The sequence below is a fragment of the Meles meles genome, chromosome Y (assembly GCF_922984935.1).
Source record: "Meles meles chromosome Y, mMelMel3.1 paternal haplotype, whole genome shotgun sequence".
NCBI lineage: Eukaryota > Metazoa > Chordata > Mammalia > Carnivora > Mustelidae > Meles > Meles meles.
Window position 1 is genome coordinate 6723936 of NC_060088.1, and position 72089 is coordinate 6796024.

Sequence of the window (72089 nt, forward strand, 5' to 3'; positions counted from 1 at the left end):
CCCCAGGGTGGTGCAGCTTCCCTCTGGGGAACTGAATGGAGATGTTGCAGCACAAGCCTGCCTTAACCCTCCCATTTCCATTCCTCAAAGATTTCATGGGAGAAACAAACAGTGCCTGTTGTGGGAGATGGGCATGTTCTAATGGACAAAATTGTTTGAAGCAGTCCTCAACACTTCCCAACAAACAAAAAGTCAGGTTCAAATCAATTTCCTGGTCCACACTTCAAGACATTTAATGAAGGCAATGTCGTTTCTTCTCATCTGTGCCTGAAATGTAGGAAGAGAGAAGACTCTAATTTCCAATGTCCAAAGACCCAATTCAGATAAAGACTTTATAGGAAACCAATTGCATACCATTTTAATCAGTAAGATAATAAAACTGTTATTCATTTCTTTCCTCTTTCTTTCTTCATCTACATGTGAAATGGCCTGTTTTTCTTTCTTTTCAATACTTTTTCTTATGTTCGGGAAGCCAGCCTTTCATCCATCATTCGTTTTTGACATAGTGTTCCCCGATTCTTTAGTTGCACATACCAATAAGCAATCATCATCATATATCCCACACGTCCTCCATACCCATTAACCAGTTCCCTCTTTCTCGGGATGTCTCATCCTTCTGTCACCGTGAGATTGGTTCCCAGAGTCCTGAGTCTCTCTTGGTTTGTCCCCCCTTTGGACTTCTTCTCCTACCATTTTCCCTTGCATATGTTAATATCCTTGTTTTTCCTCTTGTTCCACTTCTGAGTGAAGCCATATGATATTTCCCTTGGTCTGCTTGCCTTTTTGATTTAGAATAATGCAGTACTGTGACAGTCATGTCAAGGCGAGCATCGGGGCTTCATCCTCTCGGATGTCATAATAATTCTCTGTTGTCTGGGTGGACCAAACTTTCTTTATCCACTAGCCTTTGGAAGGACATCTCGGCTCCTTCACCCGACTCAACACCCAAGTGAGTCGCGGTCACCTTCTCCATGGCCGAATTTGTAGTCTTTGGCTGTGACTGTCACCACCAGCCCTCTGGACTCCTGAGAAGGGCAAGAATCCACAATTCCATCTTACACACGAAAGGTCAAGAAAGTGTCAGTCCTACAACCAAGCCTTGGTCGATAATCACCCCGGCCCGCATATGTGCATTGTCCTCCCACCCAATCGGACTCTTATGATCAGCAAAAGGGCAAGCCGAGGAAAGTTCACAGTGAACACCCACAACCATAACAAGGACCTGTCTGGAGTCTTCAACAGCGAGGACATGAGTTCCACTAGCATCTCCAGAAACTGTGCCAAGAAGGCCTCCCCATCTTCCAAGCTGACCAAGTACCAAAGGCAGACCCTACACCCTAGAACCTTAGGTCCAGGGCGGACTCTCTGGTTTGGAGCCCACAGAAGCAAGCATGAAGCATGTTGGAAGAGACCCAATTACCATGTGAAGCCATTGGAAAGGCTTTCATGCCTGTTTCAGGAAGATGAACCATATCTACAAAAGGACAAATTGAAGAGGATTCAACTGCCTAAGATCATTGAGCATTCCCACAGGGTGGTGCAGCTTCCCTCTGTGGAACTGAATGGAGATGTTTCAGCACAAGCCTGCCTTAACTCTCCTATTCCCATCCCCAAAGGTTTTCATGGGATAAAAAAAACAGTGCCTGTTGTGGAATGTGGGCACATTCTACTGGAGCCAGGTGAGGAGGAAGAATGGGAGAACAACGGGCCATTGCAGGGGTACAAACAGCGGATGCTCCTGGTTGATGGGGAGATGCAGGAAGATGAAGAAGAGGAGAACAATCAAGGGATCTCATAGCCAAAGCCTGGCATTTTAGGAAGGTGGGAGGTCCTCTGGACCTGGCTGTATTCCATAAGGGCTGAGGTCCAAATTCAATAGACCATCTTCTGCCCAGGGCAATCCTTATCAACTGTTTCTTGTTGTTGTTGTTTTTGTTGTTGTTGTTGTCATTGCTGTTTTTCAACAATGTGAATGCAAGTATTTGACACACACACACAGAGAGAGAGAGATCCTAATCAGGGAGGGAGTTGGACAGGTAGAAGCAGACTGGCCTCTGAGCAGGGAACCTGAGGTAGGAGATGATCCAATAACCCTGAGATCAGGAGCTGAGGTTAAAGTCGCTGGTTTTTTGAAAGATTAAATAAGATCAATAAACTTTTGGGCACACTAATCCAAAGGAAAAAAGAGAAAGTCCAAATTAATAAAGTATGAATGAAAAGGGAGAGATCACAACTAACACCAAGGAAATAGAAACAATCATCAGAAATTATTACCAACAGTTATATGCCAAGAAGGTAAGCAACCTAGATGAAATGGATGCATTCCCGGAAAACTACAAACTCCCAAATTGAACCAGAAAGAAATTGACAACCTGAATAGACCAATATCTAGTAACAAGATTGAAGCAGTGATGAAAAACCTCCCAAAAAAACAACAGCCCAGGACCTGATGGATTCCCTGGGGAATTATACCAAACTTTTAAAGAAGAAATAACACCAATTTTCCTGAAACTGTTTCAAAAAATTGAAGCAGACGGAAAACATCCAGACTCTTTTTATGAAGCCAGAATTACCCTGATCCCCAAACCAGGCAAAGACTCTACAAAAAGGAGAATTTTAGACCAATATCACTGATGAATATGGATGCTAAGGTTCTCAACAAGATCCTGGCAAACAGGATCCAACAACATATTAAAAAGATTATCCACCATGACCAGGTGGGATTCATCCCTGGGTTACAAGGATGGTTCAACATTCGCAAATCAATCAATGTGATAGAACAAAACAATAAGAGAAGAGAGAAGAACCACATGGTCCTCTCAATTGATGCAGAAAAAGCATTTGACAAAATTCAGCATAAGTTCCTGATTAATACGCTTCAAAGTGTAGGGATAGAGGGAACATTCCTGAACTCCATACTACCTATCTATGAAAGACCCACAACAAATATCATGCTCAATGGGAAAAAGCTTGCAGCCTTCCCATTGATATCAGGAACACGACTAGGCTGCCCACTCTCACCGCTTTTGTTCAACATAGTATTAGAAGTCCTAGCAACAGGATTCAGACAACAAAGACAAATAATATGTATCCAAATTGGCAATGAAGAAGTCAAACTCTCTTTTTGCAGATGACATGATACTTTATATGGAAAACACAAAAGAATCCACCCCCAAACTACTAGAACTCATACAGCAATTCAGTAATGTGGCAGGATACAGTGTGAAAGTACAGAAATCAGTGGCTTTCTTATACACTAACAATGAAAATACAGAAAGGGAAATTAGAGATTTGATTCCATTTACTATAGCACCAAGAACCATAAGGTACCTGGCAATAAACTAACCAAAGAGGTAAAGGATCTGTACTCAAGGAACTACAGAACACTCATGAAAGAAATTGAAGAATACACAAAATGATGGAAGACCATTCCATGCTCTTGGATTGGAAGAATAAACATTGTTGAAATGTCTATACTGCCTAGAGCAATCTATACTTTTAATGTCATTCTGATCAAAATTCCACCGTTATTTTTCAAAGAGCTGGAGCAAAGAATCCTAAAATTTGTATGGAATCAGAAGAGACCCCGAATTGCTAAGGAAATGTTGATAAACAAAAACAAAACTGTCAGCATCAGGTTACCTGATTTCAAGCTTTACTACAAAGCTGTGATCACCAGGACAGCGTGGTACTGGCATAAAAATCTGTGTTTCTGAAAGAGGATTAAATGGAACATTCATTGCAGGGAATGTGACCATACAGGATGTAACGTGAGTTTCCAATGTGTTTGAAGGTGAATTGTGATCTGAAAAAGAGCAATTTCATATCTCTTAAAATATCATTCTAAGCATTATGAGAAATACACACACACACACACACACACACACACACACACACACACACACACACTTATAAGAGTCCCACAAAAGTTAGGGAGCAAGTGAGGAATAGCACTCACGGAAGCAACTCTCAGAGAAAATACCATAATAGACAATAGCATTGAGAATCAAAGCCGGAAACTGATCAAACTGGAAAAGTTAACTCCTTCCCTATCAAGAATTAATTAAAGCATTCGGGACTAAAGTCTGCTAAACAAACTAACCTAAAAGTCCCCCACCCACCCACACACGTATGACAGCAAATCGAACACTAGGGAGAAAATAATAAATTCCAAGACACGTACCCACTACCAAGACTAGGTCATGAAACATCTGACATCTCAGGTAATGATGAAAGCATTGGAAGCAGTCCTCAAAAACCTCCCAACACACAGAAAGCGAGGTTCAAATAAATTTCCTGGTCCACAACTCTAGACATTTAACGAAGTCAATGTCAGCTCTTCTCATCTCTACCCAACATGTAGGAGGAGGGAAGACTCTAATTTACAATGTCCACAGACCCATTCAAATAAGGACCTTATAGGAAACTATTGTATACCTCTTTTAAACAGCAAGATAATGAAAGTATAATTAATTTCTCTCCTCTTTCTTTCTTCATCTACATGTGAAACGGCCTGTTTTTCTTGGTATTCAATACTTTTTCTTATGTTCGGGAAGCCAGCCTTTCATGCATCCTACGTTTTTTCACATAGTGTTCCCTGATTCTTTAGTTGCGTATACTAGTAGTGCTCATCATCATATATGCCACACCTCCTCCATACCCGTTAACGAGTTCCCTCTTCCCAGCATGTCTCATCCTTTGTAAACCTCAGCTGGTTCCCAGAGTCCTGAGTCTCTTCTGGTTTGTGTCCTTGTATCACATCTTCTCCTTCCATTTTCCCTTGATTCTACTCATGTCCATGGTATTCCTCATGGGCCACATATGCGTGAAGCTATATGATATTTCCCTTGGTCTGCTTGCCTTTTTCATTTGGAATCACCCAGTCCTGTGTCATTCATGTCAAAGCGATTATCGGGGCTTCATCCTCCCTGATGGCCTGGATGGACCACATCATATTTATCCACGAGCACTTGGAAGGGCATCTCGTCTCCTTCTACAGTTCTGCTAGAGTGGGCATGTGGTCAACATGGCTCTCCCCATGACCACGGTATGTAGTGTAAAATAATGATTACAAGGAATGCTGTCCACAGCTCCTCCTTCAGGGGTAGCTATCATGCAGAATGTCATTCTCCTGGAAGCCTTTGCAAAGTGTTTAAGGTAAAGTTCAGAAGACAGAGCACTCATCCCTTAGGACTGGTGTTTCAGAACACTAGGAGAGGAGGACACAGAAAACCTAATGATTCCCTGCCCAGGCACTTTTCCTGGAAATGTGACTTTCCTTCCCTTATTCCTTCCTTTACCTTCCAAGCTGACCAAGAACCAAAGGCAAACCCTACACCCTAGAACCCGCAGGAAAAAAAGTGAAGCATGGACACTCTTCCCAATAGGATGTCAAACCACCCAGAGAGATAAATATAGCCAAGAGGCCTCCCTGTTGATTGAGATCTCTAGAAATTCCAGTGGAAATGGGAACACCTTGCTCTGTCTGGAGAAATGTTGGTCTAAAGTATGGTATACAGAACGTCATTTTTTTTCTCTTTGTATAGAAAGGGGAAGTGGGAAAGAAACAGAAAAGACCACCTGCGTTCATGACCAGGCTAACATGGTTCTTTTTCCTTCCTCCCCAGAGCTTTCTACCTAAAGCCATAGGACTCATAGGTCATGAGAGAAGTCAGCTTCTGTGGTGTCAAAAGCTTAGAGTTCCTAGCAACCATCCTCTCTAACCTATGCCTAATCACTTCACCTGGTTGAAGTTGTCATGGGTCAGCCAGGAGGATCCAAAGCCCTCCCAATCCTGGAAATTTCACCAAGACAGTTAGTGAAGCGAGTCAGGGTCACCTTCTCCATGGCTAAATTTGTAGTCTTTGGACCTGATTGTCACCACAATCCCTCTGGACTCCTGAGAAGGGCAAGAATCCACAATTCCATTTTACCCACGAGATGTCAAGAAGGAGTCAGGATTACAACTCAGCCTCTGACGAGGAATTCCACGCTCCACAGATGTGCATGGTCCTCCCACCCAATCAGGACTCTTCTTACCGGGAAAAGTTCCACCTGAGGAAAGCTCACAGTGAACACCCTCGACCATGCCAAAGACATGTCTGGTGTCTTCATCAGCGAAGATACGAGTTCCTCTAGCATCTCCAGAAATTGTGCCATGAAAGTCTCTCCATCTTCCAAGCTGACCAAGCAACAAAGCCTGACCTGGCACCCTAGAACCTTAGGCCCAGGATGGACTCCTCTGATTGGAGCCCACAAGAGCAAGCACAGAGCATGTTGGAAGAGACCCACTGCCAAGTGAAGCCATCGGAAAAGCTTTTGTGCCAGTATCTGGAAGAAACTGTGTATCTAGAAAAGGACGCATTGAAGAGGATTCAACGGCCTAAGATCCCTTAGCAATCCCCCAGGGTGGTGCAGCTACCCTCCCTGGAACTCTTTGGCGATATTACAGCACAAGCCTGCCTTAACCTTCCCTTTCTCAAAGGTTTTTAAGGTGTAAAAAGAAGAGCCTATTGCGGAACATGGGCATGTTCTAAGGGAGCCATGTGAGGAGGAATAATGGGAGAACAATGGGCCATTGCAGAGGGACAGACAGTGGATGCTCTATGTTGGTGGGGAGATGCAGGCAGATGAAGAAGAGGAGAACGAAAAAGGGAACTCAGAGCCAAGGTCTGGCATTTTAGGATGGTGGGAGGTGCTCTGGACATGGCTATATTCCATAGGGACATAGGTCCAAATTCAATAAACCATCCTCTGGCCCCAGTCAATCCTTATCAGCTGTTTCTTGTTGTTGTTGTTGTTGTTCAACTATGTGCATGAATGCATTTGAAAGAGAGAGACAGAGAGATCCTAATCAGGGAGGGAGCTGGAGAGGGAGAAGCAGACTCGCCTCTGAGCAGGGAACCTGAGGCGGGAAACGATCCAATGAGCCTGGGATCAGGAGCTGAGCTGAAGGCCGCCTCTGAACTGAAGGAAACACCCCAGAACACAATATTTGTCTTCTTAACACCTCACTTTTCTAGACAAGAACTCCTCTGTCATTTTTCAGAAATACAAGGGATACGGATTTTGGCTTTGGCTGATGTGGCTTGCTCTATGCAACGCGCTGTTGAGCTGGCATAGCTGTTCACATTGAAGTCATGGATTTGGCCTTAGGAACACCCTTCTCCCAAGCATATTTGGGTGAAGGGAATTCCTCCATTTCTAGCTTTTGCAGGTTGAATGACACTCTGTCTTGTGTTGCTCTGCTTTTGAGGACTGTAAGGGGAGTTCCCTGAGTCTCAGATTCTGGATCTCTGTTTCTGCCCCCAGGGAAGGGACATTGTCAGCTCTGATTTTTCCACAAAATGTTGGGCCCTCTTTTCTCTCTCTCTTCTAGGTCTCCTGCAATAAGCTCCCATTGACATTCATTTCAGTCAAGGATTTCCCTACGTCCATTTTCATGTTCCATCATTCTTTCTTCTCTCCTTTGCCTCGCTCTTTTTTCCCCATTTCTTGTCTTCCAGGTAACTCATTGGAACTGCCAGCCTCCTGGACTTTGCATTTAGTTTGCTAATAAATCTTTTCATCAGGGCCTATTAATTTTATTTTTTTTATCACCTTTATCTCTGTGGTCTGAGAACCTTGATGCCTTCTCTGTTTTTCTGATGTAGAGTTAGTATCCTGGCTGCTGCTTTAAATCCTCCATCGGGCATGTGACTTGTTCAGGGATCACATTTATTGAGTGGCCATGATCATTTCGTGTTCTTTTGCCTTGGCTTCAATTCATTCTTCCATCGTTGCCTTTGTTCTTGGTCTCTGTCTTCTTCTCTGTATTCAAAAAGAGCATTCTGTTTTCTACACTGAGGGTAATTTCATTAGGAAGAAGAGTTCATGGAGTGCCAAAGGACTGTCCCTTGAGGGAGTCTTGTTTGTGTGTTGTATGCCCTCAGAGGTTTTGTTGTGGCTGTCCTCTGTACTCTGGGCCAGTCCTCTGAAGATGTCCTCATTGTCTGCCATTCGGAAGGTTTGCTGTCCAGATCAAATATGGTGAAGTTTAGCTTGGTGAGTTCTGGTTTGCCGGTAAAAGGAGACTTTCAACACACTCCACAGAACTAAGGCCTACTGAATTCTGTGGTGAGGAGAGAGGCTGTGGGCAGGGCTTTCTTCTAGTTCCCAGTGGGAGGGTCTGTTTTCATAAGACTAAGCAATGTGGCCTGAGGAAGGCAGTCCCAAAAGTGTTCCAGGGTTGGGACTTCGTGTTTGCAAGTTAGGCAGCTAATGTCCTCACCAATCTGTCTGTGGCCACTAGCTCAGTCTTTATGCTGGTGGTAGGAGAGCCCTAAGTTTCTTTTGCCCCCCAAGGCATCTCCATGAACACTGCCTATTATGGATGCACACCAAGAACAATAATCATTCCACTCTGTTACCATATATTGTCTCATCATGTTTTTCAGCCTATCTGCACCTGGTTGGTTGCTGGTGTCCTCTCCAGGATAAACAGAGTGTTCTCTGGAGTCTAATTCTGCCATGCCTGCTGATCTGATATCCCCGGGCCTCAAGACCCTTTAGTTGCAAGTCGTGCAATTTAGGACCTCTCCTTTTCTCGGCCAACATCTCTGGGTCAGCATTCTACTTATGGGTTCCCAGAGTGCTCCTCTCTACTGGGTCTTTGACTTTGGCCATGACTCCCTGCCCTCTGAAGCACCAACCATCCAATTCTTCTTTAAGCCATCCCTACCCAGTTCTCTCATGGTCTCTGCAACTTCTTCTCTCATTCAGCATGGAGTTTGATTTCTAGGCTTCAGGTCCATTTATGCCATGTTTAGGTTGATGTGGTCATCTTTCGCTTGTGCATATGTCTGAAGGCAATCCTGGAGATCCTATACACTTCTACCATCTCCCTGTACTACAAATGCACTGCAGACTCTTACATAGCCATAAGCAAAAAGGGTTTCTTGCCACTTGCCACTTGTGGCAGAAAGGTGGAGAGCATTGGGCTATGGCACACCTGCCAGTCACATCAAGACAATTAACATTAATGATTTCACTCATTCATGGAAGTAAAGAAACATGTGAAAAATCAAGAAAAATGGGACAGATAATGAGACTCTAACCGGGCACCCTAAATTTGGTGTTTGATCCAAGGCCAGTTAGAGAGAATCCGTGTTTCTAAAAGAGGATTATATGGGACATTCAATGCAGGAAACATGGTCGAAAGGGATGTAACGTGAGTTTCCAATGCGTTCTGAAGGTGTATTGTGATACAAAAAAGAGCAACTTCATATCTCTTAAAATATCATTCTAAGCGTCATGTGAAACACACACACACACACACACACACACTCACATTTAAAAGAGTCCCACAGAAGTTAGGGAGGAAGTGAGGAATAGCACTCATGGAAGCAAACCTCAGAGAAAATACCACAAAGGAAAAAAGCAAAGAGAATCAATGTTAGAAACTGACCAAACTGGAAAAATTACTTCCTTCCCTGTCAATAATTAATTAAAGCATTCAGGAATAAACTCTCCTAAACCACCTAACCTAAAAGACCCCTACACACAAGTATGCCAGCAAATACAATGCCTGAGAGAAAAGGATAAATTCCAAGACACATATCCACTACCAAGACTAGGTCATGAAACATACCAATCTGACGTAGCACGTAATGATGAAAGTGTCTGAAGCAGTCCTCAACTTCGAGCACACAAAAAGCCAGGTTAAAATCAAGTTCCCTGCCCACCTAGTAGACATTTAATGAAGACCATGTCGGGTCTTCTCATCTATTCCCAAAATGTAGGACGAGGGAAGACTCTAATTTACAAAGTCCAAACCCAAATTCAGATAAGGATTTTATAGAAAACAAATTGCATACCATTTTATTAAGTAAGATAATAAAATTATAATTCATTTCTTTCCCATTCTTCCTTCATCTACATAAAAAAACGGACTGTTTTTCTTTCTTTTAAATATTTTTCTTATGTTCCAGTATCAAACCTTTCCTCCATCATAAGTTTTTACATATTGTTAACTGATTCTTTAGTTGCATATACCACCGAGTGCTCAACATCATATATGCCACACCTCCTCCATACCCATTAACCAGTTCCCTCATCAATGAATGTCTCATCCTTCTGTAACCCTCAGCGTGGTTCCCAGAGTCCTGAGTCTATCCTTGTTTGTCTCCCTTTCTGACATCTTCTCCTTCTGTTTTTCCTTGCTTCTACTAATGTCCATGGTATTCCTCATGTGCCACATATGAGTGAAGCCATATAGTATTTCCCTTGGTCTGCTTGCCTTTTTAAATTTGGAATCATCAAGTCCTGTGTCACTCATGTCAAGGCGAGTATCGGGATTCATCCACCCTGATGGACTGGATGGACCACATCATTTTTATCCAGTAGCCCTTGGAAGTGCATCTATGCTCCTTCCACAGTTCTGATAGATTGTGCATGGCAGGCTATCAATGTAGGCCATTCCTTTTCCTCTGAATAAAGAGAGTTGCCATCAGGCTCTACTTACCACAGCATGTAGTGTTAACTAATGATGAGAAGGAGTGCTGTCCAGGGCTCTTTCTTCAGAGGGAACTATCATGCAGAATATCATTCCACTTGAAGCCTTTGCAAAGTTAAATTCAGGTAGACAGAGCCCTCATCCCTTAGGACTGGTGTTTCAGAACACTAGGAGATGAGGACACGGACAGCACAATGCATCCATGTCCTAGCACTTTTCCTTGAAATGAGACTTTCCTTCTCTTATTCCTTATTTTATTTTCCAAGCTGACAAAGCACCAAATGTAGATCATACACCCTAAAACCTCTCAGGAAAAGAAGCTAAGAAAGGACGCTCTTTCTTATGTTGTCAAAAGTTCCAGAGAGCGAATGATACCCAAGAGGTCTCCCTGTTGATTGAGACCATTAAAAATTACAGTGGAAATAGGAACACCATGCTCCTTCTGGAGAAATGTTGGCCTCAAGGATGGTATACCAAACCTCATTTTATTTTCTCTTTGTATAGAATGGGGACATTGTTAAGATTAACATGAACAGCTGAGTTCATGATCAAGCTAACAGGGCTCTTTTTCCGTCCTTCCAAGGGCTTCCTACCTAAAGCCATAGGACTCATAAGTCCTGAGAGAGAGATTGCTGCTTCAGTGAAGACAGATTTTGGGATGTCACAAATCTCTGAGGTCCTAGCAACTACTTCTGCCCAAATCATGCTAAATCACTACACCTGGCTGGAGTAGTCTTGGGTCTGCCAGGTGGTACCAAAGCCCTCCCTCACCGCTGGAGCCACCTGGGTATTTCACCAAGACAGTTTTAGAAGCGAGTTGGGGTCACCCTCTCCATGGCCGAATTTGTAGTATTTGGCCATGAATATCACCAACAGCCCTCTGGACACCTGAGAAGGGCAAGAATCCACAATTCTATCTTACCCATGAAAGGTCAAGAAACAGTCAGGACAATAAAGGCCCATGCAAGGAAATCCACGCCAGCACATGTGAATGGTCATCCCACCCAATAAGGACTCTTCTGACCAGGAAAAGGGCCACCCGAGGAAATCACACAGTGAACACCCACAACCATGCCAAAGACATGTCTGGAGTCTTTAACAGTGAGGACACGAGTTCCACTAGCATCTCCAGAAACTGTTCCAAGATAGCCTCCCCATCTTCCAAGCTGACCAAGCAACAAATGCAGACCCTACACCCTAGAACCTTAGGCCCAGGATGGACTCATCAGTTTGGAGCCCACAGGAGCAAGCACAGAGCATGATGGAAGAGACCCACTGCACACATGAAGCCACTGGAAGGCTTTCATGCTAGTTTAAGGAAGACAGCTTGTATCTACAAAAGGACGCATTGAGGAGGATTCAACGGCCTAAGATCCCTGAGCATTCTCCCAGGGTGGTGCATCTTCCCTCTGTGGACCTGAAGGAGATATTGCAGCACAAGTCTGCCTTAACACTCACATTTCCATTCCCCAAAGGTTTTCAGGGGATAAACAATCAGTGACTGTTGCAGAAGATGGGCATGTTCTAATGGAGACAGGTAGGGACAAAATATATGAGAACAACAGGCCATTGCAATGGGACAGTCATCGGATGCTCCATGTTGGTGGGGAGATGCAGGAAGATGAAGAGGAGAAAAATCAAGGGAGCTCAGAGCCAAGATCTGGCACATTATGACGGTGGGTGGTGCTCTGGACCTGGCTGCATTCCATAGGGACAAAAGTGCAAATTCAATAAACCATCCTCTGGCCCCAGTCAATCCTTATAAACTGTTTCTTGTTGTTGTTGTTGTTGTTGTTTTTCAACAATGTGCATTCATATATTTGACAGAGAGAGAGACAGAGATATCATAATCAGGGAGGGACCTGGAGTGGGAGAAGCAGACTTGTCTTTGAACGGAGAACCTGAGGTGGGAGAAGATCCAATGAGCCTGGGATCAGGAGCTGAGCTGAAGGCCGCCTCTGAACTGATGGAGACACCCTGGGACACAATCATTTTCTTCTTAATATGTCCTTGTTCTAGGCAAGAACACCTGCTCTGATACATTGTTCAGACATACAAGGGATAGGGATTTTGACTGGGGCTGGTGTGGCTTGCTCTAAACAATGTGCTTCTAGAGCTGGCATAGCTGGTCGCCTTGAAGTCAGGGACTTGTCTTTAGAAACACTCTTCTCCCAAGCATATTTCGGTGAAGCGAATTCCTTCATTGCCAGCTTTTGCAGTGTGAATGACACAATGTCTTGTGTTTCTCTGCCTCTGTGGATGGTGGTGGGAGTCCTCTGTGCTTCGGAATCTGGATCTCTGTTTCTGTCCCAAAAGGGGGGATGTTTTCAGCTCTGATTTCTCTAAGAAATGTTGGTTCCTCTTTTTTTCTCTCCCTTCTAGGTCCATTGTCATATTCCATCATACTTCCTTCTCTACTTTTCTTTACTTCACTTGTTACCTTCCAGGTAACACATTGGATCCTCTCAGTCGCCCAGCTTCCTGGACGTTGCATCCAGTCTGCAAACAAATCTTTTATTCAGGGTCTCTTCATTTTATTTTTTGTTATCACCTTTACCTCTGTGGTCTGAGACTACTTGATTCATTCTATGTTTTTCTGATGCAGAATGAGTGTCCAGGCTGCTGTTTAAATGACATGTATAGATTTCACTTCAATTGCTTGGCCATGATCATTTCTTGTCTTTTTCCTCAGCTTCAATAGATTCTTCCATTGTGGCCTTAGTTCTAGGTCTCTGTCTTCTTCTCTGTATTCAAAAAATGCATTCTTTTTCTACCCTGAGGGTAATTTCCTTAGGAAAAAGAGCTAATGGAGTGCCCAAGGGATGGCCCTTGGGGGAAGTCTCAGGTGTGTGTGTGGCATGCCCTCTGGGCTTCTGTTGTGGCTCTCCACTCTCCTCAGGGTCAGTCTTCTGCAGAGGTTACCTTGCCACCATTCGGAGTGTTTGGTCTCTGGACCAAATATTGAGAGGTTTAGCTTGGTGGGCTCTTGTGTGCCTGTAAAAGGAGACTTTCAACCCACTCAACAGAACAAAGGCCTGCTGAATGCTGTGTTCAGAAGAGATGATGTGGGCAAGGCTTTCTTCTAGTCCCCTATGGGAGGGTCTGTTCTACTGGGACTAAGACACGTAGCCTGAGAATGCAATCCCAACAGTTTTCCAGGGTAGGGCGATCGTGCAGAATATGCAGCTAATGTTCTCACTGTGTTGTCATGGCCACTAGCTCAGTCTTTATGCTGGGGTGGGAGAGCCCCAACTTTCTTTTGCCCTCATCGAAGCATCTCCATGAACAGTGCTTATCATGGATGCACAGCAAGAAACAATAATCATACCACTGTGTCAAGAGGTATTGTCTCTGATCATGGTTTCCTGGCTGTCTGCACCCAGTTGCTTGCTGGTGTCCTCTCCAGGAGAAACACAGTGTTCTCTGGAGTCTATGTCTGCCAACCCTGCTGATCTGAAATCCCTGGGGCCTCAAGACCCTGTCGTTGCAAGAACTCGTGCCATTCAGACCCTCTCATTTTCTCCGCAAACAGCTATGGCTGAGAATTCAACCTGTGGATTCCCAGTGTGTTCCTCTCTCCTAGGCCTTTGTCTGTGGCCATGGCAGCGTGCCCTCTGAAGAACCAACCGTCCACTTCTCCCCTAAGCCATGTGTACACTCTTATCCCATGGTCCCTGCGAATTCTTTCTCTTTCACTGTGGAGTGTGATTTCTGGCTTCAGGTCCATTTACGCCATGTTTACAATGATGTGGTCATTTTCTGATTGTGCTTGTATCTGATTACAACCCTGGAGCTTCCAAGACTTCTACCATCTCCCTGTCCTCCAAATGCACTGAAGATTCTTACCCAGTCATAAGAAAGAAGGAATCATGCCACTTGCCACATGTCGCAAAAAAGTGGAGAGCATTGGACTACATCCCATGTGTCAGTCACAGAAAGACAGATAACATACCATTTCACTCACTGATGGTGTAAAGGAACATGTGAAAAAGCAAGAAAAAAGGACAGACAATGAGACTCTAGCCCAGCACACAAAATTTTGTTTTTGTTTCAAGGCAGGTTAGTGAGAATCTGTGTTTCTTAAAGAGGATGAAATGGGACATTCATTGCAGGAAATGTGGCCAAAGAGGATGTAACATGAGTTTCCAATGTTTTTGATGACGAATTGTGATCTTAAAAAGAGCCACATCATATATCTTAAAGTATCATTCTAAGAGTTATGTGAAACACACACACACACACACACACACACACACACACACACACACACACACACACACTTAGGAGTCCCACAGAAGTTAGGGAGCAAGTGAATAATAGAACTCATGGAAGCAAACCTAAGAGAAAATACCATAATGATAAAAGCATAGAGAAACAAAGTCAGAAACCAACCAAACTGGAAAAGTTAACTCCTTAGCTATCAAGAATTAATTAAAGGATTCAGGACTAAACTATCCTAAACAGCCTCACCTAAAAGACCCTACACCCAAGTATGCAAACAAATCCAATACCGGAGGAAAAAGGATAAATTCCAAGGCACATACCCACCACCAAGTCTAGGTCATGAACATACACATCTGATGTCTCCGGTAATGAAAGCATTTGAAGCAGTCCTAAAACACCTCCCAACACCCAAAAAGCCAGGTTCAAATCAATTTCCTGGCCCACACTTCGAGACATTTAATGAAGACTATGTTGGTTCTTCTCATCTATTCCCGAAATGTAGAAAGAGGGAAGACTCTAATTTACAATATCAAGAGACCCAATTCAGATAAGGACCTTATAGGAAACCAATTGCATACCATTTAATTCAGTAAGATAATAAAATTCTAATTCATTTCTTTCCTCTTTCTTTTTTCATCTACATGTGAAATGGCCTGTTTTTCTTTCTTTTTAATATGTTTTCTATGTTCGGGAACCCAGACTTTCATCCGTCATATGTTTGTGAGATAGTTTCCCTGATTCTTTAGTTGCATGTACCACCGATAGCTCATCACCATCATATATGCCACACCTCCTCCATACCCATTAACCAGTTCCCTCATTCCTGGCATGTCTCATCCTTCTGTAAAGCTCAGCTTGGTTACCAGAGTCCTGAGTGTCTCCTGGTTTGTCTCCCTTTCAGAATTCCCCTTCCCTTCTACTTGTTTCTACTAATGTCCAAGGTATTCCTCATGGGCCACATATGAGTGAATCCATATGATATTTCCCTTGGCCTGCTTTCCTTTTTTCATTTGGAATCACCCAGTCATGTGCCATTCCTGTCGAGGCAAGTATTGGGGCTTCATCCTCCCGGATGTTGGAGGTATACTCTGTTGCCTGGTGGACCACACCTTCTTTATCCACTATCCTTTGAAGGGGATCTCGGCTCCTTCCACAGTTCTCCTAGAGTGGGCATAGCAGGCCATCGATGTAGGCTATTCATTTTCCTCTGAATAAAGAGAGTTGCTCAACATGGCTCTCCCCATGTCCACAGAATGTACCATTAACTAACGTTGACAAGGTTTGCTCTCCAGGGCTCTTCCTTCAGGGGTAGCTATAATGCAGAATGTTACTCTCCTTGAAACATTTGCAAAGGTGTTTAAGGTAAAGTCATGTAGACAGGGCCCTCATCCCTTAGGACTGGTGTTTCAGAACACTAGCAGATGAGGACAAGGACAGCACAATGTATCCCTGCCCTAGCATTTTTCCTGAAAATGTGACTTTCTTTCCCCTATTCCTTCTCTTATATTTCAAGCTGACTAAGCACCAAAGGCAGACCCACACCCTAGAACCCATGGGAAATGAAGCTAAGAAAGGAGGCTCTCACCCATAGGATTTCAAACCTCCCAGAGAGCTAATGATACCCAAGAGACCTCTCTGTTGATTCAGGTCTTTTTAAATTTCAGGAGAAAGAGGAACACCCTGTCCTCTCTGGAGAAATGTTGGCCTCAGGGATGGTATATCTTTGTCATTTCCCTTTCTCTTTGTATAGAAATGGTAGTGGGAAAGAAACAGAAAATACCACCTGAGTTGATTATCAGGCCTACAGGGTTCTTTTTCAGTGCCTCCCAGGGCTTCCTATGTAAAGCCATAGGACTCATAGATCATGATAGAGGAATTGCTGCTTCCATGAAGTAAGCTTCTCTGAAGTCACAAAGCTTTTAGATCTAAGCAACCACTCCTACCCAAACCATGCCTACTCACTCCCTGGCTGGTGTAGTCAGGGGTCAGCCAGGAGGATCCAAAGCCCTCCCAAACCACTGGAGATGACTGGGTATTTCACCAAGATAGTTTGAGAAGTGAGCTGTTGTCAAGTTCTTCAAGGCCGAATTTGTAGTCTTCCGGAGTGACTGTCACCACCTCCCTCTGGACTCCTCAGAAGGGCAAGAATTCAAAATCCCATCTTATGCATGAAAGATCAAGAAAGAGTCAGGACTACAACCAAGCCTCAGGCGAGGAACTCCACATGCCGCACATATGCATGGTCCTCCCACCGACTCAGAACTCTTCTTACCAGGAAAAGGGCAACCCGTGGAAAGCTCACAGTGAACACTCGTGGCCATGCCAAAGATATGTCTGGAGTCTTCAAAAGCGAGGACTCGAGTTCCTCTAAGATCTACAGAAATCATGCTAAGAAGGCCTCACCATCTTCCAAGCTGACCAAGCACCAAAGCAGACCCTACATCCTAAAACCTTTGGCCCAGGACGGACTCATTGGATAGGAGCAAACAGGACAAACATGTAGAATGTTGGAAGAGACCCATTGCCCAAGTGAAGTCATCGGAAAAGCTTTCATGCCAGTTTCAGGAAGACACTTGTATCTACAATAGGACACATTGAAGAGGATTCCATGGCTTAAGATCCCTGTTCATTCATTCCCATAGGATTGTGCATCTTTCTTCTTTGGAACTGAATGGAGATGTTGCAGCACAAGCTGTCTTAACTCTCCCATTTCCATTCCCTGAAGGTTTTTGTAGGATAAACAAACAGTGCCTGTTGCAGAAGATGGGCATGTTCTAATTGAGCCAGGTGAGGATAAAAAATGGGAGAACAATAGGCCATTGCAGCAGGACAGATAGCAGATGCTCCATGTTGTTGGGGAGATGCAGGATGATGAAGAAGAGGAGAACACACAAAGGAGCTCAGAGCCAAGATCTGGCATTTTAGGATGGTGGGAGTTGCTCTGAATCTGGCTGCATTACTTAGTGACATAGATCCAAATTCAAGGAACCATCCACTGGCCCACTCAATCCTTATAAACTCTTTCTTGTTGTGTTGTTGTTGTTTTTCAACGATGTGAATGCATATATTTGAAAGAGAGAGACAGAGAGATCATAATCAGGAGGGAGCTGGAGAGGGAGAAGCAGACTTGCCTCTGAGCATGGAACCTGAGCTGTGGGACTATCCAATGTGCCTGGGATCAGGACCTGAGCTGAAGGCTGCCTCTGAACTGATGGAGACACCTCAGGACAGTATCTTTGTCTTCTTAACACCTCATTGTTCTAGATGAGAACTCCAGCTCTGTCATTGTTCAGAAATGCAGGGCATATGGATTTTGGCTTGGTCTGATGTTGCTTGCTCTATACAACCTGCTTCTTTTTAAAAAATTTTTTTAATATATATATTTTTTACATTTCTTATCAGCATAACAGTATTCATTGTTTTTGCACCACACCTACTTCTCCATGCAGTACGTGCCCTCTCAAATACCCAACACAAGGTGCCCCCAACCACCCATGCCCCACCCCTTCAAAACCTTCAGGTTGTATTTCAGTGTCCATATTCTCTCATGGTTCACTTCCCCTTACAATTTCCCTCAACACCCTTCTCCTCTCCATCTCCCCCATGTAATCCATGCCATTTGTTATCCTCCACAAATAAGTGAAGACATATGATAATTCACTCTCTCTGCTTGACTTATTTCACTCAGCATAATCTCTTCCCGTCCTGTCCATGTTGCTAAAAAAGTTGGTTATTCATCCTTTCTTATGGAGGCATAATACTCCATAGTGTATGCGAACCATATCTTCCTTATCCATTCCTTGTTCAAGGGCATCTTGGTTATTTCCACTGTTTGGCAACCGTGGCCATTGCTGCTATAAACATTGGGGTACAGTGGGGCCTTCTTTTCACTACAACTGTATCTTTATGGTAAATCCCTGCAGTGAAATTGCAGATTCTTAAGGAGGCTCTATTTTTAATTTCTTGAGGAATCTCCACACTATTCTCCAAAGTGGCTTCACCAACTTGAACTTCCACCAAGAGTGTAAGAGCGTTTCCCTTTCTCCACATCCTCTCCAACAAACGTCATTTCCTGTCTTGCTAATTTGGCCATTCTAACTGGTGAAAGATGGTATCTAAATATGGTTTTAATTTGAATCTCCCTGATGGCTAGTGATGATGAACATTTTTTCTTCATGTGTCTGATAGCCATTTATATGTCTTCATGGGAGAAGTGTCTGTTCATATCTTCTGTCCATTTTTTGTTATAATTATCTGTTTTGTGTGTGTTGATTTTGAGGAGTTCTTTATAGATCCTGGATATCAACCTTTTGTCTCTATTGTCATTTGCAAATATCTTCTCCCATTCCATGGGTTGCCTTTCTGTTTTGTTGACTGTTTCCTTTGCTGTGCAGAAGATTTGATCTTGATGAAGTCCCAAAAGTTCATTTTCGCTTTTGTTTCCTTTGCCTTTGGAGACATATCTCAAAAGAAGTTGCTGTGGTTGATATCAAAGAGGTTACTGCCTATGTTCTCCTCTAGGATTCTGATGGATTCCTGTCTCACATTGAGGTCTTTTATCCATTTCGAGTTTATCTTTGTGTATGGTGTAAGAGAATCAATTTTCACTCTTCTACATATAGCTGTCTAGTTTTCCCAGCACCATACAAATATAAAATTTGTAAATATTTTAAATATTTTAAAATATAAAATACAAAAATCCCAGCAAATATACAGTTTTCCACTGTATATTTATTTTTCCTGTTTTGTCAAAGATTATTTGACCATAGATTTGAGGGTCCATATCTGGGCTCTCAACTCTGTTCCACTGTTCTATGTTTCTGTTTTTATGCTAGTACCACGCTGTCCTGGTGATCACAGCACTGTAGAAAAGCTTGAAATTAGGAAGCGTGATGCCGCCAGTTTTATTTTGTTTTTCAACATTTCCTTAGGAATTCGGGGTCTCTTCTGGTTCCATACAAATTTTAGGATTATTTGCTCCAGATCTTTGAAAAAAAATTTTTTTTATTGAAATGGCATTAAAAGTATAGATTGCTCTAGGCAGTATAGACATTTTAACAATGTTTATTATTCTCATCCAAGAGCATGGAATGGTCTTTCATTTTTGTGTCTTTTTCAATTTCTTTCATGAGTGTACTGTAGTTCCTCGAGTACAGATCCTTTACCTCTTTGGTTAGTTTTATTCCCAGGTATCTTATGGTTCTTGGTGCTTTAGTAAATGGAATTGATTCTCTATTATCCCTTTCTGTATTTTAATTGTTAGTGTATAAGAAAGCCACTGATTTCTTTACATTGACTTTGTATTCTGTCACCTTACGGAATTGCTGTATGATTTCTAGTAGTTTGGGGATGGAGTCTTTTGGGTTTTCTATATAAAGATTCATGTCATCTGCGAAGAGAGAGAGTTTGAATTCTTCATTGCCAATTTGGTACATTTTACTTCTCTTTGTTGTCTGAATGCTGTTGCTAGGACTTCTAATACTATGTTGAACAAGAGTGGTGAGAGACGTCATCCTTGTAGTGTTTTTGATCTTAATAGGAAGGCGCAATCTTTTCCCCATTGAGGATGATATTTGCTGTGGGTCTTTCATAGATAGATTTTATGAAGTTCAGAAATGTTCCTCTATCTCTATACTTTGAAGCATTTTAATCAGGAACAGATGGTTCATTTTGACAAATGCAGTTTCTGCATCAATTGAGAGGACCATGTAAACAACGTATTTCTAGAACTGAAATAGCTTGTCGCCATGATGTCAGGGACTTGACTATAGAAACACTCTTCTCCCAAGTGTATTTGGGTGAAGAGAATTCCCTCATCGCTAGCTTTTGCAGGATAAATGACAGTATGTCTGGTGTTGCTAGCTTCTCTGGATGGTAAGGGGAGTCCAGTGTGCCTCAGAATCTGGATCTCTCTTTCTGCCCCCAGAGGGCAGATGTTTTCAACTCTGATTTCCCAAAGAAATGTTCGGCCCTCTTTTTTCTCTCTCTTCTATGTCTCCTACAATAAGCACCCACTGACATTCTGTACAGTCAAGGCTTTCTCTTAGTCCATGGTCATGTTCCATCATTCTTCCTTCTCTCCTTTGCATTGCTTCTTTCTTTTCCAGTACTTGTTTTCTGGGTAACTCATTGGATCCTCTGTTTCTGCCAGTTTCCTGGACATTGCTTCCAGTCTGCTAACAAATCTTTTCATCAGGGACTCTTAATTTTATTTTATTTTATTTTTTTTTCTTAATTTTATTTTTTAAATCACTTTTATCACTGAGGTCCAAGCATCTCTGATTCCTTCTTTGATTTTCTGAGACAGAGTGAGTATCCTGGCTGCTGCTTAAATCCTCCATCGGGCATGTGACATGTATAGGTTTCACTTAGATTGTGTGGCTGTGGTCATTTCTTGTTCTTTGTCCTCGGCATCAATTGATACTTCCATCATTGCATGTGTTCTAGGTTCCTGTCTTCTTCTCTGCATTTAAAAAGCGCATTCTGTTTTCTACCCTGAGGATAATTTCTTTAGGAAGAAAATCTCATGGAGTGGCCTAGGGATGGCCCTTGAGGGAGTCTTGTGTGAGTGCAGTATGCTCTTTTGAGTTGTGTTGTGGCTGTCCACTCTCTTCTGGGCCAGTCCTCTGCAAAGGCTTTTGTTGCCTGCCGTTCAGTGTGTTTGGCATCTGTACTGAATATGGTGAGATTTAGCTTGGTGGGCTCTGGTGTGCCTGTGAAAGGAGACTTTCAACCCTCTCAACAGAACTAATGCCTTCTGAATGCGGTGGTCAAGAGAGATGATGTGGGAAGGGCTTTTTTCTAGTCCCCTTTGGGAGGAAATATTCTCCTGGGACTAAGCAACATGACCTGACAAAGGCAGTCTCTACACATTTCCATGGTTGTTATGTTGTGTTTGCATGATAGGCAATCATTGCATGATAGATAATCATTGCATGATAGGCAATCATAACTAATGTCATCACCGTCCTGTCTGTGGACACTAGCTCAGTTGTTATGCTGGGGCTTTCTTGGGAAAGCCCCAAGATTCTTTGCCCCAATCAAGGCTTCTCAACGAAAACTACCTATCATGAATGGACAGCAAGAAACAATAATCATACCACTACCACTGTGTCAACAGGTATTGTTTCTGATCATGATTTCCAGGCTGTCTGCACCTGGTTGCTTGCTTGTGTCCTCTCCAGGAGAAACACAGTGTTCTTTGAGTCTATGTCTGCCAAGCATGCTGATCTGAAATTCCCGGACCTGAAGTCCCTTTGGTTGCAAGAATACTGGCATTCAGAACCTCTCCTTTTCTCTGCCAAATGCGATGGGTCAGAATTCAATTTGTGGGTTCCCAGTGTGCTCCACTCTCCTGGGTCTTTGTTTTGGCCATGGATCTCTACCCTCTGAGGCACCAACTGTACATTTCTCCCCTAAGCCATGTCTACACCCTTCTCCCATGCTCTCTGCAACTTCTTGTCTCTTTCACTGTGGAGTTTGATTTCTAGGTTTCAGGTACATTTACGCCATGTTTACATTGATGTGGTCATCTTCCAGTTGTGCTTATGGCTGAAAACAAGCATGAGATGCCAGATGCTTCTACCATATCCCTGTCCTCCGAATGCACCGGAGCCTCTTACCCAGCCATAAGCAAGAAGGAATTCTTGCCACTTGCCACATGTGGCAGAAAGGAGGAGAGCATTGGGCTACATCCCATATGTCAGTCACAGAAAGGCAAATAAGATATGATTTGACTCACTCTGGAAGTAAAGAAACATGTGAAAAAGCAAGAAAAAACAACAGACAATGACACTCTAATCGGGCAAACAAAATTTTGTGATTGTTCCAATGCAGGTTTTGAGACTATATATTTTTGAAAGAGTATTAATTGGGATATACATTGCAGGAAATTTGGGCGAAAGGGATATAAAGTGAGTTTTCAGGGCATTTGATTTGAAGTGTAATACAATAAAGAGCAGCTTCATATCTCTTAAAATATCATCCTAAGCATTATGTGAAACACACACACACACACACACTCACACACACACACACACACACACTCACACACTTAAAAGAGTCCCACAGAAGTTCAGCAGCAAATGAGGACTAGCACTCATGGAAGCAAATCTCAGAGAAAATACCATACAAGAGAAAAGCACAGAGAATCCAAGTCAGAAAAAGACCAAACTGGAAAAGTTAACTCCTTACCTATCAATAATTAAGTAAATAATTCAGGACTAAACTCTACTAAACAGCCCAATCTTAAGGACCCCTAAGCATAAGTATGCCAGCAAATCCAATACCTGATTGAAAAGAATAAATTCCGGATAGAGTCAAGATGGCGGGGAAGTAGGAGGAGGCACTGTTTCAATCTGTACCCTAAAGTGAGCTGATTACCTACCAAAGAATTCCGACCACCCATGAAATCAGCCTGAGATCAGAATTATACACGTCTGGATCTCTACAGGAGCAGAAGACTCCAGTGGCAGGTAAAGCAGACTGGGAGCGTCGGACTGATATCAGAAGATAAACAAAAGGGGGAGGGAGCCACCAGAGGTGACTGATTGGAAAGTAATACCCCAACACGAGAGTGCTCTGCATCTGGAGACCAGCATTAACTTGGGGTCTGGTTGAAAGCACTCAAAAAACAAAGAGCAAAGGATTGCGGGGGGTAATAGTGGGAACCTGGGCGGTTAGCGTCAGGGACCTAAGTCCCCGGACCCAGGACAGCCTCCCCTGGCGCTCAGCCAGAGAGAGTGCAGCGGAGAAATCAGGTCTCCGTCCCTGAGCCGCCAGTCCGCCTGAATGACAGCACACCCGAGAACAAGTAGGGTCTGGCTCCCGTGAGGAGCTGGGAGCCTGGCCACACGGCAAACCTGAAATGCACGCATCCCACACCCTCCCTTCGGATTCGTGCTCATAGGTGCTAGCCTGGAGCTCTGGCATCCAGAAAAACCAGACATTCCCAGCCCAGGACAGCGGGAAAATCCCAGTGTGCGATCTCTGCTCCGAACCTCTCTGGCGGTCTGGAGCTGCCTAGACAGCCACCGCTGCCCTGGTTTTGGGTACAACGAGGAGCTCCTGCATCCCCAGGGACAGTGACTCAGAACCGACTCTGACAGCAGCTTTTCCAAAACATTCTGAGGCTTCTCTCTGAGAGGGAGGTCGGGGTGCAGTTTGCTCTCCTCTAAACCTCCCAAAACCATCAAAAGCTGTCAAGGCGAGAGAAAGCAGATGAAAGAACATAAAAAACCCCGGAGAACAAAAGGCTGAAAAAAACAGTTTCCTCAGAGCTCACCCCCTTGAGGGGAGTGGGAGGACCTAACTCAGGGAACATCATTGTCTGAAAACCCACGTGGCAGGCCCCTCCCCCAGAAAACCAACCAGGATGGAAGAAAAAAAAAAAAAAAAGACTACAAGAGAACAACCACCACTACTTCATAAATACAACTTTTATTTTTAACTCTTTACCAATATTCTGGTTCTTTTTTTTTTATACATACAGATAATTTTTTAACCTATTTACCACCGCACTGAGATGTCCAGTACATCAAATTCTTTAATAACCTTCTAACCTGAACTTTTTGATACATACACCCGTGTTTTTCTTTTGCTTTTCTATTTTTTTAATTCTTTTTTAAATTTAACTTAGTTTAGTCTAGTTTATTCTTTTTTAATTTTTATTTTCTACTATACATATAGAGTTAAACTTCAAGGTAATCCCCTTTCCCCAATCAATGCTACCCCTATAGGCAAACCAGTTTCTAATCCTCCTGTAACTTAGGAAAGTTGAGTCCCTTAACAAAAACATCAAGATACCTTCAGGAAGAATCAAAATAACCTTCCTCACCCACATTGAGAACTTATAACCACTCTCCCAATTTTTCCTTCTGTCAGTGTTTCTGTGAATTTGTGTTTGTCCTGATAATATATAAATCTTATACTTGGGGTTCTTTCTGATGAGGTTCTTCCCTTTTTTTGCTTATATATATATATTTTTTCTCTTGTCATATACTTTTATCAGTCTTTTTGTTTGTCTGTTTTTGTTTGTATACTTCATAAATCTTACCTTGTGGCCCATTTGGGCTGAGCCTTCTCTTTTATCTTCCCTTTTTTTCCTATCTCTCTCTCTCTCTTTTTTTTCCTTTTTTTCTTTCTCCCCCCCCCTTTTTTTTCTTTCTTCTTCTCTCTTTTTTTTCTTTTCTTTTTTCTCTCATTTGGGTGGGGAAGTCTGATTGCACAGAAGCGTTCCAGGGTGCACCTTGACTGCACCACAATCGATAAGTCCAGCTGCATCTGTTCAGTCATCTCTTTCCAAAATGACTAGGAGGAGGAATACCCAACAGAAGAAAAATACGGAGGATGGGCCTTCTGCAACAGAGCTAATGGCTATCGACATAGACAATATGTCAGAAAAGGAATTCAGACTAACAATTATCCAGGCAATAGCTAGGTTGGAGAAAGCCATGGATGACCAAACAGAATTGATTAGGGCAGAACTGAAAGCCACCAGGGATGATGTTCAAAATGCTCTCAATGAGTTCCAATCTAATCTAAATTCTCTAAACACTAGGGTAACTGAGACAGAAGATAGAATTAGTGATCTGGAGGACAAACAGATAGAGAGAAGGGATCAGGAGGAAGCCTGGAACAAACAGCTCAGAAGCCACGAAAACAGAATCAGGGAAATAAACGATGCCATGAAACGTTCCAACGTCAGAATTATTGGAATCCCTGAAGGGGAGGAAAAAGAAAGAAGTCTAGAAGATATAGTGGAAGAAGTTGTCTATGAAAATTTCTCCAATCTCAGAAATGGAAACAACATTCATGTCCTAGAGGCAGAGAGATTTCCTCCCAAGATTTTAAATTCTCGAAAGTCCTCACGACACCTTATAGTTAGAATGAGGAATTATGTTTCAAGAGAGACCCTCTTAAAAGCAGCTAGGACAAAGAAGCTTCTTACTTACAGAGGAAAGCCCATTAGAATAATGTCAGACCTTTCCACAGAGACCTGGAAAGCCAGGAAGGGCTGGCAAAATATATTCAGAGTACTAAATGAGAAGAACATGCAACCAAGAATACTCTATCCAGCAAGACTGACATTTAGAATGGATGGAGATATAAAGAGTTTCCAAGACCGGCAAGGCTTAAAAGACTATGCAACCACCAAGCTGACACTGCAGGAAATATTAAGGGGGGTCTTGTAAAAGAGATAAAATCCTAAGAATATCATTGAACAGAAATATAGAAACAATCTATAGACAGAAAAACTTCAAAGGCAACACGATGTCAATAAAAACCTCTCTCTTAATAATCACTCTCAATGTGAATGGCCTAAATGCGCCCATAAAACGACACAGGGTTGCAGATTGGATAAAACGACAGGACCCATCCATATGTTGTCTACAAGAGACCCATTTTGAACCTAAGGATACACCCAGACTGAAAGTGAAGGGATGGAGAAGCATCTTTCATGCCAATGGGCCTCAAAAGAAGGCCGGAGTAGCGATTCTCATATCAGATAAATTAGATTTTAAACTAAAGACTGTAGTCAGAGATACAGAAGGACACTATATCATTCTTAAAGGGACTATCCGCCAAGATGATCTAACAATTGTGAATATCTATGCCCCCAATATGGGAGCACCCAATTACATAAGAAAACTATTAATCAAGATAAAGAGTCATATTGATATGAATACAATAATAGTAGGAGATCTTAATATGCTCTCTCAGAAATAGACAGATCATCGAAACAGAAAATTAATAAAGAAATAAGAGCATTGAATGAAACATTGGACCAGATAGACCTCATCGACATATACAGAACATTCCACCCTAAAACAACAGAATACTCATTCTTCTCAAGTGCACATGGAACCTTCTCCAGAATAGACCACATACTGCGTCACAAAGCAGGACTCAACCGATACCAAAAGACTTACATTATTCCCTGCATATTCTCCGATCACAATGCTTTGAAACTGGAACTCAATCACAAGGAAAAGTTCAGAAGGAACTCAAACACCTGGAAGCTAAAGACCACCTTGCTTAAGAATGCTTGGATCAACCAGGAGATCAAAGATGAAATGAAACAATTCATGGAAACCAATGAGAATGAAGACACTTCTGTCCAAAACCTATGGGATACAGCAAAGGCGGTTCTAAGGGGGAAATACATAGCCATCCAAGCCTCCCTCAAAAACATTGAAAAATCCAGAATACACCAGCTGTCTCTACACCTAAAGAACTGGGGAATCAACAACAAATCAAACCAACTCCACATGAAAGAAAGGAAATAATCAAGTTTAGAGCAGAGATCAATGGGGTAGAAACAAGAGATACAGTAGAACGTATCAATGAAACTAGAAGCTGGTTTTTTGAAAGAATCAATAAGATCGATAAACCATTGGCCACACTAATCCAAAAGAAAAGAGAGAAAGCCCAAATTAATAAAATTATGAATGAAAAGGGAGAGATCACAACTAACACCAAGGAAATAGAAACAATCATCAGAAATTATTACCAACAGTTATATGCCAATAAGCTAAGCAACCTGGATGAAATGGATGCATTCCTGGGAAACTACAAACTCCCAAAATTGAACCAGGAAGAAATTGACAACCTGAATAGACCGATATCTAGTAACGAGATTGAAGCAGTGATCAAAAACCTCCCAAAAAACAAGAGCCCAGGACCTGACGGATTCCCTGAGGAATTCTACCAAACTTTCAAAGAAGAAATAACACCAATTCTCCTGAAGCTGTTCCAAAAAATTGAAGCAGAAGGAAAACTTCCAGACTCTTTTTATGAAGCCAGCATTACCCTGATCCCCAAACCAGGCAAAGACCCTACCAAAAAGGAGAATTTCAGACCAATATCACTGATGAATATGGTTGCAAAGATTCTCAACAAGATCCTAGGAAACAGGATCCAGTAGCACATTAAAAAGATTATCCACCATGACCAGGTGGGATTCATCCCCGGTTGCAAGGCTGGTTCAAGATTCGCAAATCAGTGATAGAACAAATCAATAAGAAGAGAGAATAACCACATGGTCCTCTCAATTGATGTAGAAAAAGCATTGGACAAAATCCAGCATCCGTTCCTGATGAAAACGCTTCAAAGTATAGGGATAGAGGGAACATTCCTGAACTTCATAAAATCTATCTATGAAAGACCCACAGCAAATATCATCCTCAATGGGAAAAAGCTTGCAGCTTTCCCCTTGAGATCAGGAACACGACAAGGATGCCCACTCTCACCACTCTTGTTCAACATAGTATTATAAGTTCTAGCAACGGCAATCAACAACAAAGAGAAATAAAAGGTATCCAAATTGGCAAGGAAGAAGTCAAACTCTCTCTCTTCGCAGATGACATGATTCTTTATATGGAAAACCCCAAAGACTCCACCCCTAAACTACTAGAACTCATACAGCAATTCAGTAACGTGGCAGGATACAAAGTCAATGTACAGAAATCAGTGGCTTTCTTATACACCAACAATGAAAATACAGAAAGGAAAATTAGAGAATCGATTCCATTTACTATAGCACCAAGAACCATAAGATACCTGGGAATAAACCTAACCAAAGAGGTAAAGGACCTGTACTCGAGGAACTACAGAACACTCATGAAAGAAATTGAAGAAGACACAAAAAGATGGAAGACTGTTCCATGCTCTTGGATTGGAAGAATAAACATTGTTAAAATGTCTATACTGCCTAGAGCAATCTATACTTTTAATGCCATTCCGATCAAAATTCCACCAATATTTTTCAAAGAGCTGGAGGAAATAATCCTAAAAGTTGTATGGAATCAGAAGAGACCCCGAATTGCTAAGGAAATGTTGAAAAACAAAAACAAAACTGGCGGCATCACGTTACCCGATTTCAAGCTTTACTACAAAGCTGTGATCACCAAGACAGCGTGGTACTGGCATAAAAACAGACACATAGACCAGTGGAATAGAGTGGAGAGCCCAGATATGGACCCTCAACTCTATGGTCAAATAATCTTCGACAAAACAGGAAAAAATATTCAATGGAAAAAAGACAGTCTCTTCAATAAATGGTGCTGGGAAAACTGGACAGCGATATGTAGAAGAATGAAACTTGACCATTTCTTACACCGTATACAAAGATAATCTCGAAATGGATAAAAGACCTCAACGTGAGACAGGAATCTATCAGAATCGTAGAGGAGAACATAGGCAGTAACCTCTTCGATATCAGCCACAGCAACTTCTTTCAAGATATGTCTCCAAAGGCCAAGGAAACAAAGGCAAAAATGAACTTTTGGGACTTCATCAAGATCAAAAGCTTCTGCACAGCAAAGGAAACAGTCAACAAAACAAAGAGGCAACCCACGGAATGGGAGAAGATATTTGCAAATGACAGTGCAGACAATATGTTGATATCCAGGATCTATAAAGAACTTCTCCAAACTCAACACACACAAAACAGATAATCATATCGAAAAATGGGCAGAAGATATGAACCGACACTTCTCCAATGAAGACATACAAATGGCTATCAGACACATGAAAAAGTGTTCATCATCACTAGCCATCAGGAGATTCAAATTAAAACAACGTTGAGATACCACCTGACACCAGTTAGAATGGCCAAAATTAGCAAGACAGGAAACAACGTGGGTTGGAGAGGATGTGGAGAAAGGGGACCCCTCTTACATTGTTGGTTGGAATGCAAGTTAGTGCAGCCACTTTGGAGAACAGTGTGGAGACTCCTGAAGAAATTAAGAATAGAGCTTCCCTATGACCCTGCAATTGCACTGCTGGGTATTTACCCCAAAGATACAGATGTAGTGAAAAGAAGGGCCATCTGTACCCCAATGTTTATTGCAGCAATGGCTACGGTCGCCAAAGTGTGGAAAGAATCAAGATGCCCTTCAACGGATGAATTGATAAGGAAGATGTGGTACATATACACGATGGAGTATTAAGCCTCCATCAGAAAGGATGTATACCCAACTTTTGTAGCAACATGGATGGGATTGGAAGAAATTATGCTGAGCGAAATAAGTCAAGCAGAGAGAGTCAAGTATCATATTGTCCCACTTATTTGTGGAGCATAACAAATAACACGGAGGACATGGGGAGAAAGAGAGGAGAGGGAGTTGAGGGAAGTGGAAGGGGAGATGAACCATGAGAGACTATGGACTCTGAAAAACAACCAGAGGGTTTTGAAGGGTCGGGGGGGGGGGAGGGGGAGGTTGAGGAACCAGGTGGTGGGTAATAGGGAGTGCACGTACTGCATGGAGCACTGGGTGTGATTCCAAAACAATGAACACTGTTATGCTGTAAATAAACAAATAAACGAAAAAAAAAAGAAAAAAAAAAGAAAAAAAAAAGAAAAGAATAAATTCCAAGACAGGTACCCACTCCAGGACTACGTCATGAAATATACAAAACTGATGTCTTAGGTAATGAGGAAAGCATTTGAAGCAGTCCTCAAACACCTTTCAACACCCAAAAAGCCAGGTTCAAATCAATTACTTGGTCCACACTTTGAGACATTTAAAGAAGGCAGTGTCAGTTCTCCTCATCTATTCCCAAAATGTAGGAAGAGGGAAGACTCTAAATTACAAAGTCCAATGACCCAATTTATAGGAACATTATAGGAAACAAATTGCATACCATTTTAATCAGTAAGATAATAAAACTATAATTCATTTATTTCCTCTTTCTTTCTTCATCTATAATTGAAACGGCCTGCTTTACTTTCTTTTAACTATTTTAAATATGTTTTATGTTTTTTATCTTTTAACTATTTTTCTTGTTTTGGATGCCAGGCTTTCATCCATCATACATTTGTGACATAGTGTTCCTGATTCTTTAGTTGCATATACCATCGAAGCTCTTCATCATATATGCCACACCTCCTCCATACCCATTAACCAGTTCCCTCGTTCCCGGCATGTATCATCCTTCTACAAACCTCATCTTGGTTCCCAGAGACCTGAGAATCCCCTGGTTTGTCTCACTTTTGGAATTCTTCTCCTTCCATTTTCCCTTGCTTCTAATATGTCCAATATTTCTCATGTGCCACATATGAGAGAAGCCATATGATATTTCCCTTGGTCTGCTTGCCGTTTTCATTGAGAATAAGCCAGTTCTGTGTCATTCATGTCAAGGCGAGTATCGGGGCTTCATCCTCCCTGACGGTGGAGGCATACTCTGTTCCCTGGATGGAACATACCTTCTTTACCCAAGAGCCTTTGGAAGGGAATCTCAGCTCCTTCCATAGTTCTGCTAAAGTGGCCATGGCGGGCCATCAATGTACTTTGTTTATTTTCCTTGAATAAAGTGAGTTGGTCAACATGACTCTACCCATGACCATGGCATGTAGTGTTAACTAATGATCAAAAGGAATGCTGTCCATTGCTCTTCCTTCAGATGTAGCTATCATGCAGAATGTCACTCTCCTTGAAGCCTTTGCAAAGGTGTTTAAGGTAAAGTCATGTACACCGAGCCCTCATCCCTTTGGACTGGTGTTTCAGAAAACTAGGAGTTGAGCACTCAGAAAGCACAATGCACAAATGCCCTAACACTTTACCTAGAAATGTGACTTTCCTTACCTTATTCCTTCCTTTATCTTCCAAGCAGACCAAGCACCAAAGGCAGGCTGTACAACCTAGAAACCATAGGGAATAGAAGCTAAGAAAGGGCGCTCTCAACCACAGGTTGCCAAAACTCACAGCTAATGATACCCAAGAGGCCTTACCTGTTCGTTGAGATCTCTGGAAATTGCAGTGGAAATAGGAGTACCTTGCTCTCTCTGTAGAAATGTTGGCCGAAAGGATGGTATACTGAATGTAATTTTCTTTTCTCTTTGTATTGAAAGGGGAAGTGGGACAGAAACGCAAAAGACCACCTGAGTTCATAATCATGCTAACATGGCTCTTTTTCCATTCTTCCCAGGGCTTCCTACCTAAAGCCATATGACTCTAGTACTTGAGAGAGGGATTGCTGCTTCAGTGAAGTCAGCTTTTGTGACATCAAAATGCTTTGAGTTCCTGGCAATGACTCATCACCAAAACATGTCTAATCACTCCCCCTGGCTGGAGTAATCATGGGTCAGCTAGGAGGATACAAAGCCCTCCCAAAATACTGGAGCTGCCTGGGTATTTCACCAAGAGACTTTGTGAGGCGAGTCAGAGTCACTTTCTCCATGGCCAAATTTGTAGTCTTAAGCCGTGATTGTTACCACAAGCCCTCTGGACTCCTGAGAAGGGCAAGAATCCACAATTCTATCTAACCCACGAAAGGTCAAGAAAGAGTCAGGACTACAACCAAGACTCAGGTGAGTAATTCCAAGCCACGCTCATGTGCATGGTCCTCCCATTACTCAGGACTCTTATGGCCAGGAAAAGAGCCACCTGAAGAAAGCTCACAGTGAACACCCGCAAACAAGCCAAAGATATGTCTGGAGTCTTCAACAGTGAGGACAAGAGTTCCACTTGCAAACCCAGAAACCATGCCAAGAAGGCGTCCAGATCTTCCAAAGTGACCAAGCACCAAAGGCAGACACTACACCCTAGAACCTTAGGCCCAGGACGGACTCATCGGTTTGGAGCCCACAGGAGCAACCACCCAGCATATTGGAAGAGACCCATTGCCCAAGTGAAGCCATCAGAAAGGCTTTATGCCAGTTTCAGGAAGACAATGTGTATCTACATAAGGATGCATCGAAGAAGATTCAACGGCCTAAGATCCCTGAGCATTCCCCAGATGCTGTGGCTTCCCTCTGTGGAACTGAAGGGAGATGTTGCATCACAAGCCTGCCTTAATCTTCCCATTTCCATTTCACAAAAGTTTGCATGGGATAAACCAACAGTGCCTGTAGTTGCGGAATATGGGCATGTTATAATGGAGCCAGGTGAGGAGGAACAATGGGAGAACAATGGGCCATTGCAGCGGGACAGACAGCAGATGCTCCATGTTGGTGGGGAGATGCAGAAAGACGAAGAAGAGGAGAACAAACAAGGGAGTTCAGAACCAAGGTCTGGCATTTTAGGATGGTGGGAGGTGCTCTGCACCTGGCTGCATTCCATAGGTACATAAGTCCAAATTCAATAAACCATCTTCTGTCCCTAGTCAATCCTTATCAACGGTTTCTTGTTGTTGTTCTTTGTTGTTGTTTTTCAAGATGCCCATGCACGTATTTGACAGAGAGAGACAGAAATATAAAAATCAGGGAGGGAACTGGAAAGGCAGAAGAAGACTTGCCTCTGTGCAGGGAAACTGTGGTGGGAGAATATCCAATTAGCCTTCGAACAGGAGCTGAGCTGAATCTCCATCATCTCCACTGATGGAGACACCCAGGGATACAATCTTTGTCTTCAAAACACCTCATTGTTCTAGTCAAGAACTCCTGCTCTGTCATTGTTCAGAAATGCAAGGCATATGGATTTTAGCTTGGTCTGCTGTGGCTTTCTCTATACAACCTGCTTCTAGAGCTGGCATAGCAGGCCGCCTTGAAGTCAGGGAATTGGCTATAGAAACATTCTTCTCCCAAGCATATTTTTTTTCCAGTTTCTGTTATTTTTTTTTATTTGTTTTATTTTCAGCGTAACAGTGTTCATTGTTTTTGCACCACACCCAGTGTTTCATGTACTACATGCCCTCCCTATTACCCACCACCTGGTTCCTCAACCTCCCCCCCACCCCCCGCCTCTTCAAAATCCTCTGGTTGTTTTTCAGAGTCCCTAGTCTCTCATGGTTCATCTCCCCTTCCAGTTTCCCTCAACTCCCTCTCCTTTCCATCTCCCCATGTCCTCCATGTTCTTTGTTATGCTCCACAAATAAGTGAGACCATATGATATTTGACTCTCTCTGCTTGACTTATTTTGCTCAGCATAATCTCTTCCAGTCCCGTCCATGTTGCTACAAAAGTTGGGTATTCATCCTTTCTGATGGAGGCATAATACTCCATTGTGTATATGGACCACATCTTCCTTATCCATTCATCCGTTGAAGGGCATCTTGGTTCTTTCCACAGTTTGGCGACCGTGGTCATTGCTACAATAAACATTGGGGGACAGATCGCTCTTCTTTTCACTCCATCTGTATCTTTGGGGTAAATACCCAGTAGTGCAATTGCAGGGTCATAGGGAAGCTTTATTCTTAATTTCTTGAGGAATCTCCACACTGTTCTCCAAAGTGGCTGCACCAACTTGCATTCCCACCAACAGTGGAAGAGGGTTCCCCTTTCTCCACATCCTCTCCAACACTCGTTGTTTCCTGTCTTGCTAATTTTGGCCATTCTAACTGGTGTCAGGTGGTATCTCAATGTAGTTTTAATTTGAATGTCCCTGATGGCTAGTGATGATGAACACTTCTTCATGTGTCTGATAGCCATTTGTATGTCTTCATTGGAGAAGTGTCTGTTCATATCTTCCTCCCATTTTTTATTATGATTATTTGTTTTGTGTGTTGAGTTTGAGGAGGTCTTTATAGGATCTTTATAGATCCTGGATATCAAAATATTGTCTGTACTGTCATTTGCAAATATCTTCTCCCATTCCGTGGGTTGCCTTTTAGTTTTGTTGACTGTTTCCTTTGCTGTGCAGAAGCTTTTGATCTTGATGAAGTCCCAAAAGTTCATTTTCACTTTTGTTTCCTTGGCCTTTGGAGACATATCTTGAAAGAAGTTGTTGTGGCTGATATCAAAGAGGTTACTGCCTATGTTCTCCTCTACGATTCTGATAGATTCCTATCTCACATTGAGGTCTTTTATCCATTTTGAGTTTATCTTTGTGTACGGTGTAAGAGAATGGTTGAGTTTCATTCTTCTACTTCTGCTCCTGTAGAGATCCAGACGTGTATTATTCTGATCTCAGGCTGATTTCATGGGTGGTCGGTGTTCTTTGGTAAGTAATCAGCTCACTTTATGGTACAGGTTGAAACGATGCCTCCTCCTACTTCCCCACCATCTTGACTCCCCTCCCAAGCATATTTTTGTGAGGATAATTCCTCCATTGCTAGCTTTTGAAAGTTGAATGATACTATGTCTTGTGCTGCTCTTCTTCTGTGGGTGGTGCTGGGAGTCCTCTTTTCCTTGGAATATGGATCTCTGTTTCTGCCCGAGGAAGAAAGTAGTTTGCAGCTCTGATTTCTCAAAGAAATGTTGGGCCACCTTTTTTCTCTCTCTTCTAGGTCTCCTACAGTAATCATCCATTGACATTCATTGCAGTCAAGGATTTCCCTAGGTCCATTGTCATCTTCCTTCATTCTTCCTTCTCTCCTTTGCTTCAATTCTTTTTTTCCAGCACTTGTCTTCCAGGTAACTCATTAGATCCTCTGGTTCTACCAGCTTCATGGGCTTTTATCCAGTCTACTAACAAATATTTTCATCAGGGTCTCTTAATTTCCTTTTTGTCACCTTTATCTCTGTGGTCTGAGACTCCATGATTCCTTCTAAATTTTTCTGATGCAGAGTGAGTATCCTGGCTGCTACTTTAAATCTTCCATCGGCCACGAGACATGTTTAGGTTTCACTTCGATTGAATAGCCATGACCATTTCTTGTTCCTTTGCCTCAGCATCAATTGATTCTTCCTTCGTTGCCTAGTTGTAGGTCTCTCTCTTCTTCTCTGTATTCGAGAACCGCATTCTGTTTTTACCGTGACGGTAATTTCTTTAGGAAGAAGAGCTCATGGATTGCCCAAGGGATGACACTTGACAGAGTCTCAGGTGTGTGTTGCATGCCCTCAGAGGTTCTGTTATCACTGTCCACTCTCCTCTGGGGCTGTCCTCTGCAGAGGCCCTAATTGCCTGCTTTCGGAGTGTTTGATTTCTGGAGTAAATATGGTGAGGTTTAGTTTGGTGGACTCTGGTGTGTCTTTGAAAGGAAACATTCAACCCACTCAACCTTACTACGGCCTGCTGAATGCTGTGTTCAGGAGAGAGGATGTGGGCAGGGCTATCTTCATGTCCCCAGTGGAGATTCTGTTCTCCTGATACTAAGCAATGTGGCCTGAGGAAGACAGTCCCAACAGTGTTCCAGGGATGGGACTTCGTGTTTGCAGGTTAGGCAGCTAATGTCCTCACCGTCCTGTCTGTGGACACTACCTCAGCTTTATGCTGGCAGTGGGAGAGTCCCAAGTTTCTTTGTCCCCCATCGAGGCAACTCCACGAACAGTGCCTATCACGGATGAACAGCAAGAAACAATAATCATACCATGCATCAACAGGTATTCTTTCTGATCCTGGCTTCCATGCTGTCTGCACCTGGTTGCTTGTGGTGTCCTCTCCAGGAGAAACACAGTTTTCCCTGGAGTCTATGCCTGCCATGCCTGCTGATCTGAAATCCCCGGGCCTTAAGACCCTTTGGTTGCAATAACTCGAGCTAATCAGGCCATCTCCTTTTTCCTCCAGCAGCAATGCCTAAACATTCAACTTGTGGGTTCCCAGTGTGCTCCTCTCTCCTGGGCCTTGGTCTTTGGCCATGGCCCCCTACCCTCTGAAGCAAAAACCGTCCACCTTCTCACCTAAGCCAGGTCTACACACTTACATGGTCTCTGTGACTTCTTCTCTCTTTCGCTGTGGAGTTTGATTTCTAGGCTTCAGGTCCATTTATGCCATGTTTACATTGATATGGTCATCTTCTGGTGCTTATGTCTGAAGACAAGCCTGTAGCTCCCAGAAATTTCTACAATTTCCCTGTATTCCAAATGCACCACAGACTCTTACCTAGCTATAGGCAAGAAGGAATTCTTGCCACTTGACACATGTGGCAGAAAGGTGGAAAACATTGGGCTTTGTCCCTTCTGTCAGTAACAGGAAGACAATTAATATATGTTTCACTCACTCATGGAAGTAGGAAAGCAAGACAAAAGGGACTGGCAATGAGACTTTAACTGGGCACACAAAATTTGTTGTTTGTTCCAAGGCAGGTTAGTGAGAATCTGTGTTTCTAAAAGAGGATTAAATGGGGCATTCATTGCAGGAAATGTGGCTGAACGGGATGTAACGTGAGATTCCAATGCATTTGAATGTGACTTGTGATCCAAAAAACAGAGGCTTCATATCTCTTCAAATATCATTCTGAGCATTATGTGAAACACACACACACACACACACACACACGCGCGCGCGCACACACACACACACACACACACACACACACACACACACACTGAGAATACCACAGAAGGTATAGAGCAAGTTAGGAATAGGACTCATGGAAGCAATCCTCAGAGAAAATACCATACAGGGGAAAAGCACAAAGAATCCATGTCAGAAAAAGACCAAACTGGGAAAGTTAACTCTTTACCTATCAAGAATTAATTAAAGCATTCAGGACTAAACTCTCCTAAACCACCTAGCCTAAAAGATCCAAACAAGTATGCCAAACAAGTATGGCAGCGAATCTAATACCTGAGAGAAAAGTATAAATTCCAAGGCACATATCCACTTCCAAGACTAGGTCATGAAACATACAAATCTGACGTTAAATATAATGATGAAAGAGTTTGAAGCAGTCCTCAAACACCAACCTACACCCAATAGGCCAGGTTCAAATCAATTTCCTGGTTCACACTTTGAGAAATTTAATGAAGGCAATGTCAGTTCTCCTCATCTACTCCCAAAATGTAGGAAGAGGGAAGACTCTAATTTACAATGTCCAAAGACTCAATTCCTATAAGGACCTTATAGGAAACCAATTGCATACCATTTTAATCTGTAAGATAATAAAAATATAATTCATTTCATTCCTCATTCTTTTTTCACCTACATGTGAAACAGCCTTTTTTTTCTTTTCAATATTTTTTTTATGTCCGTGAAGCCAAACTTTCATTCATCATACATTATTGACATAGTGTTCCCAGATTCTTTAATTGCATATACCATCGAAGTTCAACACCACATATGCCACACCTCCTCCATATCCATTAACCAGTTCCCTCATTGCAGGCATGTCTCATCATTCTGTAAACCTCAGCTTGGTTCCCAGAGTCCTGAGTCTCTCCTGGTTTGTCTCCCTTTGACTTCTTCTTCTGTTTTCCCTTGCTTCTACTAATGACCATGGTATCCTCATTTGCAAATTATGAGTGAAGTCACATGATATTTCCCTTGGTATTCTTGCCTTTTTCAATGAAAATTACCCAGTCCTGTGTCATTCTTGTCAAGGTGATAATTGGGACTTCATCCTCCTCGATGGCGGAGGCATACTCTGTTGCCTGGAAGGACCACACCTTCTTTATCCACTAGCCTATGGAAGGGCATCTTGGCTCCTTCCACATTTCTGCTAGAGTGGGCATGGCAGGCCATCGATGGAGGCCATTCCTTTTCCTCTGAATAAAGAGAGTTTGTCAACATGGCTCTCCCCATGACCAGGGCATGTAGAGTTAACTCATGATGACAAGTAGTGCTGTCCAGGGCTCTTCCTTCAGGAATAACTATCATGCAGAATGTCACGATTCTTGAAGAATTTGCAAGGGTGTTTAAGGTAAATTCACGTACACAGAGCCCTCATCCATTAGTACTGGGGCTTCAGAAATCTAGGAAATGAGGACAAAGACAGCACAGAGCATCCATGCCATGGCACTTTTCCTGGAAATGTGGCTTTCCTTCCCTTAACTTTTCCCTTGTCTTCAAGTGGACCTAACACTGAAGGCAGACCCTACGCCCTAGATTCCATCAGAAAAAGAAGCTAAGAAAGGATGCTCTCACCCATGGGATGTCAGTCCTCCTAGAGAGCTAATGACACACAAGAGTCCTCGCTGTTGATTGAGTTCTCTAGAAATTGCAGTGGAAATAGGAACACCTTGCTCTTTCTGGAGAAATGTTGGCCTCAAGTTTGGTATACCGAAAGTCATTTTCTGTTCTTTTTGTATAGAAACGTGAGGTGGTAAAGAAACAGAAAAGACCACCCGAATTTTGATCAGGAAAACACGGCTCTGTTTCGGGGCTTCCCAGGGCATCCTACTTAAAGCCATAGGACTCATAGGTCATCAGAGAGGGATTGCTACTTCAGTGATGTCTGTTTCTGCTTATGTCCCAAAGCTTTCAGGTCCTATCAACAACTCCTCCCCAAACTATGCCCAATCACTCCACCTGGCTGGAGTAGTCATGGGTCAGCCAGGAGGATCTAAAGCCCTCCCACACCACTGGAGCCACCTGGGTATTTCACCAAGATAGTTTTCAAGGGCAGTTGGTGTCACCTTCTCCATGGCTGAATTTGTAGTCTTTGGCCATGACTATAACGACCAGCCCACTGGACTTCTGATAAGGGCAAGAATCCACAATTCTATCTAACCCACGAAAGGTCGAGAAAGAGTGAGGACTACCTAGAAGCCTCAGGCGATGAATTCCACGCCCCACACATATGCACAGTCCTCCCACCCAATCAGGACTTTTCTGACCAGGAAAAGGACCACCTGAGGAATGCTCACAGTGAACACACACAACCATGCCAAAGACATGTCTGGAGTCTTCAACAGCGAAGACACGAGTTCCTCTAGCATCTCCAGAAATTTTGCAGAGAAGGATTCCCCATCTTCCACCATGACCAAGCATCAAAAGCAGAGCCAACACCATAGAAACTTAGGCCAATGACAGACTCATCGGTTTGGAGACAATAGAAGCAAGCACAGAGCATGTTGGAAGGGACCCACTGCTCATATGAAGCCACTGGAAAGGCTTTCGTGCCAGTTTCAGAAAGACAAATTGTATCTTCAATAGGATGCATTGAAGAGGATTCAATGGCCTAAGATCCCTGAGCATTTCCCTAGTGGGCGCAGCTTCCCTCTGTGGAACTGAATGGAGGTGTTGCAGGACAAGCCTGCCTGAACCGTCCCATTTCCATTCCCCAAAGGTTTTCATGGCATAAACAAACAGTGCCTGTTTGTTGAGGAAGATGGGCATGTTCTAATGGAATCAGGTGAGGAGGAAAAATGGGAGAACAATGGGCCATTGCAGCGGCACAGACAGTGGATGCTCCATGTTGGTGGGGAGATGCAGGAAGATGAAGAGCAGAACAAACAAGGGAGCACACAGACAACATCTGGCATTTTAGGATGGTGGGAGGTGCTCTGGACCTGGCTGCATTCCATAGGGACATAAGTCCAAATTCAATAAACCATCCTCTGGCCCCAATCAATCCTTATCGACTGTTTCTTGTTGTTGTTTTTGTTCTTTTTCAACAATGTGTATGCATGTATGTGACAGAGAGAGACAGAGAGATTATAATCAGGGAGGGAGCTGGAGAGGTCGAAGACTTGCCTCTGAGCAGGGACCTGAGGTGTGAGACAATCCAGTGAACATGGGATCAGGAACTGAGCTGAAGGCCACCTCAGGAACTGAGCTGAAGGCCGCCTCTGAACTGATGGAGAAACCCCGGGACACAATCTTTGTCATCTCAACTCCTCATTGTTCTTTACAAGAACTCCTGGTCTGCAATTGTTCAGAAATGCTGGGGATACCGGTTTTGTGTGGTCTGGTGTTGCCTGCTCTATTCGCCTTGCTTCTAGAGCAGGCATCGCTGTCACGTTGAAGTCAGGGACTTGGCTATAGAAACACTCTTCTCCCAAGCATATCTGAGTGAAGAGAATTCCCTCATTGCTAGCTTATGCAGGGTAAATGATACTATGTCTTGTGTTGCTCTTTGCTGTGGATGGTGCTGGGATTACTCTGTGCCTCGGAATATGGATCTCTGTTTCTGCCCTCAGAGGAGGGACGTTTTCAGCTCTGATTTCTCATAGAAATGTTGGGCCCTCTTTTTAAACTCTCTTCTAGTCCTCCTACAGTAAGCACCCATTACATTCATTGTAGTCAAAGATTTCTCTAAGTCCATTGTCATGTTTCATCATTCTTCCTTCTCTCCTTTCTTTCTCTTAACTTTTTCCATTAAGTGTCTTCCAGGAAACTCACTGGATCCTCTGGTTCTGCCAGCTTGCTGAACTTTGCATCAATCCTCTAACAAATTGTTTCATCAGGGCCAATTAATTTTATTTTTTCTTTATCACCTTTATCTCTGTGGTCCGAAAGTCACTGATGCCTTCTATGATTTTCTGATGCAGAGTGAGTATCCTGACTGATGCTTTAAATCCTCCATCAGGCATGTGACATGTATAGGTTTCACTTCGATTTCGTGGTCATGACCATTTCTTGTTCTTTTGCCTCACCATCAATTGATTCTTCCATTGTTGCTTTATTTCAAGGCCTCTGACTTCTTTGTATTCGAAAAACGCATTCTGTTTTCTACCCTGATGATAATTTCTTTAGGAAGAAGAGCTCATGGAGTGCCCATTGGCTGGCCCTTGAGGGAGTCTCCATTGTGTGTGGCATGCTCTCTAAGGTTGTGTTGTGGGTGTCCACTCTCCTGTGGGCCAGTCCTCTGCAGAGGCTCTCGTTGCCTGCCCTTCAGAGTGTGTGGTGTCTGCACTGAATATGGTGAGATTTAGATTGGTGTGCTCTGGTGTGGAATCTTCCAAGCCACTCAACAGAAGTAGGCCTGCTGAATGCGTGGTCTGGAGAGAGGATGTGGGCAGGACTTACTTCTAGTCCCCTACGGGAGTGTCTGTTCTCCTGGCCCTAAACAATGGCCTGAGAAAGTCAGTCCCAACATTGTTCCAGGGTTGGGACTTCATTTTTTCAGGTCAGGCAGCTGATGTCCTCACCGTTCTGTCTGTGGCCACTAACTCAGTATGTGAAGCAAGTCACTGTCGCCTTCTCCATGGCCAAATTCGTAGTCTTTGGCCGAGACTGTCACCACCAGCCCTCTGGAATCTTGAGAAGAATCCACAATTCCATCTTCCCATGAATGGTCAAGAAAGTGTCAGTACTACAACCAAGCCCCATGTGAGGCTTGTGGGAGTGTGTAGCTCCTCACATATGCATGGTCTCCAGCTCACTCAGGACTCTTCTGACCAGGAAAAGGGCCACCCGAGCTAAGCTCACAGTGAACACTGTGGTTTGTGGTTGTGTTGCAGCTGTCCACTCTCCTCTGGGCCAGTCCTCTGCAGAGGCTCTCCTTGTATGCTGTTCAGAGGGTTTGGGGTCTGGATCGAATATGGTGAGGTTTAGCTTGGTGGGCTCAAATGTGCCTGTGAAAGGAACATTTCAACCTACTCAACAAAGCTAAGGCCTACTGAATGGTATGTTCAGAGAAAGAATGTGCTCAGGGCTATTTCCACGCCCCTACGGGACAGTCTTTTCTCCTGGGACTAAGCAATGTGGCCTGAGGAATTCAGTCCCAACATTTTTCCAGGGTTGGGACTTCGTGTTTGCAAGTTAGGCTGCTAATGTCCTCACCATCCTGTCTATGGCCACGGCCTCAGTCTTTATAGTGGTGGTGGGAGAGCCTGAACTTTCCTTTTCCCCCATCGAGGCATCTCCACCAACACTTCCTATCACGGATGCACACCAAGAAACAATTATCATACCACTGTGTCAACAGGTATTGTCTCTGATCATGGTTTCCAGGCTGTCTGCACCTAGTTGTTTGCTGGAATCTTCTCCAGGAGAAACACAGTGTTCGCTGGAGTCTATATCTGCCAAGTCTGCTGATCTGAAATCCCTGGGCCTAAGACCCTTTGGTTGCAAGAACTCGTGCCATTCAGACCCTGTCCATTTCTCCACCTACAGTTCTGGATCAACATACAACTTGCAGGTTCCCAGGGCTATCCTCTCTCCTGGGCCTATGTTTTGGCCATGATTCCCTCCCTCTGAAGCACAAATCATCCACTTCTCCCCTAAGCCTTGTCTACACCCTTCTCCCATGGTCTCTGCGACTTCATCTCTCTTTTGCTGTGGAGTGTGATTTCTAGGCTTCAGGTTCATTTATGCCATGTTTAAGTTGATGTGGTCATCTTCCAGTTGTGCTTATGGCTGAACACAAGGCTGGATCTCCCAGACACTTCTCCCATCTCCCTGACATCCAAATGCACTGCAGACTCTTATCCAGCCATAAGCATGCAGGAATTCTTGCCACTTGCCACATGTGGTAGAAATATGGAGAGCATTGGTCTGCGTCACTCTGTAAGTCACAGAAAGACAAATAGCATATGATTTCACTGACTCATGGCAGCAAAGGAACATGTGAAAATGCAAGAAAAATGGGACAGATAATGAGACTCTAACTGGGCACACAAAATTTGGTGTTTGTTCCAAGGCAGGTTAGTCAGAATCTGTTTGTAAAAGAAGATTGGGACATTCCTTGCAGGACATATGGCTGAAATTGATGTAACATGAGTTTCTAATGCGTTTGGAGGTGAATTGTGATCCAAAAAGAGCAGTGTCATATATCTTAAAATATCATTCTAAGTGTTAAGTGAAACACACACACACATACTCACACACACACACACACACACACACACACACACTTACAAGAGTCCCACAGAAGTTATTGACATTGTTCCAAGTTCAGTAAAACATCTTCTGACCCAAGTCAATCCTTTCAAACTGTTTTTTTTTTTTTTTTTTTGCTGTTGTTGTCATTGTTGTTGTTGTTGTTTTTCAACGATGGGCCTGCGTGAATTGACAGAGAGAAACAGAGAGATCCTAATCAGGGAGGGAGCTGGAGAGGGAAAAGAAGACGTGCCTCTGACTGGGTAACCTGAGGTGGGAGACGATCCAATGAGCCTGGGATCAGGAGCTGAGCTGAAAGCGGCCTCGGAACTGATGGAGACACCCTGGGACACAATCTTTCTCTTCATAACACCTCAATGTTCTAAGCAAGAATTCCTGCTCTGTCATTGTTCAGAAATGCAGAATTTGGATCTCCGTTTCTGCACCAGGATGACGGATGTTTACATCTGATTTCTCAAAGAAATATTGGGTCCTCTTTTTTCTCTCTTCTAGGTCTCCTACAATAAGCTCACAAGGACATTCATTGAGGTCAAGCATTTCCCCATGTCCATTTTCATGTTCCATCATTCTTTCTTCTCTCCTTTGCTTCACTTCCATTTTATTCCAGTACTTGTGTTCCAGGTAAGTCATTGGATCCTCTGCTTCAGCCCGCCTCCTGGACTTTGCATCCAGTCTGCTAACAAATTTTTTCATCAGGGCCTCTTAATATTATTTATTTTATCACCTTTATCTCTGAGGTCCAAGATTCCCTGATTCTTTCTATGTTTTTCTGATGCAGAGTGAGTATCCTGGCTGTTGCGTTAAATCCAACATCAGGCATGTGACATGTATAGGCTTCACTTACATTGCGTGGCTATGACCGTTTCTTGTACTTTTGCCTGGGCATCAATTGATTCTTCCATCATTGCATTAGTTCTACGTCTCTGTCCTTTTTTCTGTATTCAAAAAGCGCATCCTGTTTTCCTCCCTGAGTATAATTTATTTCGGAATAAGAGCTCATGGAGTGCCCGAGGGCTGGCCCTTGAGGGATTCTTGGGTGTGTGTGGCATGCCCTCTGGTGTTCTGTTGTGGCTGTCCACTCTCCTCTGGGCCAGTCCTCTGCAGAAGCTCTCCTTGTTTGCCATTCGGAGGGTTTGATGTTTGGACCGAATATGGTGAGGTTTAGCTTCATGAGCTCAGGTGTGCCTGTGAAAGAAGAATTTCAAAAAACTCAACAGAACTAAGGCCTGCTGATTTCTGTGGTCAGGAGAGAGGATGAGGGCAGGGCTTTCTTCTAGTCCCATATGGGAGACTCTCTTCTCCTGAGACTAAGCAAGGTGGCCTGAGGAAGGCAGTCCCAACGATGTTCCAGGATTGGGACTTCATTTTTTTCAGTTTAGGCAGTTAATGTCTTCCCTGGCCTGTCTGTGGTCACTAGCTCAGTCTTATGCTGGTGGTGGGAGAGCCCCAAATTTCTTTGGCGCCCATCGAGGCATCTCCACAAACTCTGCCTATCACGGATGCACAGCAAGAAACAATTATCATACCACTATGCTTCAATAAGAAGCAGTTATTGTCTCTGATCATGGTTTCCAGGCTGTCTGCACCTTGTTGCTTGCAGGTGTCCTCTCCAGGAGAAACAGTGCTCTCTGGAGTCTATGTCTGCCAAGCCTGCTGTTTTGAACTCCTGGGCCTCAAGACCTATTGGTTGCAAGAACTCCTGTCATTTGAACATCTCCTTTTCTCCGCCAACATGTATGGGTCTACATTCAACTTGTGGGTTCACAGTGTGCTCCTCTATCTTGGGCCTTCGTCCTTGGCCAGAATTCCTTCCCTCTGAAGCACAAATCATCCAGTTTTCCACTAAGGCATGTCTACATCCTTCTCTCACGGACTCTGCGACTTCAACTCTCTTTCGCTGTGGAGTGTTATTTCTTGGCTTCAGGTCCATTTCTGCCATGCTTAAGTTGATGTGGTAATATTCCACTTGTGCTTATGGCTGTACACAAGACTGGAGCTCCCAGACACTTCTAAGATCTCTCTGTCCTCAAAATGCACCAAAGATTCTTACACAGTCACAAGCAAGAAGGATTTCTTGTGGGAAATCCTTGGTGGTGTGGCATATTTGATGATGATGAGCACTCCACCATGTGGGAGAAAGGTGAAGAGCATTGAGCTCTGTCCCATCTGTCAGTCACAGAAAGACAAATAACACGATTTCACTCAATTGTGGAAGTGAAGAAACATGTGAAAAAGCAAGAAAAAAAGGACACGCAATGAGACGTTAACCGGGCACACAAAATTTTTTGTTTGTTCCAAGGCAGGTTAGTCAGAATCTGTGTTTCTAAAAGAGGATTAAATGGGACTTTCATTGCAGGAAACGTGGCTGAAATGGAAGTAACGTGAATTTCCACTGCATTTGCAGGTGAATTGTGATCCAACAAAGAGTGGCTTCATATCTCTTAAAATATCATTGTAAGTGTTATGTGAAACACACACACACACACACACACACACACACACAAACTTCGAAAAGTCTCACAGAAGTTAGGGAGCAAGTATGCAATAGAACTCATGGAAGCAATCCTCAGAGAAAAAAACCATAAAGGAAAAAAACACAGAGAGTCAAAGTCAGAAACTGACCAAACTGGGAATGTCAACTCCTTACCTATCAAGAATTAATGCATTCAGGACTAAACTCTCCTAAAGAATCTCACCTATAACACCCCCTACACACAAGTCTGCCAGCAAATCCAAACCTGAGAAAATGATAAATTCCAAGACACATACCCAATACCAAGATTAGGTAATGAAACATACAAATCTGACATCTCAACTAATGATGAAAGTGTTTGAAGGAGTCTTCAAACACCTCCCAATACACAAAAGGAAATTTCAAATAAAATTACTTGTCCAATTTTCTAGACATTTAACGAAGGCAATGTCAGTTTTCTCATCTATTTCCAAAATGTAGGAAGAGAGAAGACTCCAATTTACAATGCACAAAGATCCAATTCAGATAAGGACCTTCTTGGAAACCAATTGCATACCAATTTATTCAGTAAGAAATAAAACTATAATTCATTTCTTTCCTTTTTCTTTCTTCATCAACACGTGAAAAGGGCTGTTTTTCTTTCTTTTCAATATTTTTTCCTATGTTCGGGAAGCCAGCTTTTCTTCCATCATATGTATTTGACATAATGTTCCCTGATTCTTTAGTTGTATATACCCCTGAGTGCTCATCATCATCATATATGCCACACCACTTCCTACCATTAAACAGTTCCCACGTTCCCAGCATGTCTCATCCTTCTATAACCCTCAGCTTGGTTTCCAGAGTCCTGAGTCTCTCCTGGTTTTTCTCCCTGTCTGATTTCTTCTCCTTACATTTTCCCTTGCTTATACTAATGTCCATGGTAATTCTTATGGACCACATATGCTGAAGCCATATGACATGATATTTCCCTTGATATTTCCCAATGATTAGCCAGAGGAACTGTAAACCTCGGATATAGGGGCGGGCCAGGCCAGCTAGATCGAGACATCAAATCAGTGGGGCATGCATATATTTAATGAGGTGAGTTGCAATCTCATTGGCCACCTGTGTGGGCCAGTCTCAATCACCTCTATAAAGGCTGGTCTGTGAGGCTGGGGGGTGTCGCAGGAGGAGTTAGGATAGCCATTAGAGTAGCTGTTAGAGTAGCCATTGTGAGCCATTAGGGTAGTCATAGGAGTGATAGTGTCGGGGTCTTTAAGAGTGCTGGAGCTTCTTAATCATTGGGAGCTCAGGAACAGCATTGCTGGGAGCCTCACCACCCGAGCAGGGAATCCAGGGAGCAGCCTCATCAGGAATGGCCTTGTCCCGGGAGAAGCTTCGTTGGGAGCGGCCTCATCCCGGGGGTGTCCTCATCCCGGGAGCAGCCTCATCAGGAATGATCTCGTCAGGAGCAGCCTCATTGGAAGCGGCCTCGTCCTGGGGAGCGGCTTTGTCCTGGGGAGTGGCCTCGTCCTGGGAGCAGCCTCATGGGGAGCGGCCTCATCCAGGGGGTATCCTCATCTGGGGAACGGCCTCATCCAGACGACCAAGTCCGGATTGGCCTTGTCCGGGAGGGGCCTCGTCTGGGGAGCAGCCTCGTCTGGAGCAGCCTTGTCAGAAGCAGCCTCGTCAGGAGCAGCCTCATCATGGGGAGTGGCTTCATCCTGGGAGTGGCCTTGTTGGGAGTGGCCTCTTCAGGAGCGGCCTCATTGCCTTTTCGTGAGAGCCGGCCCCTACCCATCAGTTTGATTTCTGATGCATGGCGCGAAATAAAGCTTTGCTTGATTTTCACTTTGTATCAGTCTCATTCCTTTGATCACAGACCCTAACATTGGGGGCCCGTCCAGGATCAAACGATGAGAACTGAGCCAGCATCAGAATTTCTGGAAAAAGCCTCTGTAGGTATTGAGATCTTGTCTGTCTCTCTGGTTGCAGAGCTCCAGGGTATAGCCCACTGGGGAGAAGCTGGATGCGGCCATGCTCACCAGGGCTGAGTGGATGCGCGGATGCCCCATCCCATTGCTGGTAGATCGACAGGGGATTCAAGGACACCTGGGCAGTCAGGGGGTTTGAGTGCCCCTAGACGTATGGGGAGGTTTGAGTCCCCTTAGATGTATGGGGGGATCAAGTCCCCCTAGATGGTCGGGGGGTTCAAGTCCCCCTAGATGGTCGGGGGGTAAAGAAAGCCCACACCAGTGGCTGGTTCTGAGTAAAAATCTTTGGGCCTGCAGTTGTCTTTGCCTCGTTCTTTTATTATCTGTTTTGTGGTTTGTTGTGTTTTCAGGGAACCAAGAAATTCCCCACCAGCAGCAGGCTCTGGATGGGGATCGCTGGGCCTGTGGTTGTCTCTGCCTTGTTTTTTTATTGTCTGTTGTGTTGTTTGTTGTATTTGGAGAAATGGGACAAGCAGGGAGTAAGGGACCTGTGACACCCCTAGGTCTTGTTCTCGAACATTTCAAATATTTCCAAGGTAAAGCCACTCAGTCAGGTGACAAGGTTTACCCGGGAATACTAAAAACACTCTGTCAATTAGTGTGGCCCACTTTCTCCACAGGGTGGCCGCCAGAAGGAACATTTGCCTTGGCTCAGATATAACTACCCTGAGTGAGGTCTTTGATTTACATCGAGACCAAATACCGTACATTGTGGCCTGGCGATATCTGATAGAAGAGCCACCATCACGGCTCAAGTCCCACCTTCCCCCTGCTAATGAAACCATCTCTCTCCCTCTAAGGCAGGTTAGAGTACCAAAACCAGAACAGACAGATGAGGGGGATCCAGGGAAGAAGACCATCCTACCTCCATCGGATGTGGAGGATGTGGAATTTCCCTCCTTAAATGTCCCCTAAATTTGACTCTCGGTCCCGAGATGCCTTTACCAGTCCATCTCATACGTGGTTGTGGTCTACCTATGGGACCACCAAGCAGAGAGACTGCCCTGATCCTTCCCCTTTCCTCTATCCCCCTCTGACTCCCTTTACCTCACCAGTACTGTCTGTGCCAATGCTGCCTCTCCGTGAGGTTGCTCTACCAGATGCGAGAGGGCACCCCCACCTAAGCTATATCCCTTTCTCCTCTTCCGACATCTATAACTGGAAGGCCCAACACAAATCCTTTTCTGTCTACCCTCAGGATTTAATTTGTCTCTTGGAGACTGTTTTTCTTACCCACCAACCTACCTTGGTGGATATTCAAGAGCTCCTTATGGCTCTCTTTAACACAAAAGAGAGGGATCACATCATGTGAGAAACCCATAAGATGATAAGCAAGAGACTTGGTAGGGACCTTGATCCCCACCGAATGGAAGACTACTGCCCAAGGGAACCCCCTGACTGGGATCCAAATTGCGATGAAGGTAAGGAGAGCTTACATTTCTACCACCAGGCTCTACTGGGAGGCGTCCGTGAAGCTGCAAAGAGACCCATAAGTTTATCTAAAATTAGTATGGTGACTCAAGGTAAGAATGAGTCTCCAGGAGCTTTCCTAGAAAGGCTAATTGAAGCCTATAAAATGTATAGCCCAATCGACCCTGAGGCACCCAAAAATCAGAGGACAATGAATCTTGTGTTTGTTAGTCAGTCAGCACCAGATATAAGGAGGAAACTTCCGAAAATCAAAGGATTTGAAGGGAAGAATCTGACTGAGTTAGTGGGAATAGCAGAAAAGGTGTTTAACAACAGGGATGCACAAGAGGATGAAAAACAGACAAAAAACTGGTTGAGATTTTGGCATTACATGAGGCGGGGAGGCCACGGGTTGGGGATAGTAAATGGAAGGAAAAGTCTAAGCACAGAGAAGGCTGGCGGGAAGACTAAGATTCAGATCAGTGCACTTACTGTAAGAGAAAAGGACATTGGGCCAGGGAGTGCCCCAAAAGGAAGACAGCAATGCTCGCCACCAGAGACTGAAGGGGCCATTGTTCGGAGCCCATGCCTGAACCTCGGGTAAAAATTGAAGTGGAGAGGAAATCAGTTGATTTCTGGTGGACACCAAAGCCCAATTTTCATCATTAATTAAACCTATGGGAAAACTGGAGAAGAAGTCTGGGTACAAGGAGAAAAATGGCACAGAGAGACATAAATGGACAACAGAAAGGACTTTAAATTTGGCCTCAGGAGGAGTTAAACAACGATTTTTGGTCTTCCTTAATGCCCCATATAACTTGATGGGAAGAGATCTCCTCCATAAGTTAAGAGCTGGCATTCAGTTCTCAGAAGGAGACATGACTGTAACCTTGAGACAACCCACTGTACAGGTGCTTATGGAAGCAGTAGATGAATACCTCCTTTATGAGATGGTCTTAAATCCAGAGGAGACAAAGTGGGGGAAATTTCTCCAAATCCTACAGGTCGAGTTTCCCGAGGTCTGGGCTGAAGGGAAGCCCCCTGGCTTGGCCAAGGAACAACCTCCAGTGGTGGTACAATTAAAGGTGATGGCTACAGCTATTCATGTTCTGGCAGTACCTCCTTCCCCGGGAAGCAAAGGAAGGGATCAGAAAACACATCAACCGCCTCCCAGGAGATGGGATACTAGTTCCTTGCAAATCTCCATGGAACACACATTTGCTGCCCATCAAAAAGGCCAAGACTTGGGAGTACCAGCATGTTCAGGACTTGCGGGAAGTTAATAAATGGGTTGAAGATATCCACCAGGCAGTGCCTAACCCCAATACCCTACTCTCTCTCCTGGGCCCCAAAAGAACTGTGTATACCGTCTTAGATCTCAAGGATGCATTTTTCTGCATATCTTTAGCAAGGGAATCTCAGCCCCTTTTTGCTTTTGAGTGGTCTGACCCACAGAAAAGGTTTCAAGGCCAACTCACCTGGACAAGACTTCCCCAAGGATCCAAGAATTCACCCACCATTTTTGATGAGTCCCCTTGTCTGGGGAGTGGCTTCATCTGGAGTGGCCGCATCCGGAGTGGCCTTGTCCAGGGGCCTTCCTCATCTGGGGAGTGGCCTCGTCTGGAGCGGCCTCGTCAGGAGCCTGAGTACAGAACCTCCAACCCAGGAGTTACTCTATTATAGTATGTTGATGACTTGCTGATAGACGCTGAGGACTATGAGTCAGTCTTGCGGGGGACAAGAGCTCTCTTACAGACTCTCCAGGAAAAAGGGTATTGGGTGTCAGCAAAGAAAGCACAGCTCTGTCAGAGCCATGACACTTATCTAGGCCTTGATCTTCATGAGGGAGTGTGTTCACTGAGTCCAGGAAACAGGTGATCACCCGATACCCCCGTACCACCACGTCCTGACAAGTGAGGGAGTTTCTTGCGACAGTGGGCTACTGTAGGTTGTGGATACCGCAGTTTGCAGAGATTGCCCGACCTCTCTATGAACTGGCAAAAGTGGGGCTCACTATGATGGAGTGGACAGCTGAGGCCGAAGGAGCATTTTGGGAATTACAAACAGCCTTACTGCATGCCCCAGCATTGGCCATCCCAGATGTTACCAAGCCCTTCCACTTGTATGTGGATGAAAAAGTAGGGGTGGCCAAAGGAGTTTTAACACAGACCCCAGGTCCTTGGCAAAGGCCAGTAGCCTATCTTAGCAAGAAACTAGATCAAGTAGCAGCTGGGTTCCCCCCACCTCTGCATAATTGCTTCAATGGCCCCCTGGTCAAGGATGCAATTAAATTGACTTTGGGTCAAAATCTCCTCATAACCACCACACACGCTATAGAGGGCCTTCTCCATACTCCACCAGACCAATAGATGACAAATGCCCTAGTGACAGGGTATCAGGCCCTCCTCCTCAATGAACCAAGAATGACCTTCCAGCCTCTGGCAGTGCTAAATCCAGCCACGCTGCTTCCAGAGGAGCTGGCTGACCACCCACATGACTGCGGGGAGGTCCTAAACCAAGTTTCAGGAATAAGGCTGGATCTCAGAGACATTCCCCTCCTGGATGCCGAGATGACTCTGTTCACAGATGGGAGTAGCTACATGGTCAATGGAAAGAGTATGCGGGGGCTGCAGTAGTTATTCCTGAGCAGAACCTCTGGACAGCCCTGCCACATGGAACTTTGGCACAAAAAGCGGAACTGATTGCACTCACAAAGGCACTGCAGATGGCCAAAGGTAAAACCGCCAACATCTATACAGACAGCAGGTACACCTTTGCTACTCTCCATATACATGGGGCTATTTATAAAGAAAGGGGCCTATTAACAGCGAAGGAAAAGGAATTAAAAACAGAGGATAAATATTGGCTCTCCTCCAGGCTATTTGGGACCCAAAAGAGTGGCCGTTATACATTTCCCAGGACACAAAAAGGGGACTGATCTGATTTCAAAAGGAAACCAATTAGCAGATCAAGCCACAAAGCAAGCAGCCCAAGAAATAGTGCAAGAACTGGTTACACTCCAGCTCCAGCACTACCAGGAAAAACAAACTATTCAGAAGAAGATTTAAAGTATTTACAGAAATGGCTTAAATTGGAGTATGAAGGGGACTGGGCTAAGACTGAAGCAGGAAAAATAATTCTTCTTTGAATGATCTCAGGGTCCTGGGATCGAGTCCCGCGTCGGGCTCTCTGCTCAGTGGGGAGTCTGCTTCCCTATCTCTCTCTCTGCCTGCCTCTCTGTCTACTTGTGATCCCTCTCTCTGTCAAAAAAAAAAAAAAGTTAGTAGACCAGATACATCAGGGTACTCATTTGGGGATACGCAAACTCAAGGAGCTTATAGGCAAGCAGTTCCAGGTTTCTAAGTTAGGGCGTATGGTTCAGGATGTAGTTGATAGATGTGCTCAATGCCAGGCAGTTAATGTGAGAAGAACTAAAATGGGGGGAGGGAAAAGAGAAAGTGGTAAGGGACCAGGAATTTATTGGGAAATAGATTTTACAGAAATGAAACCTGGAAAATATGGGCACAAGTATATGTTAGTTTTTGTAGGTACCTTTTCAGGCTAGGTAGAGGCTTTCCCCGCCAAACATGAGACAGCAGGAGTGATAGCCAAAAAGCTACTAGAAGAAATAATTCCTAGATTTGGGTTGTCTCTCCTGATTGGGTCAGGCAATGGCCCTGCATTTGTGAGTTCAGTTTCACAAGCATTGGCCAAGACCATGAGCACTAATTGGAAACTGCATTGTGCCTACCAGCCCCAGAGTTCTGGGCAAGTAGAGAGAATGAACCAGACTCTTAAAGAGACCTTGACAAAACTAATTCTGGAGACTGGCGGTGGATGGGTGGATCTCCTTCCTTTCGCCCTCCTCAGGGCACAATGTACACCCTATTTAAACAAGGTGACTCCATTTGAAATAATGTTTGGGAGATACCCCCACATCCTCGACTACAAGAGGTTGCCCTAGCAGAAATGACTGATCAATCTGTACTCCAGTCACTGCAGGCATTACAGACTGTCTTAAAAATAGCCCACTCAGGTATCTGGACTGCCCACACTGGGATGGAGACGGAGATGAAACAACATCCTTACCAACCCAGGGACTTGGTTTGGATACATCGCTGTCAAGTGGGAAACTTAGAGCCTCGCTGGAAGGGACCATTTACTGCTATCTTGGTACCCCCATGGCAGTAAAAATAGAAGGAAACAGGGCCTGGATTCACGCGGGTCACATCAAATGAGCTGAGGATGAGGACGATGGACCCCGCTGACCATGGACTACAGCTAAGACTAAAAAACTGGGAGTTTATTGTTGCTGCTATTGTTACCTATTTATGTAAAATATAGGTGGAAAACTAGATGAATGGAATTAGGAAAAACGTAAAGGGTATACAAAGTGTTGAATGGCTAACTCATCAGCCAACTGTACACTACTGTTACCTATTGGCCCTTGTATTATAAATGCCCAATGTCATTTGTACCAAAGAAAATTGAAGTGATAAAAATATTAGTCTTGCATGCTCAATATAACCCCCTTACAACAGAAGAACATAGAACTGGTGAAAAGTCGAGGATTTGACTAATTTCCAAAGAAAAGGAGGGAATGTACGGGCCTGATTAGCCAGAGGAACCTACTTGTAAACCCTGGATATAGGGGCGGGCCAGGCCAGGGGGCCGTATCCAATCAGTGGGGCGTGCATATATTAACTGTGGTGAGTTGATATCTCATTGGCCACCTGTGGGTGGGCTAGGCTCAACCACCTCTGTAAAGGTTAGTCTTTGAGGCTGGTGGGGGGGAGAAGTAGGAGGAATTAAAATAGCCAGTGGAGAAGTAGGAGGAGTTAGAATAGCTTTTGGAGAAGCAGGAGGAGTTAGAATAGCAATTAGAATAGCCATTAGAAAAGCAGTTAAGATAGCTGTTAGAGTAGCTGTTGAAGTAGCCTTTGGGAGCTGTTAGAGTTGGTGTTAGTGTAGCCTTTGGTAGCCATTAGGGTAGTCATAGGGGTGATAGCGTCAGGGTCATCGAAGCATAGGAGCTTCAGGATTATCAGGAGTGTCGGGAGCGGCACTGCTGGGAGAGGCACCGCCCAACCTGAATCGCCACCACGAGTGGCCTCGCCACCCGCGGCCCGCCTCACCACAGCCCCACTGCAACCAGCCTCGCTGCCCCGAACCACGGCCTTGCCATGGCAGCCTATCCTGAGCGGCCTAGCTGGAGCGTGTCATTCCAGGGACCAGCCTCTTCAGCAAGCGGCCTTGTCAGCGATCGGCCTAGTCCAGAGCGGCCTCTTCATCATCGAGAGCGGCCTTCGTCCAGCGTGTGGCCTCATCCAGAGTGGCCTCATCTGGGGAACGACCTTGTCAGAGTGGCATCCTGGGCAACAGAGTCTGTGTCATCGGGGTTGTCGTCCTCATCATCATGCCCTCTTGTCATCAGGAGCAGCATCCTTGTCGTCGTCGCCTCTACATAAGAGATGGCCCCATCTGGTCGGTTTGGTTTCTGATGCTTGGCGTGAAATAAGCTTGGCTTGATTTTCACTTTGTGTCAGTCTCGTTCCTTTGATCACGGACCCTAACAATGAGTATCTACAAAAGACTCATTGAAAAGGATTCAATGGCCTAAGATCCCTGAGCATTCCCCCAGGGTGGTGCAGCTTCCCTCTGTGGAACTGAATAGAGTTTTTGCAGAAAAAGCCTGCCTTAACCCCCCCATTTCCATTCCCCAAAAATGTTTTCATGGGATAAACAAACAGTGCCTGTTGCAGAAGATGGGCATATGATAATGGAGCCAGGTGAAGAAGTAAACTGGGAAAACAATGGGCCATTGAAGCAGGACAGACAGCGGATGCTCCCTGTTCGTGGGGAGCTGCAGGAAGACGAAGAATAAGTGAACAAACAAGGGCCCTCAGAGCCACGTTCTGGCATTTTAGGATGGTCATAGGTTCTCTGGACCTGGCTGCATTCCATAGGGACATAGATCAAAATTTGATAAATCATCCTCTGGCCCCAGTCAACCCTTATAACTTGTTGTTCTTGTTTCTGTTGTTGTTTTACAATGATGTGCATGCATTTATTTGACACAGAGAGAGAGAGAGAGAGATCTGAATCAGGGAGGGAGCAGGAAAGGGAGAAGCAGACTTGCCTCTGAGCAGGGACCTGAGGTTGGAGATGATCCATTGAGCCTGGGATGAGGAGCTGAGCTGAAGGCCACCTCTGAACTGATGGAGACACCCCAGGACACAATCTTTGTCTTCTTAACACCTCTTTGTTCTAGACAAGAACTCCTGCTCTGTCATTGTTCAGAAATGCAGGGGATACGGATTTTGACTTGGGCTGGTGTGGCTTGTTCTATACGACCTGCTTCTAGAGTAGGCATAGCTTGTCGCCTTTAAGTGAGGGACTTGGCTATTGAAACACCCTTCTTCCAAGCATATTTTAATGAAGAGAATTATTCCATTGATGGCTTTTGAAGGGTGAATGACATATGCCGTGTGTTGCTCTGCTTCTGTGGATGGTGCTGGGAATTCTCTGTGCCTCGGAATCTGGATCTCTGTTTCTGCCACCAGAGGAGGGATGTTTTCAACTCTGATTTCTCAAAGAAATGTTGGGCCCTCCTTTTTCTCCTCTTCTAGGTCGCCTAAAATAAGCAACCATAGACATTCATTGTAGTCAAGGATTTCCCTAAGTCCATTGTCATGTTCCATCATTCTTCCTTTCTCCTTTGCCTCGCTTCTTTTTTTTTCCAGCACTTGTCTTCCAGGTAACTCATTAGACACCCTCTGGTTCTTCTAGCTTCCTGGACTTTGGATCCATTTTGCTAACAAGTTTTTTCATCAGGGCCTCTTAAATTTATTTTTTTACCACCCTTATATGTGTGGTCTGAGACTCCCTGATGCCTTCTAATATTTTTTGATGCATAATGAGTATCCTGGTTGCTGCTTTAAATCCTCCATCAGTCATGGGACTTGTATAGGTTTCACTTCGATTGCGTGGCAATGGTCATTTCTTATTCTGTTGCCTTGGCATCAATTGATTCTTCCATCGTTGCCTTAGTTCTGGTCTCTGTATTCTTCTCTGTATTTGAAAAGCGCCTTCTGCTTTCTAACCTGAGGTAATTTCTTTAGGAAAAGAACTCATGAGGTGCCCAAGGGCTGGACCTTGAGGAAGACTTGGGTGTGTGTGGCTTGCCCTCTGGGGCTGTGTTGTGGCTGTCCACTCTCCTGGGCCAGTCCACTTCAGAGGCTCTCCTTGCCTACTGTTTGGAGTGTTTGGTGTCTGGACCATTCAGACACTCTCCTTTTCTGCTCCAACAGCAATGGGTAAACATTCAACTTGTGTATTCCCAGTGTACTCCTCTCTCCTGGGACTTTGTCTTTGGCCATGGCTCCCTGCCCTCTGAAGCACGAACTGTCCACTTCTCCCCTAAGACATGTCTACACCCTTCTCCCATGGTCTCTGCGACTTCTTCTCTCTTTCACTATGGATTGTGATTTCTAGGCTTCAGGTATATTTACACCATGGTTACATTGGTGTGGTCATCTTCTGGTGTGCTTATGGCTGGAGACAAGCCTGGAGCTCCACAATATTTCTGGAATCTCCCTGACGTCCACTGAACCACAGACTCTTCCCCAGCCATAAGCAAGGAGTAATTCTTGCCAATTGCCACATGTGGCAGAAAGGTGGATAGCACTGGGCTACCTCACTCTGTCAGTCACAGAAAGACAAATATCATACGATTTCACTCAATCATGAAAGTAAAGAAACATGTGAAAAAGCAAGAAAAAAGGGACAGGAAGTGAGACTCTAACCAGGCACACAAAATTTGGTGTTTGTTTCAAGGCAGGTTAGTGAGAATCTGTGTTTCTAAAAGAGGATGAAATGGGACAATCATTGTAATAAATGTGGCTGAACGAGATGTAACAGGAGTTTACAATGCGTTTAAAGGTGAATTGTGATCTGAAAAAGAGCAGCTTCTTATCTCTTATCTTCTAAGCGTTATGTGAAACACACACACACACACACACACACACACACACACACACACACACTTAAAAGAGTTCCACAGAAGTTAGGGAGCAATTGAGGAATACCACTCATGGAAGCCAAACTCAGAGAAAATCCCAGAAAGGACAAAAGCATAGAGAATCAAAGTCAGAAACCGAACAAACTGGAAAAGTTACATCCTTAGCTATCAAGAATTAATTAAAGCATTCAGGAATAAACTCTCCAAAACAATCTAATCTAAAAGACCCCTACACACAAGTATGCCAGCAAATCCAATACCTGAGAGAAAAGGATAATTTCCAGGACACACATACCACTACCAAGACTAGGTCATGAACATACACATCTGACGTCTCAGGTAATGACGAAAGTGTTTGAAGCTGTCCTCAAACACCTTCCAACATCCAGAAAGCCAGGTTAAAATCAATTTTCTGGTCCACACTTTGAGACATTTAGTGAAGGCAATGTCGTTTCTTCTCATCTATTCCCAAAATGAAGGAAGAGCGAAGATTTTAATTTACACTTTCCAAAGACCCAGTTCACATAAGGACCGTATTGGAAACCAATTGCATACATTTTAATCAGTAAGATTAAAAAAAAGTATAATTCATTACTTTCCTCTTTCTTTCTTCATCTACATGGGAAATGGCCTGTTTTTCTTTGATTACAATATTTTTTCTTATGTTCGGGACGCCAGACTTTCATCCATCATATGTTTGTGAGATAGTGCTCCCTGATTCTTTAGTTGCAAATACCACCGAGTGCTCATAATCATCATATATGCCACACCACCTCCATACCATTAACCATTTCCCCCATTCTCAGCATGTCTCATCCTTCTGTCACCCTCACCTTGGTTCCAAGAATGCTGAATCTCTCCTGGTTTCTCTCCCTGTCTGAATTCTTCTCCTTATGATTTCCCTTGCTTCTACTAATGTCCATGGTATTCCTCATGGGCCACATATGAGGGGATCCATATGATATTTCCCTTGGTCTGTTTGCCTTTTTCATTGAGAATAACCGAATCCTGTGTCATTCAAGTATGGCAAGTATCAGGGTTTCAACCTGCCTGTTGGTGCAGCTTCATCTGTTGCCTGGATGGACCAAACCTGCTTTATATATTAGCCTTTGGAAGGGCAGCTCCTCTCCTTCCACACTTCTGCTAGAGTGGGCATGGCATACCATTGATGAAGATGGTTCCTTTTCCTCTGAATTAAGAGAGTTGGTCAACATGGATCTCCCTTTGAGCACGGTATGTATCATTAACTAATCATGAAAAGGGGTGCTGTGCAGGGCTCTTCTTTCAGGGGTAGCTATCATGCAGAATATCCCTCTCCATGAGCCTTTGCAAAGGTGTTTAAGGTAAAGTCAGGTAGACAGAGACATCATATCTTAGGACTGGTGTTTCAGAAAACTAGGAGATAAGGACACGGACAGCACAATGCATCTATGCCCTAAAACTTTTCCTTGAAATGTTACTTTCCTTCCCTTATTCCTTCCCTTCTCTTCCAAGCCGACCAATTGAAAAAGGAAGACCCTACACACTAGAACACATTGGGAAAAGAACCTAAGAAAGGATGCTCTCACCCATAGGATGTCAAACGTCCCAGAGAGCTAATGATATGCAAGAAGCCTCCCTGTTGTTTGATATCTCTAGAAATTGCAGTGGATATAGGAACACCTTGCTCTCTCTGGAGAAATATCAGCTTAACCGATGGTATACTGAACGTCATTTTCTTTTCTGTCTGTATAGAAAGCTGAAGTGGGAATGAAACAGAAAAGACCAACTGAGTCATGATCAGGCTAACATGGCTCTTTTTCTGTCCTTCCCAGGGCTTCCTACCTAAACCCATAGGACTCATAGGTCATGAGAGAGTGGTTGCTACTTCAGTGAAGTCGGCTTCTGTGACCTCACAAAGCTTTGATATCCTAGCAACCACTCTTCCCCAAACCATGTCTAATCACACCACCTAGCTTCAGTAGTCATGGGTCAGCCAGGAGGATCCAAAGCCCTCCCAAACCTCTGGAGCCACCTGGGTATTACACCAAGACAGTGTGCGAAGAGAGTCTCTGTCACTTGCTCCATGGCCAAATTTGTAGTCTTTGGTCAAGGCTGTCACCACCAGCCCTCTGGACTCATGAGAAGGGCAAGAATCCACAATTCCATCTTACCCACAGAAGGTCAAGAAAGAGTCAGGACTACAACCAAGACTCAGGCGAGGAACTCCATACCCTGCACATTTGCATGGTCCTCCCACCCATCCAGACTCTACTGGCCAAAAAGGGCCACCCGAGGAAAGCGCGCAGTGAACACCCGCAAACATGCCAATGACTTGTCTGGAGTCTTCAACAGTGAGGAAACGAGTTTCTCTAGCATCTCCAGAACCCGTGCCAAGAATGCCACCCCTTCTTCCAAGCTGACCAAGCACCAATGGCAATCCCTTTACCCTAGAACCTTAGGCCCAAAGGACGCATCCATTTGGAACCCATAGTAGCAAGCTTGGAGCGTGTAGGAAGAGACCCATTGCCCACAAGATACCATCGGAAAGGCTTTTGTGCCAGTTTCAGGAAGACAACATGTATCTACAAAATGATGCATTGAAGACAAGTCAGTGGCCTAAGATCCATGAGAAGTTCCCCAGGGTGGTGCAGCTTCCCTCTGTGGAACTGAATGGACATGTCACAGCACAAGCCTGCCTTAACCCTCCCACTTCCATTTCCCAAAGGTTTTCACGGGATAAACAAACAGTGCCTGTAGCGGAAGATGGGCATGTTCTAATGGAGCCAGGTGAGGAGGAAAAATGGAGAACAACGGGCCATTGAAATGGGGCAGACAGCGGATGCTCAATGTTGAAGGGGAGATGCAGAAAGATGAAGAAGAAGAGAACAAACAAGGGAGCTCAGAACCAAGGTCTGGCCTTTTAGGTTGGTGGGAGGTGCTCTGGAACTGGCTGCATTCCATAGGGACATAGGTCCAAATTCAATAAACCATCCTCTGGCCCCAGTCAATTCTTATCAACTGTTTCTTGTTGTTGTGGTTGTTGTTTTTCAATGACATGTATGCTTGTATTTGACAGAGAGAGACAGGGAGATCCTAATCAGGGAAGGAGATGGAGAGGGAGAAGCAGACTTGCCTCTCAGCAGGGAACCTGAGGGGGGAGATGATCCAATGAGCCTGGGATCATGAGCTGAGTTGAAGGCCGCTCTGAATTGATGGAGACAGCCTGGAACACGGTCTATGTCTTCTTAACACCCCATTGTGCTAGACAAGAACTCCTGCTCTGTCATTGTTCAGAAATGCAGGGCATACCCATTTTTGGCTTGGGTTGGTGTGGCTTTCTCTCTACAACCTGCTCCTAGAGCTGCATAGCTGGTCTCCTTGAAGTCAGGGACTGGCTATAGAAACACTCTGCTCCCAAGCAAATTTGGGTGAAGAGAATTAATCAATTGCTAGCTTTTCAAGTTGAATGACACTAAGTCTTGTGTTGCTCTGTTTCTGTGTATGGTGCTAGGAGTCCTCTGTGCCTTGGTATCTGGATCTCTCTTTCTGCCCCCAAAGGAGGGACGTTGTCAACTCTGCTTTCTCAAAGACATGGTGGGCCCTCTTTTTTCAGTTTTCTAGGTCTCATACAATAATTACCCATTATATTCATTGTAGTCAAGGATTTCTATAGGTCCATTGTCATATTCCTCATTCTTCTCTGTCTCCTTTGCTTTGATTCCTTTTTTTCCCGTACTTGTCTTCCAGGTAACTCATTGGATCCTCTGGTTCTGCTAGCTTCTTGGACTTTGCATCAAGTCTTCCTAACAAATTTTTCATCAGGGCCTCTTGATTTTACTTTCTTTTAACATCTTTATTTTTGTGATCCTAGACTCCCAGATGATTTCTATGTTTGTCTGATGCAGAGCGAGTATCTTGGCTGCTGCTTGAAATTCTACATTGGCCATGTGACCTGTATAGCGTTCACTTCGATTGTGTAGCCATGATTATTTCTTGTTCTTGTTCATCAGCATCAATTCATGCTTCCATCATTGCATTGGTTCTACATCTGTCTTCTTCTCTGTATTCAAAAGCGCATTCTGTTTTTTCCCCTGAGGATAATTTATTTAGGAATAAGAGCTCATGGAGTGGGCAAGGACTGGCCCTTGAGGGAGTCCCTGGTGTGTGTGGCATGCCCTCTGGGCTTGTGTTGTGGCTGTCCACTCCCCTCTGGGCCAGTCCTCTCTACAGGCTCTCCTTGACTGCTATTCAGAAAGTTTGGTGTCTGGACTGAATATGGTGAGGTTACCTTCATGGGCTCAGGTGTGCCTGTGAAAGGAGACTTTGATCCCACTCAACAGAACTAAGGTCTGCTGAATGCTGTGGTCAGGAGAGAAGATGTGGGCAGGGCTTTCTTCTAGTTCCCTAGGAGAGGGTCTGTTCTCCTGAGACTAAGCAATGTGGACCGAGTAAGGCAGTCCCAAAAGTTTTCCAGTGTTGGGACTTTGTGTTTGCAGGTTAGGCAGTTAATATCTGCACTGTCCTCTCTGTGGCCACTAGCTCTGTCTTTATGCTGGTGGTGGAAGCCACAAATTTCTTTAGCCCCCATTGCGGAATCTCCAGGAACACTGCCTAGCATAGATACACACCAAGAAACAATAATCATACCACTGTGTTACAGGTATTGACTCTGATCATGGTTTCCAGGCTGTCTGCAAGTGGTTGGATGCTGGTGTACTCTCCAGGAGAAATACAGTGTTCTCTGGAGTCTATGTCTGCCAAGCTTGCTGATCTGAAATCCCAGGTCTCAAGAACCTTTGGATGCAAGAACTCATGCCATTCTGACCCTCTCCTTTGTCCACCAACAGCTATGCCTACACAATCAACTTGTGGCTTCTCAGTGTGCTCCTCTCTCCTGTGCCTTTGTCTTTGGCCATGGTTCCCTCCCTCTGAGGCACGAACCATCCACTTCTCAGCTAAGCCATGTCTACACTCTTCTCCGACAGACCCGGTGACTTCTTCACTCATTTGCTGTGGAGTGTGATTTCTAGGTATCAGTTCCATTTACACCATGTTTACATTGATGTGGTCATATTCCACTTGTCCTTATGGCTGAACACAAGCCTGGAGCTCCCAGACACTTCTACCAACTCCCTGTCCTCAAAATGCACGGCAGAATTTTACCCAGCCATAATCAAGAAGGAATTTTTGCCACCTTCCACATATGGCAGAATGGTTTAGAGCATTGGGCTATGTCCAATCTGTCAATGACTGAAACACAATTAACATACGATTTCACTCACTCATGGAAGTAAAGAAACATGTGAAAAAGCATGAAAAATGGCGCAGACAATGAGACTCTAACTGGGCACACAAATTTTGGTGTTTGTTTCAAGGCAGGATAATGAGAATCTGTGTTTCTAACAGAGGATTAAATGGGACATTCATTGCAGGAAACGTGGCCAAAATGGATGTAATGTGAGTTTTGAATGCATTGGAAGGTGAATTGTGTTCCAAAATTAAGCAGCTTCATATCTCTTAAAATATCATTTGAATTACAAAGCTGTCATCATCAAGACAGCATGGTACTGGCACAAAAACAGACACATAGATCAGTGGAACAGAATAGAGAGCCCAGAAATCGACCCTCAACTCTATGGTCAACTAATCTTTGACAAAGCAGGAAAGAATGTTCAATGGAAAAAAGACAGCCTCTTCAATAAATGGTGCTGGGAAAATTGGACAGCCACATGCAGAAAAATGAAATTGGACCACTTCCTTACACCACACACGAAAATAGACTCCAAATGGATGAAGGACCTCAATGTGAGAAAGGAATCCATCCAAATCCTTGAGGAGAATGCAGGCAGCAACCTCTTCGACCTCAGCCATAGCAACATCTTCCTAGGAACAACGGCAAAGGCAAGGGAAGCAAGGGCAAAAATGAACTGTTGGGATTTCATCAAGATCAAAAGCTTCTGCACACCAAAGGAAACAGTTAACAAAACCAAAAGACAACTGAGAGAATGGGAGAAGATATTTGCAAACGACATATCAGATAAAGGGCTAGTATCCAAAATCTATAAGGAACTTAGCAAACTCAACAGCCAAAGAACAAACAATCCAATCAAGAAATGGGCACAGGACATGAACAGACATTTCTGCAAAGGAGACATCCAGATGGCAACAGACACATGAAAAAGTGCTCCACGTCACTCGGCATCAGGGAAATACAAATCAAAACCACAATGAGATATCACCTCACACCAGTCAGAATGGCTAAAATTAACAAGTCAGGAAATGACAGATGCTGGCGAGGATGCGGAGAATGGGGAACCCTCCTCCACTGTTGGTGGGAATGCAAGCTGGAGCAACCACTCTGGAAAACAGCATGGAGGTTCCTCAAAATGTTGAAAATAGAACTACCCTATGACCCAGAAATTGCACTACTGGGTATTTACCCTAAAGATACAAACATAGTGATCCGAAGGGGCACGTGTACCCGAATGTTTATAGCAGCAATGTCTACAATAGCCAAACTATGGAAAGAACCTAGATGCCCATCAACAGATGAATGGATAAAGAAGATGTGGTATATATACACAATGGAATACTATGCAGCCATCAAAAGAAATGAAATCTTGCCATTTGCGACGACGTGGATGGAACTAGAGCATATCGTGCTTAGTGAAATAAGTCAATCGGAGAAAGACAACTATCATATGATCTCCCTGATATGAGGACATGGAGAAGCAACATGGGCGGTTAGGGGGATAGGAGAAGAATAAATGAAACAAGATGGGATTGGGAGGGAGACAAACCATAAATGACTCTTAATCTCACAAAACAAACTGGGGGTTGCTGGGGGGAGGTGGGTTTGGGAGAGGGGGAGGGGGTTATGGACATTGGGGAGGGTATGTGCTATCGTGAGTGCTGTGAAGTGTGTAAACCTGGCGATTCACAGACCTGTACCCCTGGGGATAAAAATACATTATATGTTTATTAAAAAAAAATTGTAACGGGAGGCGAACCATAAGAGACTATGGACTCTGAAAAACAACCTGAGGGTTTTGAAGGGTCAGGGGTGAGAGGTTGGGGCAACAGGTGGTGGGTAATAGGGAGGGCACATTTTGCATGGAGCACTGGGTGTTGTGCAAAAACAATGAGTACTGTTACGCTGAAAAAATAAATAAATTAAAAAAATATATATATCATTTGAAGCGTTATGTGAAGCACACACACACATACACACACACACACACACATACACACACAGAGACACATACAGACACACATAAAGAGTCTCACAGAAGATAGGGAGCAAGTGAGGAATAGTACTAATGGAAGCAAACCTCAGAGAAGAAACCATAAATGAAAAAAGCACAGAGAATCAAACTCAGAAACCAACCAAACTGGAAGAGTTAACTCCTTACCTATTAAAACTTAATTAAAGTATTCAGGACTAAACTCTCCTAAACAACCTAACCTAAAAGACCACTACACAAATAAAAGTATGCCAGTAAATCCAAAACCTGAGAGAAAAGGATAAATTCCAAGAGACATATCTACTACCAGACTAGTAATGAAACATACACATCTGACGTCTCAGGTAATAAAAAAAAGTATTTGAAGCAGTCCTTGAAAATCCAGGTTCAAGTTAATTTCCTGGCCCACACTTCGAGACATTTAACAAAGGCAATGTCATTTCTTCTCATCTATCCCAATGTAGGAAGAGGGAAGACTCTAAGTTACAATGTTCAAAGATCCAATTCAGAGAAGCACCTTACAGGAAACCAACTGCATACCATTTTAATAAGTAAGATAATAAAACTATAATTCATTTCTTTCCTCTTTCTTTCTACATCTACATAGTTAAAGGCCAGTTTTTCTTTATTTTCAATATTTTTTCTTATGTTTGGGAATCCAGGCTTTCATCCATCATATGATTGTGAGATAGTGTTCCCTGATTCTTTAGTTGCATATACCACCAAGAGCTAATCATCATATATGCCACACATCCTCCATACCCATTAACCAGTTCCCTCATTCCCATCATGTCTCATCCTTCTGGAACCCTTAGCTTGGTTCCCAGAGTCCTGAGTCTCTCCTTGTTTGTCTCCCTTTTGGACTTCTCCTCCTTCCATGTTCCTTGCTTCTACTAATGTCCATGGTATTCCTCTTGTGCCACTTATGACTGAAGCCATATGATATTTCCCTTGGTCTGCTTGCCTTTTTCATTGAGAATAACCCAGTCCTGTGTCAATCATGTCTAGGCGAGTATCTGGGCTTCATCCTCCCAGATGGCAGAGGAATACTTTGTTGCCTGGATGGACCACACCTTCTTTGTCCAGTAGCCTTTGGAGGGGCATCTAGGGTCCTTCCACAGTTCTGCTAGAGTGGGCATGGCAGGCCATTGATGTATGCCGTTCGTTTTCCACTGAATAAAGAGAGTTAGTCAACATGGCTCTACCATGACCACAGCATGTAGCATTAAGTAATGATAACAAGGAGTGCTTCCAGGGCTCTTGCTTCAGGGTAGCTATCATACCAGATGTCACTCTCCTTGCAAAGGTGTTTAAGATAAAGTCAGGTATTCATCTTTAGGACTGGTGACTCAGAACAGTAGGAGCTGATGAATCGAATACACAACGTACCCATCCCCTAGCACTTTTCCTGGAAATGTGACTTCCATTCCCTTATTCCTTCCCTCATCTTCCAAGCTGATCAAGTTCCAAAGGCAGACCCTACATCCTAGAACCCTTAGGGAAAAGAAGCTAAGAAATTACGATCTTACCCATGGGATGTCATACCTCCGTAAGAGGTAAGGGTACCCAAGAGGCCTCCCTGTTGATTGAGATCTCTAAAACTTGCTGTGGAAATCGAAACACCATGCTCTCTCTGGGGAAATTTTGACTTCAAGGATGGTATACAGAACGTCATTTTCTTTTCTCTTTGTATAGAAAGAGAAGTGGGAAAGAAACAGAAAAGACCACCTGAGTTCACAAGCAAGCCAACAGGGCTCTTTTTTGGTCCTTCCCAGAGCTTCCTATCTAAAACCATAGGACACATAGGTCATAAGAGAGGGATTACTGCTTCAGCGAAGTCAACTTTTGTGCCATCACATATCTTTGCGATCCTAAAAACCCCATACCACGCCTAAACACTCCCCCTGGCAGGAGTAGTCATGGGTAAGCCACGAGGATCCAAGGCCCTCTCAAACCCCTGGTGCCACCTGGGCATTTCAACAAGACAGTTTGTCAAGCTATTCGTGGTCACCTTCTCCATGGCTCAATTTGTATTCTTTGGCTGTGACTGTAAACAACAGACCGTGGACTCCTGAGAAGGGCAAGAATCCACAATTCCATCTTACCCACGAAAGGTCAAGAAAGAGTCAGGACTATCACCTAGCCTCACGCGAGGAACTCCTCACCCCACATGTGCATGGTCCTCCCACCCAATCAGGACTCTTCTTACCAGGAAAAGGGCCAACTGAGAAATGCTCATTGAACACCCACAACCATGCCAAAGACATTGCTGGAGTCTTCAACAGCGAGGACACTAGTTCCTCTAGCATCTCCATAAACTGTGACAAGAAGTTCTCCCCATCTTCTAAGCTGAACAAGCACCAAAGGCAGACCCCACACCCTATAACCTTGCGCCCAGTAAGGACTCAACGGTTTGTAGCTCAAAGGAGCATGCAAGGAGCATGTAGGAAGAGACCCATTGCCCAAGTGAAGCCATTGGAAAGGCTTTTGTGCCACTTTCAGGAAGACAATGTGTATCTTCAAAAGGATGCATTGAAGAGGATTCAACAGACTAAGATCCCTGCACATTCTACCAGGGTGGTGCATCTTCCCTCTGTGGAATTTAATGGAGATGTTGCAGCACAAGCCTGCCATAATCCTCCCATTTCCATCACCCAAAGGTTTTCATGGGATAAACAAACAGTGCCTGTTGCGGAAAATGGGTATGTTCTAATGGACCCAAGTGAGGAGGAAAAAATGGAAGAACATTGGCCCATTGCAAGGGGACAGACAGCGGATATTCCATGGTGGGGTTGATGGTGGGGAGATGCAGGAAGACAAAAAAGAGGAGAACAAGCAAGGGAGCTCAGAGCCAAGGTCTGGCATTTTAGGATGGTGGGAGATGCTCTGTCATGGCTGCATTCCATAGGGACCTTGGTCCGAATTCAAAACCATCCTCTGACCCCGGTCAATCCTTATCAACTGTTTCTTGTTGTTGTGGTTGTTGTTTTTCAATGATGTGCACGTGTGTATTTGACAGAAAAAAAAGAGAGATCATAATTAGGGATGGAGAGGGAGAGGGAGAAGCAGACTTGCCTCTCAGCAGGGAACCTGAGTGGGGAGACAATCCAATGAGCCTGGGATCAGGAGCTGAGCTGAAGGCTGCCTCTGTACTGATGGAGACACCCCAGGACACATTCTCTGTCTTCTTAACACCTCATTGTGCTAGACAAGAACTGCTCTGTCGTTGTTCAGAAATGCAGCAGATACAGATTTTGGCTTGGGCTGGTGTGGGTTGCTCTAAACAACCTGCTTCTAGAGCTGTCGTAGCTGGTCGCCTTCTAGTCAGGGACTTGGCTCTAAATGCACTGTCCTCTCAAGTATGTTTGGGCGAAGAGAATTCCTCCATTGCTAGATTTGCAGGGTAAATGACATTATGTTTCATGTTGCTGTACTTCTGTGGATGTTTCTGGGAGTCCTCTGTGGCATCAGAATCTGGATCTCTGTTTCTGCCCAAGAGGAGGGACGTTTTTAGCTCTGATTTCTCAAAGAAATATTAGGACCTCTTTTCCCTCTCCATTCTAGGTCTCCTACAAAAGCAACCATTGACATTGCTTGCAGACAAGGATTTCCTTAAGTCCATTGTCATATTCCTCATTCTTCCTTCTCTCCTTTGCTTCGCTTCCTTTTTTCCCAGTACTTGTCTTTCAGGTAACTCATTGCATCCTCTGTTTCTGCCATGTTCCTGGTCTTTGCATTCAGTCTGCTAACAAATTTTTTCATCAGGGGCTCTTCATTTTATTTTTCTTTATCACATTAACATCTGTGGTCCAAGACTCCCTGATACCTTCTATGTTTTTCTGATGCAGAGTATCCTGGCTGCTACTTGAAATCCTCCATCAGGCATGTGACATGTATAGGGTTCACTTCGATTGAGTGGCCATGATCATTTCTTGTCCTTGTTCCTCAGCATCAATTCAATCTTCCATCATTGCACTGTTTCTAGTTCTCTGTCTTCTTCTCTGTATTCGAAAAGCGCATTCTGTTTTCCTCCTGGGGGTAATTTCTTTAGGAAGAAGAGTTCATGGTGTCCCCAAAGCCTGGCCATTTAGGGAGGCTCTGATGTGTTTTTCCTGCCCTCTGTGGTGGTGGTGTGGCTGTCCACACTCCTCTGGCCAGTCCTCTGCAGAGGCTCTCATTACCTGCCTTTCGGAGTGTTTGGTGTCTGCACCGAATATGACGAGGTTTAGCTTGGTGGGTTCTGGGTTGCCTGTGAAAGGAGACTTTCAATCCACTCAACAGAACTAAAGCCTGCTGAATGCCGTGGTCATGAGAGAGGATGTGGGCAGTGCTTTCTTCTAGTCACCTACAGGATTGTATGTTCTCCTGGCACTAAGCATCTTGACCTGAGCAAGGCAGTCCCAGCAGTGTTCCAGGGCTGGGTCTTCATATTTGCAGGTTAGGCAGCTTATTTACTCATCATCCTGTCTGTGGCCACTAGTTTGGTCTTTTTGCTGTAGTGGGAGAGACCCAAGTTTCTTTGGCCCCCCTCGAGCCATCTCCACAAATAGTGCCTATCACAGATGCGCAGCAAGAAACAATAATCATACCAGTGTCAACAGTTATTCTCTCTGATCATGGTTTCCAGGCTGTCTGCACCAGGTTCCTTTCTGGTGTCCTCTTCATGCAAAACACAATGTTCTCTGAAGTCTATGTCTGCCAATCCTGCTGATCTGAAAACCCGGGCCTCAAGAACCTTTAGTGGTAAGAACTTGTGCCATTCAGGACCTCTCCTTTTTCCGCCTACAGCTTTGGGTCAACATTCAACTTGTGGTTTCCCAGTGTGCTCCTCTCTCCTGAGCGTTTGTCTTTGGTCATTGTTCCATCCTCTGAAGCACAAACTATGTACTTCTCTCCTAAGCCATGTCTACACACTTCTCCCACGGTCTCTGTGACATCTTCTCTCTTTCTCTGTGGAGTGTGATTTCTAGGCTCCAGGTCTATTTACGCCATGCTTATGTGGATGTGGTCATCTTCCAGTTGTGCTTATGGCTTAACACAAGCCTGGAGCACCCAGATACTTCTACCATCTCCCTGTTCTCAAAATGAACCATAGAGTCTTACCCAGCCATAAGCAAGAAGGCATTCTTGCCACTTTCCACATGTGGCAGAAAGGGGGAGAGCATTGGGTACATCACCTGTCAGTCAGAGAAAGACAAATAACATACGATTTCATTCACTCATGGAAGTAAAGAAACATGTGAAAAGCAAGAAAAAAGGGACAGGCAATGAGACTCTAACGGGGCACACAAAATTTGGTGTTTGTTCCAAGACAGGTTAGTGAGAATCTGTGTTTCTAAAAGAGGATTAAATGGGACATTCAATATAGGAAATGTGGCCGAATGGGATGTAACACGAGTTTCCAATGTATTTGAAGGTTAATTGTGATCTGAAAAAGAGCAGCTTCATATCACTTAATATATCATTCTAAGCATTATGCGAAACACACAATGCACACACACACTTAAAAGAGTACCACAGAAGTTAGGGAGCAAGTGAGGAATAACACTCATGCAAGCAAACCTCAGAGGAAAAAATCACAAAGGACAAAAGCATAGAGAAAGTCAGAAACCGACCAAACTGAAAAAGGTAAATCCTTAACCTATCAAGAATTAATTAAAGCATTCAGGACTCTCCTAAACAAGCTCACCAAAAAGACCCCTACACACAAGTATGCCAGAAAATCCAATATCTGAGAGAAAAGGATAATTCCAAGACACATAGCCACTACCAAGACTAGATCATGAACATAAACATCTGACATCTCAGGAAATGGTGAAAGGGTTTGAAGCAGTTCTCAAACACCTCCCAAAACACAAATATCCAGGTTCAAATCAATATCCTGGTCCACAATTCAAGACATTTAATGAAGTCAATATCTGTTCTTCACATCTATTCCCGAAATGTAGGAAGAGGGAAGTCTCTAATAAGTTCTGTCCAAAGACAGAACTCAGATAAGGACCTTATAGGAAACCAATTGCATACCATTTTAATCAGTAAGATAATAAAACTATAATTCATTTCTTTCCTCTTTTTTTCTTCATCTATAAGTGAAACTGCCTGATTTTCTTTCTTTTCAACATTTTTTCTTATGTTTGGGAAGGCAGACTTTCATACATCATATGTTTTTACACATAGTGTTCCCGATTTTTTAGATGCATATACCACTGAGTGCCATCATCATATATGCCACACCACCTCCATACCCATTACCAGTTCCCTCATTCCCGGCATGTCTCATCCTTCTGTAACCCTCAGCTTGGTTCCCAAGGTCCTGAGCCTCTCCTGGTTTGTCTCCCCTTCCGACTTCTTCTCCTTCCGTTTTCCCTTGCTTCTACTAATGTCCATGTTATTCCTCATGGGCAACACATGAGTGAAACCATATGATATTTCCCTTGGTATGCTTGCCTTTCTCATTGAGAATTACCCAGTCCTGTGTCATTCATTTCGAGTCTAGTACTGAAGCTTCATCCTCCCGGATGGCAGAGGAATACTCTGTTGTCTGAATGGACCACACCTGCTTTATCTACTAGCATTTTGAAGGGGATCTCGGCTCCTTCTACACTTCTGCTAGAGATGGCATGGAAGGCCATTGATGTAGGCTGCTCCTTTTCCTATGAATAAAGAGAGTTGGTCAAAATGGGTCTCCCATTACCACGGCATGTATTGTTAACTAAGGATGACAAGGAGGGCTGTCCAGGGCTCTTCCTTAAGGGATAGCTATCATGCAGAATGCCACTCTCCTTGAAGCCTTTGCAAAAGTTTTAAGGTAAAGTCAGGTAGAGAGAGCCCTCATCCCTTAGGACTGGTGTTTCAGAACAGTAGGAGATGAGGAAGCAGAGTGCATCCATGCCCTAGCACGTTTCCTGGAAATGTGACTTTCCTTCCCTTATTCCTTCCCTTCTCTTCCAAGCTGACCAAGCACCAAAGGCAGACCCTACACCCTATAACCCTTAAGGAAAAGAAGTTAGGAAAGGATGCTCTCACCCATAGGATGTCAAACTCCCAGATATCTAATGATACCCAAGAAGCCTCCTTATTGATTGAGATCTCTAGAAATTGTAGTGGGAATAGGAGCACCTTTCTCTCACTGGAGAAATGCTGGACTCAAGAATGGTATACCGAACGTCATTTTATTTTCTGTTTGTATAGAAAGGGGCGAGAGAAAGAAACAGAAAAGACCACCTGAGTTCATGATCAGGCTACCAGGGCTGTTTTTCGGTCCTTCAACAGGGCTTCCTACCCAAAGCTATAAGACACATAGGTCATGAGAGAGGGATTGCTACTTCAGTGAAGTCAGCTTCTGTGATATCATAAAACTTTGAGGTCCAAGCAACCACTACTCCCCAAACCATGCTGAATCACTCCACTTGGCTGGAGAAGTCATGGGTCAGCCAGAAGGATCCAAAGACCTCCCAAACCACTGGAGCTGCCTGTTTCTTTCTTCAAGAAAGTGTGCAAAACGAGGCAGTATCACCTTCTTCATGGCCAAAATTGTGGTCTTTGGCCGTGACTGTCACCTCCAGACCTCTGGACTCCTGAGACGGGCAAGAATCCACAATTCCATCTTACCCACAAAAGATCAAGAAAGTGTCAGGACTACAGCCAAACCTCAGATAAGGAACTCCACGTCCCAACATGCGCATGGTCCTCCCACCCAATCAGCAATCTTCTGACCCGAAAGAGGGCCACCAAGGAAATCTCACAGTGAACCCCTGCAACCATGCCAAAGACACGTCTGGAGTCTTCAACAGTGAGCACACAAGTTCCTCTAGCATCTCCAGAAACCATTCCAAGAAGGCAACCCCATCTTCTAAGCTGACCAAGCAACAAAGGCAGACCATACACCAAAGAACCTTAGGCCCAGAACGGACTCATTGGTTTGGAGCCCACAGGAACAAACA